The sequence below is a fragment of the Miscanthus floridulus genome, chromosome 13 (genome assembly GCF_019320115.1).
Source record: "Miscanthus floridulus cultivar M001 chromosome 13, ASM1932011v1, whole genome shotgun sequence".
In the NCBI taxonomy this organism is placed as follows: domain Eukaryota; kingdom Viridiplantae; phylum Streptophyta; class Magnoliopsida; order Poales; family Poaceae; genus Miscanthus; species Miscanthus floridulus.
This window is the reverse complement of record NC_089592.1, coordinates 49,348,146-49,420,234: the sequence shown is the minus strand read 5'-3', so window position 1 is coordinate 49,420,234 and position 72,089 is coordinate 49,348,146. Positions and strand designations below refer to the sequence as shown.

The following is a 72,089-nucleotide window of genomic DNA, read 5'->3' as shown; positions in this document are numbered from 1 at the left end:
TTATTTATTATGATGAATGGTGTTGATCTAAAACTCCAAAGTAATTTGGAATGTTTTTGAAATGAAATTGAAAATGGCTTTGAAATAAAAGAAAAGAAAGAAAAGAAAATTAGAAAATAAAAGTATTTTTAAAGTTGTAAAGTTTATCTTGGAAAGCCTAACGAAACTGTCCATTTTTATTTGAATAGGGAAGTATATTTGAAACTATACTTGAATTCAAATTCAATTGGGCTTGGATTTGAAAACTAGAATTGAAAAAAAAAGAATTTGAATTGGAAAAATATCCCTTCTTTCCTTTTTAGCCCAGCTCTAGGGAGTCAGCCCAGCTAGTCGCCTGGCCCAGCCGGCCCAGTCCCTTCCCCCTCTCTTCCCTCCCTCACGCACCGGCCTGCTCTTCCCGGCCCTAGCCCACTGCCCGCAGCCCGCATGCTCCATCGCCAAGCCGCACTCCCCCTCTTTCCCATTTCCTGCATGGCCTAGCACCTCGGCCCACTCCGCGTGCACCGCACGCGCCCGTGAAGCCAGCTCAGCGCCTCAGCCATGCGTCAGCCGCCCCTCCCCTCCTTCCATTTTTCCCAAACGCGGCCCGCTCACACTGGCCCAGCTTACGGCTGCTTCCTCACGCGCAAGTCACTGGCCCAGATAGCATTGGCGGCCCGCAGCCGCGCTTGCTCCCCGTGCGGCCCAGCTAGCGCCCCGCGGCCACTTTGGCCTTCGCCCGCACGCGCCTCCCTTCTCTCTCTTGATATGCAGCTGGCCATGCACGTCAGCCACCCCATGCCCACAGCGCCGCATGCGTCGCGCCCCTTTCCCTCTCGCTGCCCCGCTGGCCCACCCGTCAGCCGACCCCATTCCCTTCTTCTTCCCTTTCCTTCTTCCCCGCGCCTCTTTCCTTCCGACGTCCCGGTAATGGTGCACACCCGAATGGAAGCCACCGGTCCACTGCACCCACATGGAAGGTAATCAATCCGCCCACGTGCCCCGCTCACCTTCCATGCACCGCGCCTTGCCCGCCTATAAAGCTCCGAGCTGAGCCCCCATCTTCTCCCCTTTCCTCTGTCCGCGCTCACGCTCGCCAACGCCGTCGCGATTCCTCATTCTGGTGCCTCGAACCACAATGCCGACGTGTCCTGAAGGACCGCCTTGTTCCCTTGTGCCCATAAGTAACATCAATTCTGTGTTTTGGTCTTGTTTTGCTTGAATTTTCCCTCATCCGCACCCTATCTTCTCTCTCCAGTCACTATCGCCATCAACCCGCGCCCTTGGAGCCTCTAGGACGCCATGCATCCTTCTTCCCGACTAGCGGTGAGCTCCTAAACCCCCTCGTCCCCTTCTTGTCGAGTTTGGTGCCTTAGAGCATCATAACAGTGAGCTTCTGAGCCGCCAACAATGGCACCGTCGCAGATCGTTGCCCCGACAAGATCCCTGTCCCTATTAGGTATGCCATAGAGTTCGTGGGGTTCCGCGCTTCACGTTGATGCCTTCAGTTCACTCCGAGGAGGTCCAGAACGCCCTCTCGATGTCCGCCGCCAAGCTTGGCTCGTCGCCGGCCATGGTAGGCTCACCGGAGGCGCAGAGCAGCGGTGGGGGACCTCCCGTTCACTTCGCGCCATCGGGTCTGTGTTGAACGGCCGTGATTAGCCCATACCTCTTCGGTACATAACCGGTCCACCGTGGACCCGTGGACACGGTCCACAGCGACGCATCAACACTGGCCCACGCACGCATGGCACACCATGCCACTCACACACCGCCACGTGGCTGCCCAATCAGCGTCGCAGTCAAAGTCGCACACGTTTTGTAGAATAGCCCCCCTGTTTTCGGTGAATTAACCCGCAGTCCGATTCGGTTCAAAATGATTTCTTTTAGGCCCTGTTTTATTCGTTTAAGTCCCTATAGTTTCCAAAAATAGTACCCGCAGTCCAGCAGCCATGTAATTACTTATTTTTAATTGTTTTAATTCAAAAATGAGTTTGAGATATTTACAGAAATGCCACTGAACCTTATTTCATGTGTAACTTTAGCGTTTTAAGTTCGATTTGATCCGTTCGAATTGCGTTAGGATCATATTTGCATTTTCTACTTGATTATACAACTGTTAGGCATGTTTTCAACACTTAAAATTTATGAGTAGATTTAATCTATTAATTAACCAAAGTAAAACTTATTTAAATCATAACTTATTCATTTTAACACCGAAATAGTCCATTCCAGTTGCGTTAGATTCGTAGCGACGAGATCTACGCATTAGTAATAATGTTTACTATATTACTATTTCATAAAAATCATAGTTTAAATCATATATCGATTAATGGTTATGCAACAAGGTTTTATACATAAAATATGATTTGTTTTACTTTTGTTTTATAATTTAAATCTAAAATTGAATCAATTTAATCTATATTATTTATAAAATATCTTTTATATATGAATTCATATGATTAACATAAATGAAGTCAATAGCTTTCTTTTCCACGTATTAGGCAAATCTCTCAGTAGTTGTAACTTTTGAACCGTAGCTTCGATTAGCGTGCATCTCGCGACTGTGTGTTCGTAGTGATGCGTAGTATCGTATTTCAATCTCTTTTACTTATTTTTCTATGATTGGTGTACTATTCTAATATGGATGCAATTGTATGCTATGCATGTATGTTTATGGATGTTTATGTAGTGTTCTATGATTACGTCCAGTCGGTGAGATACACGTGGTGATCCAGAAGAAGAAGAAGGACATCGAAGAATAAAGCTTATCGAAGGATCGGTGTGTAAGGCAAGTATAGCATGGGACATCCTTGTTACCTATTCACATTTAAACACTTAATTCATATTGCATGTGTCTACCTTGTTGCCAAATAGGATATCCTAGATATTTGATAACTTGTACCTTGAAAACCTTTAGGATAATGCATTGGGTAGTTTTTGCTAGTGCTTAATCAAAACCATGATCTTGTAACTTGACTAATGGTATATGCAATAAACATTAAAACATGACTTTTTAGTAACATGGAAACAGGGGGTTGAAGTGTTTATATGCTTCAGATTCCTCTCCCTAAGGACTTATCTGTAAGTGATCATCCGGGGCTTACAGTACAGTTGTGAGGGCCATATGGCTCTGGCTTTAGCTCAGTATGAGGATCTTTTCTAGCTTGTTAGTGGTTACCTTTAAGGTGTAGGGTATGTTTCCTTTGCTGTTGGGAAGTGTGTACTGTGCTGCGATGCCCATGCGTGCCACTCCTAGAGATGGGCCACATACGCCTAGCGGCCCTAACTTGTTAGACAAATCCTTTGAAAGGCTTCATAGTGAACCCTGCTGACCTTCCTTGGAAGTGGGTCAAGAGATTAGCTACCTTAGGCGAAAGGGTAAATCACGACTCACAGTGAACGTGTATAACCTCTGTAGAGTGTAAAACTGTTATAACAGCCGTGCTCACAGACACGAGCGGCCTTGGACCCTTATGGAATAGAGATGATCACTAATGGATAATGGTACTAATGATCAATTGTTTATGCTATACATTATCATGTTTACCTGATCATGTGTTTATGGGAATGATAAATTCTTTGCCACCCAACTGCTTTAAAAGATGATCTATTAAATCTAATCACAGTTAAACCAGTGTCAGCCCTTTTGAGCCTCATGAACCCCATGATATAATTGTTAAGTATGACATGTACTTACACTTGCTTTATTTTTCTATACTTTTGATAAAAATCCCGGATGGGTACCAGATTGCTGGTTTGGAGGAGTTAGGCTTGTGATCAACCAGTCAGTTGTCCCTGTGGATTTGGAGTCATCGCCTAAAGATCGGAGTCAACTTTCCACTGTCTATACTCTGAGGGTACTTTTCTTTTACTAATACGTTATGTAATAAGTATTGTCTCTTGATATTACCTTTATTTGTGGCTATATGTGAGATTTGACTTCCTAGGCTCACATATAGTGTGTATCTGGTTTTGTCTTTAAAACCGGGTGCTACAAAGTGGTATTAGAGCAATGCTGACTGTAAGACACAAGCCTAGTTAGAACTGGACGTTTTAGCATGCTTTTATCTTGCTTAGTTCTTGTTTTCTCTCCAACCTTGTTATTTGCTAAAATTTATGCTCACTTCAGCCTCTGTCTATTATGAAAACTTTGTCTCCATTCTCAATCCTCTATCTTTGTCTATATAGATGGATCATAATGAGGAGACCACCGGTATCAAAGGTCAGGAGGACCAAGCTACGTTGTCCTTGACTACATTCGACAAGGAGAAGCTTGTAGCTATGCAACAACAAGCACCAGAAGGAATGACTCAACCTAGGAGTTTTCAACAGTGCTTGCCATAAGATCAAACCAACATACCAAAGGGACCAGAGAAGAGACAAGTAGCAGAAGTTTGGAAGAATATGAAGTCCAATGAAGATATTGGAAGAACGGCGCATGGATGCTAGGATCACCCATAGCAGAAGCAAGAACAGAAGGTCCAGAAGAAACAGGAGCAAGGAAGTAAAAAAAGAGGAACTACATCCAAGGAAGATTGAATAATGTGGATATGACTACCACTCATGGAGCTAAGGAGGTTGTGTATGGTTTCATTCTAGTAAACTTAGCTTCCACCACAGTGCTGTTTGATCCTAGAGCTTCATATTCATTTATCTCTAGTGCATACGTAAAGGAACATAAGGTAACTATGCTTCCAATGAGGAAACCAATGATAGTTAAGTCCCCAAGAGGAGAAATGAAGGCAAACCACAAATGCCTAGGACTTAGTCTTAACATCAAAGGAGTAAAATTTGAAGCAAACCTTATTGTATTAGAGTTAGTGGACATTGATGTCATTCTTGGAATGGGATGGATGTCAGCATGTAAAGGAGTGATCAAGTATGCCCAACGTTCGGTGCTTCTAACCACACCATCAGGAGAAAGAATTGAGTATGAAGGAATTCAGCATGCACCTGAGGACAATGTGGATAAGAAGAGAAAGGAGGTCTCACTAGAGTCAGAATTGGAAAGCAATCAACATTTAAGTTCTATTACATTGTCACATCTAGCTCCAATCCCTAGTCAGTTAAACTCATACTCTAAAGAATTAGAAGTTTCTCAAGCTAAGGTTACTCCACTCTTTCCATATGAGGTATGTATAGATGGGTGGACAATCACCTATACGAAGTTTCAACCCCGAAAGATCAAGCGAGCTAAAAAGTGGTCTAGTCAAACAAAGATGAATTTACAGAGTCAGCAAGCTAACAATACTCTAAGCAACAATTCTATGGAGTATGACATCACTAAGGATCCAGCTAAGAGAAAGTGTTATCATTGCCAGTAGGAAGGACATTATGTTAAATCTTGCCCACAGAAGAATCAACAATTACACCAAGGAAGTAGTCAAAGTCAGATCACTACTGGACTGTTATTAGAAAGTGTCAGTGATAACCAACCTGAAAGAAGCAATTGGTGAGAGTGGTGAATGAAGAAGTCATGCTAGACTATCCAAGATCCTTAGATAAGGATAGGAGTTGTGCCCCTTATGTAATAAAAATGATAGTATCACAAGTTGAGTCGATGAATGAGTTGTGCATTTTTAAGTGCTTTGTCGAATTGTCATTATGTTTATGTTTGTTTTTGCATCTTTGTAATGACTGCAATGATCTTGTTGGGTGTTCCTGTAATTTCATTTAGTTTATAGGCCTAAGGTATAAGGATTAATGAAATAAATAGTTGGGTTATGGTTTTCTTCAGTTTTCCCTATCTTGTCTTCAGAGCAGCCTGTCTTTATCGGTTCATATCTCTGATTTTGGCCGATCAAAAACCCTAAGGAAATCCTGAACAATAGTAGACTTCAATCACAAGACGATGCAAGCTATACTTTGGTATCCCCTACTTTACTTTATCTTAAGGGGGGTAGCCAAGTTGAAGAATTGGTAAGATGAAGTATCATACGTTCGAGTTTGCGTAGCGGAAGCGTGGTGGTACTCAAGGATGTAAGAGAGAACTCAGAGTATAAAATAATGAGGTTTGATTAGAGGGAAGTTATCCATGACTAGCAAGATGTTGATAAATCTACTGGAGAAGCTTTTAAGTTAGTTGGGATCAAGAGACCTCACGCAAGTGTTTAATCCAAGAAGAGGTTGACGTAAAATCTAGGTATTAGCTCTGTCAGATCAGGACAAGAGCTTTGTATCTACAATAATGCATCTGTGAAGATGTGGGATGTGTCCTTACATGCATGAGTGGAACTAACCTATTATCTAGAGTTATCCATTGTGATGCATGGAAGTACCGTCTTCTTGAAGGTAAAAGTAATATCTAGGAGGATCACAAGAATATATAGGATACCTTCACCAAGTTAGTCTTTGAGCTTGTGATAACCTCGTTGGAATGAGATTGATTATGACTTGGAAAAGTGCTATCACTTCGAGAAGCAAAGTCATGGTCGATGCCCTTAGCAATGAAGAATTGTGCTAAGGTTCGAGTGGCACTAAGGATTAAGAGTTGTGTTCCCAGTTCGAACAACTTAACTAGGATCATTAATGTTTTTAAGATTGGTGGTAGATTCTCCTTAGGACCAAGAACATAAGGAAACTCTGTTGGATGGTGAACATATAAGGAAAGAAAATTATGGCCTAGTGATTAGGGTTACCTGAGAGTTGTTCAAGGCACCTATCAAAATTTTAGAATTAGTTAGGCAAATTACTTGGAGTAAGGGCAATAGGTATGCAAAGTAAAGTGGATCTTTATCAAGACGATGGAACTACATGAGAAAGTGAAGAAGAATCCAAGGACAGAGTATTCCCATCTCTTAGTCGACGTCTTCTGAATCTCAAGAACGAGATTCATCTTAAGGGGGGTAGAATTGTAACACCCTAAAATTTACCTCTTTTGAAATAGAGTTAAAATGATTTAAGTTGGAATATTGTGCACATGAAATATAGGAAAATAAAAATTTTCATTAATTTAAAATTCAACATAAGGTAGTAACATGTGTGAGCATACATGCTATTGCATCTTATTTATTGTGATGAATGGTGTTGATCTAAAACTCCAAAGTAATTTGGAATGTTTTTGAAATGAAATTGAAAATGGCTTTGAAATAAAAGAAAAGAAAGAAAAGAAAATTAGAAAATAAAAGTATTTTTAAAGTTGTAAAGTTTATCTTGGAAAGCCTAACGAAACTGTCCATTTTTATTTGAATAGTGAAGTATATTTGAAACTATACTTGAATTCAAATTGAATTGGGCTTGGATTTGAAAACTAGAATTGAAAAAAAAAGAATTTGAATTGGAAAAATATCCCTTCTTTCCTTTTCAGCCCAGCTAGTCGCCTGGCCTAGCCGGCCTAGTCCCTTCCCCCTCTCTTCCCTCCCTCACACGCCGGCCTGCTCTTCCTGGCCCCGGCCCACTACCCGCAGCCCGCATGCGCCATTGCCCAGCCGCACTCCCCCCCTTTCCCGTTTCCCACGTGGCCTAGCACCCCGGCCTGCTCTGCGCGCACCGCACGCGCCCACGCAGCCAACTCAGCGCCTTGGCCACGCATCAGCCGCCCCTCCCCTCCTTCCATTTTTCCCGAATGCGGCCTGCTCACACTGGCCCAGCTTGCGGCTGCTTCCTCGCGTGCAAGTCACCGGCCCAGATAGCATCGGCGGCCCATAGCCGCGCTTGCTCCCCATGCGGCCCAGCTAGCGCCCCGCGGCCACTTTGGCCTTCACCCGCACGCGCCTCCCTTCTCTCTCGCTGCGTAGCTAGCCATGCACGTCAGCCACCCCGCACCCACAGCGCTGCACGCGTCGTGCCCCTTTCCCTCTCGCTGCCCCACTGGCCCACCCGTCAGCCAGCCCCGTTCCCTTCTTCTTCCCTTTCCTTCTTCACCGTGCCTCTTTCCTTCCGTCGTCCCAGTAATGGCGCACGCCCGAATGGAAGCCACCGGTCCACCGCACCCGCATGGAAGGTAATCAATCCGCCCACGCGCCCCGCTCGCCTTCCATCCACCACGCCTTGCCCGCCTTTAAAGCTCCAAGCTGAGCCCCTGTCTTCTCCCCTTTCCTCTGTCTACGCTCACGCTCGCCAACGCTGCCGAGATTCCTCGTTCCGATGCCTCAAACCACGACGCTGATGTGTCCCGAAGGTCCACCTTGTTCCCCCACGCCCATAGGTAACATCAATTTCGTGTTTTGGTCTTGTTTTGCTTGAATTTTCCCTCATCCGCACCGTATCTTCTCTCTCCAGTCACTATCATCATCGACCCGCGCCCTTGAAGCCTCTAAGACGCCACGCATCCTTCTTCCCGACTCGTGGTGAGCTCCTAAACCCCCTTGTCCCCTTCTTGTCAAGTTTAGCGCCTTAGAGCATCGTAACAGCGAGCTTCCGAGCCACCAACAATGGCGTCGCCGTGGATCGTTGCCCCGACGAGATCCCTGTCCCTGTTAGGTACGCCATAGAGTTCGCGGGGTTCCGCGCTTCACGTAGATACCTTCAGTTTGCTCCGGGGAGGTCCGGAACGCCCTCCCGACGTCCGCCGCTGAGCTCGGCTCGCCGCCGGCCATGGCGGGCTCACCGAAGGTGCAGAGCAGCAGCGGGGGACCTCCCATTCACTTCGTGTCGTCGGGTCTGTGTTGAACGGCCGTGATTAGCCCATACCTCTTCGGTACATAACCGGTCCACCGTGGACCCGTGGACACGGTCCACAGCGACGTGTCAGCACTGGCCCACGCACGCGTGGCACACCGCGCCACTCACACACCGCCACGTGGCTGCCCAGTCAGCGTCGCAGTCAAAGCCGCGTACGTTTTGCAGAATAGCCCCCCTGTTTTTGGTGAATTAACCCGTAGTCCGATTGAGTTCAAAATGATTTCTTTTAGGCCCTATTTTTATTCGTTCAAGTCCCTGTAGTTTCCAAAAATAGTACCCATAGTCCAGCAGCCAAGTAATTGCTTATTTTTAATTGTTTTAATTCAAAAATGAGTTTGAGATATTTACAGAAATGTCACTGAACCTTATTTCATGCGTAACTTTAGCGTTTTAAGTTTGATTTGATCCATTCAAATTGCGTTAGGATCGTATTTACATTTTCTACATGTTTATACAACTGTTAGGCATGTTTTCAACACTTGAAATTCATGAGTAGATTTAATCTATTAATTAACCAAAGTAAAACTTGTTTAAATCATAACTTATTCATTTTAACACCAAAATAGTCCGTTCAAGTTGCGTTAGATTCGTAGCGATGAGATCTACACATTAGTAATAATGTTTACTATATTACTATTTCATAAAAATCATAGTTTAAATCATATCTTGATTAATGGTTATGCAACTAGGTTTTATACATAAAATATAATTTGTTTTACTTTTGTTTTATAATTTAAATCTAAAATTGACTTAATTTAATCTATGCTATTTATAAAATATCTTTTATATATGAATTCATATGGTTAACATAAATGAAGTCTATAGCTTTCTTTTCCACGTATTAGGTAAATCTCTCGGTAGTTGTAACTTTTGAACCGTAGCTTCGATTAGCGTGCATCTCACGACTGTGTATTCGTAGTGATGCGTAGTATCGTATTTCAATCTCTTTTACTTATTTTTCTATGATTGGTGTACTGTTCTGATATAGGTGCAATTGTATGCTATGCATGTATGTTTATGGATGTTTGTGGTGTTCTACGATTACGTCCAGTCGGTGAGATACACGTGGTAATCCAGAAGAAGAAGAAGGACATCGAAGAATAAAGCTTACCGAAGGATCGGTGTGTAAGGCAAGTATAGCATGGGACATCCTTGTTACCTATTCACATTTAAACACTTAATTCATATTGCATGTGTCTACCTTGTTGCCAAATAGGATATCCTAGATATTTGATAACTTATACCTTGAAAACCTTTGGGATAATGCATTGGGTAGTTTTTGCTAGTGCTTAATCAAAACAATGATCTTGTAACTTGACTAATGGTATATGCAATAAACATTAAAACATGACTTTTTAGTAACATGGAAATAGGGGGCTGAAGTGTTTATATGCTTCAGATTCCTCTTCCTAAGGAATTATCTGTAAGTGATCATCTAGGGCTTACAGTACAGCTGTGTGGGCCATATGGCTCTAGCTTTAGCTTAGTATGAGGATCTTTTCTAGCTTGTTAGTGGTTACCTTTAAGGCGCAGGGTATGTTTCCTTTGCTGTTGGGAAGTGTGTACCGTGCTACGATGCTCATGCATGCCACTCCTAGAGATGGGCCACATACGCCTAGCGGCCCTAACTTGTTAGACGAATCCTTTGAAAGGCTTCATAGTGAACCCTACCGACCTTCCTTGGAAGTGGGTCAAGAGATTAGCTACCTTGGGCAAAAGGGTAAATCACAACTCATAGTGAACATGTATAACCTCTACAGAGTGTAAAACTGTTATAATAGCCGTGCTCACGGACACGAGCGGCCTTGGACCCTTAAGGAATAGAGATGATCACTAATGGATAATGGTACTAATGATCAATTGTTTATGCTATACATTATCATGTTTACCTGATCATGTGTTTATGGGAATGATAAATTCTTTGCCACCCAACTGCTTTAAAAGATGATCTATTAAATCTAATCGCAGTTAAACCAATGTTAGCCCTTTTGAGCCTCATGAACCCCATGATATAATTGTTAAGTACGACATGTACTTACACTTGCTTTATTTTTCTATACTTTGGATAAAAATCCCGGATGGGTACCAGATTGCTGGTTTGGAGGAGTTAGGCTTATGGTCAACCAGTCAGTCGTCCCTGTGGATTTGGAGTCATCGCCTGAAGATCGGAGTCAACTTTCCGCTGTCTATACTCTGAGGGTACTTTTTTTTACTAATACGTTATGTAATAAGTATTGTCTCTTGATATTACCCTTATTTATGGCTATATGTGAGATTTGACTTCCTGGGCTCACATATAGTGTGGATCTGGTTTTGTCTTTAAAACCGGGTGCTACATGTATGATATCACACATGAGTTTGGAGGGGCCCTGCCCGCCTTGTATAGTCCAGGGAGTAGGGTTACAAGTCGGTTAGATCTGAGAGATAACCGGAAAGTAATAACTGATTACAGGAATCTTTGATCATACATATCCTAACAGATCTTGTAGTATCTTTAGCATATCTTCCCGGTGTCTTGCGGGGGGCGCCGAGCAGAGTCGTACCCCGCAAGGCTTCATCTTGTGGGCTGGGCAGCCCCTGGGGGCGCAACCCATGTGGTCTGCCAAGGATATCCGGGGTCGTACCCCATGGTTATCTTTTATATTTAGAAGAAAGCAAGTTATTTTTAGGAGATTCTTTTTAGAAAAAAAATATACGTATAGAAGATGAGATAGGGCATCTGATATATAGTAGCAGTGGCATCTATTATTATGACGTGTGCTGTGCTACAGGAGACTGAAGACCCAATCCATTGCTTTAGGGTTCTGGCAGAAGGCAGACCACACCACTCATCTCTGGCCGCATGTGCCCGGCACACAGTCCAAGTGGATGGCTGAGTGAAGCAGAGTGAGCAACGGGTCAGAGCCAAGCTCGGCAAGTTGGAATTTTTTTTAATTTTAACCCTTTTTAATATAATTTTAAATCTAACACTGTCATTTTTTTAAAAAAAACTAACACTTTTGGTCGTGCCTATTGCCCTAGCACGGCCAAATGGCTGTGCCACGCCATGCATGGTGGCGTGGCACAGGGCTAACGAGGCGCGGGCTGGCTGGGGGGCCGCTGACGTGGCAGGTCATGCCGCACCACCGACCCTAGCACGTTAGTGCCATGCCCTGTTGCGTGGCGCGGCCGGACCGACCATACCGCGCGAGCAGCCACACCACCTGGTCGCTGCGCCTGCCGCTGGCTCAGGCTACCTGGATGGAATCGAAACGCGTCGCGCCCATATTTTGTTGAGTTTTTTTCACGGCCGAATAGAGAATTTAATAAGCCAATGATTAGTTTTTCGTCTTTCATAATACGGTTATGCACCATTTTAACTAATCAATTACGAAAAATTGCCACCGGTGTCCAGATACGCCGGGACTGTCGGTTCCCAAACGCAGGGTACTTAATCTCATCGGCAGTGCTGCCACGACTCAACAAAACGAATAAGAAGCAAGTTGATAAGCTGTCACATAACATATTCATTGTTTTGACATAAGTTTGACATAACATAATCAAATAACCCCGTAAGTTTCGGATGCCAATATTCGTTTGACCTAAACAAACTAAGACCTAGAAGTGTAAGGATCCCTCGAACGCCTTTGTCTCTTTGGGTTTGTTGGCAACACATTGGGAGTGTAGCCAACGTCGGTATGGTCGCGTCGATGGTGCATACGGCTCATACCCTGTAGGTATATGATATGCACGATTACTTATAATTCTTTATGATCGTTAGTTCATGGAGCATACGTATTGAAACAAACTATCTTTGTTAGTACCTGTGAGGCTCTTTGGGTGCCAAACGGGGCACCACCTAGCTGAGACATGCCGATCTCGTCCTACGGCTATTCGTCACACTGGCTGTGCTGGCCGCGAAAGCCCGGGGGTTCGTCATCGTCGTCATCGTCCTCCTCCTCATCCTCAGTTGCAGGGTCCTTCCCGGCGCTATGATGTGGTGGTGTACGCACCGTGGAAGTGGCACCCTACGTCATCGGCTGAGAAGAGCCGGCTGGTGTCCTCAAAGAGGCTGAAGATGTGCCACCCGACCGCGCGGGGAGTGGCGGTTCCTCGTAAGGAGTGTCCATGCAGCTTAACTTCTGAGCTAGCTTCCTATAGCTCTTCTTCACCTTCTGCATAAATAGACGTTAAAGTTAGTTCATTAGCCAAATACATATACAATAAAGACATATTTTTGAAACAGACAAGTTTATGTTTACCTCCACAAAAGCTGTGAGAACGTCTAGCCCCTACCCTCTAGACTCGTGAAGCCAGAACACTGCTTAGTTGGACAGCCTTGCCAATTATGTCGCCTGGGTACAGAAACGCGATTGGATAGTTTTAGTACACATACTTAATACCAAAAGGATAACAAATTATACCATTCAAGTATCTTACCACATATCTTTGAAGCGGGGCTCTCTGTAGCTGTGTGTCCTCTCTAGTGGTGACGTCGTACACATCTTCGATAACATCTTCCTCCTAGTCCTCGTCAATCGCCACGTCAGTGTACGGAGGCTTGATATGTGTCCTCATAGACCTGTGAAGCCACCGCAGGTACTCATCGAAGGTGTGCTGGTCATGTGGAGGACCCACAAGGACCGCATGTGGTACCCTGGTCTGCCACAAATAGATGTACGAGCCGTGTGTCATGCACCAATCCTTGGTCTTGTACCTCTTCCTGCGGTCAAACCTGCAACAAAACAATATTAGTTGTACCAAACACACCTCTGAATTATAGCATTGTTATTAATTGATAATGCACCCGTGCAATACTTGATCGGTGGAGTAAAGCGGTGGTGGGTAGCCTATTATTCTTCCAAACTGTCTACAGACCCGGATGGGCAAGTGAATCTCGACCACATGGAAGAAAATAAGAGGGACGTCGTAGCGATACTCATGTGACTCGTCCCTAGTGATAGGACTCAGATAGTCCTAGAGCTCCGGAGAATCCCAAGGACACCAAAACACTTGAAATTTTGTAATTGTGTTAGGTTGTGATATAGTGTACATCGAAGAAGACACTGCTACGATAGTATAGAGAGCATCACCTGGTGCTGTGTCAGGACGTCGAGACCATTCATATACTCCCTGTACTTGTGCCACGCATTCCCTCTAACTAACTGTGCTTTCGTCCAGATATACAGAGTTGTAGGGAGTGTATCATGCCTGTTCCATTGCTGCATTGAACACGATAATGAATTAGCAACAAATAATCTCATCATATCTAACTGCCTGGAAGAATATAATGAACCGAAGTACTTACCAGTAAACCATTATTAAGGGGCCTCCCAACAGGCAATTGTTCCCAACACCAAACCTAGAGTAGGTAGGAGCAACCCCCAAGGTTCGCATGTCCTGAGGTGCGATGGCAGGCAACGCATAGCTATCGATGCATCCATGCCAGGACTGTGCTGCCCCAGCTATACCCCGCTATGTTCTCCCACGGCTGGCGAATTATGTCAAGGAAGATCCAGCTGATGGTGTTGCCCGAGGCGTCTGGGAAGAGGAAAGCACCAAGAAAGTGCTAGAGCCACACTCGAGCGAACCTATCAATTTGTGCCTCCTCAGCTTGTGGGTCCAAGTACTTAAAACGCTCTGTGATCCAGGACGATGAAACACCAAAACTTTTCCTATAATTGATCAAATAAAATGAGACCCGATGCCAGCTGTAAAGCAATGCAAGTATTAAATAGGCTTGAATTACTCACTTATTTTTCTTGGAAGCATCATCGTCCGGTGGAAGAAAACCAGTAAACTGAGCCACATGCTCCTTCTAGTGATCGTTGTCAACTATCCTTGTCACTGGAAGTCTCCCCAACCGAAGGCCTAAAATAGCCTTGACATCCTGCAACGTCAAGGTCATCTCGCCACATGGTAGGTGGAACGTGTGGGTCTCAGGCCTCCACCTGTTATAAGAATAGAACGACTATTAGTTGCCTCCAATTTGTTACAAGAAAGTTTACGTACAAAGAATGCACTCGCACCTATCCACAGTTGCAGTCAGTAGTGCTGGATCAAGGGGCAGAAGACCGTGGTTAACAACACGGATAAGCTCGAGAAAGCCAGCACGCCGTATGTACGGCGTATAACGCTTGTCCCACTAATGCGCCCTGATGTGAGTGTGGGGCCTCAAAGGAGGCAAGCCACCTCTGCGTCGTTGTCACTCAAGATGTGTGCTCGGTGCTGGTCGTCGTACTCCACCTCCAAAATGGGGTACAATGGGTGCTGCGTGGGAGGGGCCATCCTGTTACAAATTGATAAACAAAGCGTTAGAGTTTTCAAATTAACAAAATTCAAGTTAACATTAGTAAGTTCACAAACAAATTCACTAACCTAACTAGCCTAAATCTCTAAACCCAAAATCCTAACTATACTAGATAATAAATGCATAATCAATCCAAATAAAACTTTGGTTCTAAAATTACAAGTAATCTCTCCGTCTCAAAATAAATACACATCTTGCTTCTCGAGTAGTCAAATATGTTTAAGTTTGATCAAAACTAAATAAACGGTATCAATATTTCTATCTCCTAATAAGTTTATTACGAAAGTATACTCCATGCTTAATGTAATAGTACATATTATGTTTCATAAATATTAGTACGCTATTATATAAATTTGGTCAAAGACACTAATAGTAGATACAAAAAATACTAACTATACTACATAATAATAAAAAAAATATGAAATCAAAAGGGAGGTACCTTAGGAATGGGCGGTCTTGACGCGCCGGCGTTCATGGCGCGGCCGGCTAGGGTGCTGCGCGGTAGGAGTGGCCGGGCGCGGCGTGGGCGAGCGGGCAAGGACGGGCCGTGTGGGCGTGGCCGGGGCGAGGTGAGGCCGGGTGGGTGCGTGCGCAGCGTGGATGGGCGAGCACGGGCGTGTGCGGCCATAGGCAGGGCGCTGGCCGTGGCTGGCCGCAGTGGTCGGGCGTTGGGCGGGCGGGTGGGGCAAGGCAGGCGTGCGTGCGGGCGGCTAGGCTCACGTGCGGGGCATATATCTGCTCCTGTCGCGCCACATATCAGGGCGCGTGAAAGCTCTAGTTTGGTTGTGGTTAATTGATGAAACCCTAAGTGCTAACCTAGTTTATCAAATGATTATGAGATAGGTAGCACTACTCCAAGTGATGAAGATCATGACAATGGTGATGGCATGGTGATGGTCAAATGCTTAAACTTGGAAAAGAAGAAAGAGAAAAATAAAAGGCTCAAGGCAAAGGTATAAAATATAGGAGCCATTTTGTTTTAGTGATCAAGACACTTAGCGAGTGTGATCACATTTAGGATAAATAGCCATACTATTAAGAGGGGTGAAACTCGTATCGGAATGCAGTTATCAAAGTGCCACTAGATGCTCTAACTCATTGCATATGCATTTAGGATCTAGTGGTGTGCTAACACCCTTAAAAATGTTTGTGAAAATACGCTAACACATGTGCACAAGGTGATACACTTGGTGGTTAGCACATTTGATCAAGGGTGGTGAAGTTTAGGTGCAAGGGCAAGAAACTCCATCAATGGAGTGTTCGCTCGAAGAGTATGGACAGTCCGATGGTGCCACCGGCACCCTAGACAGAAAAATTGGAGGTCACTGTGAGTGACCGAATGCTGATCTTGGGTGGACCCGTGCGTCCGGTCAGGCGTAGCAGAGAGGTCGCCAGTTTCAGTGTTACACCAGACGCTGGACCTAAGATGCACCAGACGCTGGTTTCTGCGTCTGGTCAAACTAACATGGTGACACAGTGACTAGGGTTTAGCACTGGACGTTGGTATGTGTCCGGTCAAGGTGGACCGGACGCGTCCGATTGAAGAAAGCTGATCTTGCAAACTAGTTGATACAAGCTCTTTAGTGTAATTAGTATTGAGAGCTTGCTTTATTATTGTCATTCATCTAGTTGAGCTCTTTAGAGTAGCAAGTTTGTATGCCTAAGTAATCATTGCAACTAGAATTGTTGGATAGGTGGCTTGCAACCCTTGTAGAGCTAGAGCAAGTTTGCATTATGCTATTTGTCATACTAATCAAATTGCTCTAGTTGATTTATAGATTTTTAAATAGGCTATTCACCCCCCTCTAGCCATATTAGAACCTTTCAAGTGGTATCGGAGCCGTGGTCACCATTTGATTAAAGGCTTAACAACCTCGGTGTCAAATTATGGCTCAAGTTGTGTTCAACCATGTGGGGGGCAAACCACCGTTCTTTGATGGCACATGCTATGGTTATTGGAAGAGAAAGATGAGAATGTATCTTGGTTCAATCAATGATCAAGTATGGGAAGTGACCGAGAATGACTATGCTATCATTGATCCTGATGATCCAACCAATCAAGATAAGATCAACAAGCAATGCAATACAATGGCTCTCAACACCATATGCAATGCCATTGATTCCAAGGTGTTTGAGCAAATCAAGGATTGTGATAGAGCAAATGAGGTGTGGAAGAGATTGGAGGAAACATATGAGGGCACACTGGTGGTGAAGAGTGCCAAGTTGTATATCCTCAAGGACAAATTGACAAGCTTCAAGATAAAGGAAGATGAGAGCATTCCGGAGATGTTCCATCAATTGCAAGTCATTGTCAACGACTTGAAGGTATTGGGAGAGAAGATCAAGGATGATGATGTCTCCCATCGATTCTTGATGTGCTTACCTCCAAGATTTGAGATGTTAAGATTGCTCATCATAAGAGGAGGATTGAAGGACATTACCCCCAACCAAGTACTAGGTGATGTCATGACACAAGAGACATACCATGTGGAAAGGGAGGGGGATGACAAGGAGGACAAGAAGGAAGAAGAAGACAAGAAGAAGAAAAGCATAGCATTCAAGGCTAGCTCATCATCATCAAAGAACAAGGGCAAGTCCAAGAAAGAATCAAGTGATGATGATGATCTTAATGATATTGATGATGAAGCTATGGCTCTCTTTGTGCGCAAGATGAGAAAATTCATGAAGAAGAAGGGCTATGGTGCAAGAAAGAGAAGAGATCACACCAAGAAGAAGGAGTATGTGAGAAGATGCTACAATTGCAAGAGCCCTGATCATGTAGTAGCAAATTGTCCATATAATAGTGACAATGATGAGGATGAGAAGAAGAAGATCAAGGAGGATAAGAAAGAAAAGAAGGAGAAGAAGGAGAAGAGAATGACCTTCCAAAAAAAGAAGAAGGGTGGAGGTTATGTGGTCACATGGGATAGTGATGGCTCTTCGAATAGTGATAGCTCTAGTGATGATGACAAGAAATCTATCAAGAGAGCACTAGCAAGCATCACCATCAACAACAAGCCCTCCATCTTCGACACTCCATCGACATGCCTCATGGCAAAACCTACCAAGGTAAAATATGATGTGAGTGATGATGATGAATGTGAAAGTGATGCTTGTAGGAGTGATGATGATGATGAGGAGTACTCCAAGAAGGAGCTCATGGATATTGTCGATGCGGGACCCACAGGATACCCCGTAGGGTAGAAAAAAGATCTAGTCCAACTAGGATTCTTCCCATATAATCGTAGTAGTAGAACTATTAGGTAATCCTACTAGGAAATCTCATTATAAACTAACTAGGACTCTGGCCTCCTGACTATATAAAGGAGGGCAGGGCTCCTGAGAGGGAGAGAACAATTGTACAACACAACACAACACATTACAATCAATCCAACGCAAAGGCTAACGCCGACTGGACGTAAGGTTATTACTCAATCTACGATCGAGGGCCTAAACTAGGATAAATCGACTGTCTCTTGCGTTAACCATCGAGTTCAGCATACGCCGAAGCCCAAACATACTGCCCCGGGTACCCCCGTGGCAGGCTATCAATGGTGAAACATCGACAGCTGGCGCGCCAGGTAGGGGTTTTCGGCGACTTTGCTTCCGAGAGCTCGATGGACCTCGACAACATGATTTTCCCGACGGGATCAACTTTCATCTTCGGCTCATGGATCTGCGAGGCAGACAACAACGGCAAGCTTCAAAGCCATCTCCTCGAAGATTTAGATCATCTAAAAGAAATTCCTATTCCAACGACTACAACGGATCAGCTCACTAGAAGATTCGCGCAGCTCATAGAATCCGAATCAAATCGGATTTCATGACCACTCGTATCCGATTCGAATTCAAGCCCCAAAGCGAAGTTTCATCAGAGTATTTTCTAGAAACCGAGTTCTTTTTTGGCAAGATTCCGGAACACAACCCAAAACAACTCGGATTACCCCTAGATTTCTCTCAAGAAGTCTAGTTCTTCTCCATTTGGGCTCGACAACATGGCAAGATCCTATCAAGGACAGGTCGAAAGATTTTTCAATCCAAGATTCGGGATACCACTGACAGGAGCTTAGGAGGGCCTCGTGCTAACGATAACATCGTGGGACTGTATCATCCACTGGCCAGATTCCGTTCCTGAAGGTAGCGGAACCCAACTAGTCGGCACGACAACAACAGCTATTTTACCTTACCAAGAAGGAGACTCGATCTATGACACCGAGGCATCCACTAAAGTTATCAGCGACTCCGACAGTATGAAAACTAACACCAATAACAGAACGACTCATGCGCGAGAAGTGTTCATGGTTCGACGACCGCGATCACCATTAAATCCCCCGGAAGCACCCGATGTTAGATCATCAGATGAATCAGAATCCAACATATCACCCTTTGCCTAGGGCTACGACGGAGAAACAGATAGTCAGAAACAAGCTAGAGAAAGAAAAAACAAGTTGAAGCAAGGGCGCCAACACCGTGCTAGGCAGCGCAGGGAAGCTTGGACCAGATACGAGTCAGAATTGGATGAGTACAATAGAAGAAAATCACAACGAGAAGTCGAAGGGAGACGCACGGTGAATACGCCTTACGATAAGATTCAAGAAGCATTAGAAGAACTCGGAGCAACTTCGCATCCTGGTGAGAAGTATGAACAGCTCTAGGACTTGCTCCGATCGACAATCCCGAGAACACATGAAGAGAAAGCTCGATCAAGACTACCCGCCAGATCAACAACCCACCGGCAAGAAGATCAAAATCAAAGGAAATCCGCCTTCGAAAGACTTGGGATGGGTGGAAGCCATGACGGAGGAAGTAGGAAGGAACATAATCAAGGCCACCGATTTGAACAACCAAGGAAGACTAGGAGCAGGGTTCCTACCCAGACAACCTTGCAAAATTGTTCCCATCAGAACGACAGTTGGCCAGAGGAAGGCGCCGAATCTGAATTCAAAGAAACCAAGGCTCACGACAGGTTCCCCTGTTTCGCGAACAGGCTCGCATTGGTGCGATTACCTCACAAATTCAAACCATCTAATCACTCCAAGTATGATGGCAAGACCGAACCAAAGCAATGGCTCAGAATATATTCACAATCGATTGAACTAGCCGGAGGAGACGACGATATCAAAGCCCTTTTCTTCCCCATGGCACTAGAGGCCATGCCCCTCCAATGGTTCGATAAACTAAATCCAAGATCTATCAGAAATTGGGAGGATTTGCAGAGAGCTTTTTGTGAGAATTTCGCAGGAATCATTACACACCCAATCACTCATGTAGAACTAAAAGGACTCAAGCAAAAGGGAGGTGAAAGTCTCAGAAACTATTATCGGTGATTCGGCGAACTACGAGCTCAAGTGCATGACATAACCGAACAAGAAGTAATTGAAGCTTTTTCTCACGGAATCATGGCCAGATGGCAATTTCAAGACTTCTATAAAGAAAATCCGAGAAACAATGAAGAATTCAGACGTACGGTAGAAAAGATGATTACTGCAGAAGAAAAAACACGAGAGAGGTTCCCGGACAGAAGCAACCAAGACAACCCGGACAGGTAAAATCAATGAAATAGTAGACATCAAGAAAGAAAACGTAGACCAGACAATACTGTGGCAATGGCTGACAAATTAAAGAAATTTCCCAAACCAAGAAGATATGATGACATTGAGAACATACGTTGCCCATTGCACCCTGGTGGGAGGCACACTATCGGAAATTGCTACACTTTCAATGATCGATACACAAGAAAAGATAGTAAGGAAAACACTAAAGAGGACAATCAGAAGAGAGAAGAAGACAACCACGAGGACAAAGGATTCCAAAAACCTAGGGGAACGATAGCAGTGATTTTCTCAGGGGCTCCGGATTGCAGGAGCAAACATCAAGAAAAACTAGCACTGCGGACCATTATGACAGCAGAACTGGCTACACCAAGATACCTCAATTGGTCACAGTATCCTATCCAATTTACCAGAGAAGACCAATGGACTAGCATGGGAAACGCAGGCCATTATCCATTGGTTCTGGATCCGACTATTGCTGGTATGACCGTCACCAAAGTACTAATCGATGGAGGAGCTGGGCTTAACATCATCTTTTCAGAAACCCTAAGGAAAATGGGGCTACAACTCATCGGGATGATTACGCCAACAAGCACGCCTTTTTACGGAATAGTACCCGGCAAAGCAGCCATGCCACTCGGACAAATTACTTTACCTGTTACCTTTGGAGCTCCTTCAAACTACCGAACAGAGTTTATCAAATTTGAAGTCGCCGATTTTGATTCATCATATCACGCAATCCTCGGACGTCCAGCACTAGCCAAATTCATGGCAATACCACATTACCCATACTTACTACTTAAGATGCCAGGACCCAATGGTATCCTTTCCCTTCGAAGCAATTTAAAGCGCGCTTTTGACTGTGACGTTCAGGCGATCCAGATCGCAGCTAAAGCGCAAGCCGACAATGGAAGAAAAGAAATAGCCACAATCGCTGCAGAAACAATCCAAGAAGAATAAGAAATACCGGCTAAAAAGCCCAGCATCATCGCACCGCCAAAAGAAGTCGACGTCAAGCAAATCGACTTAGGCACAGGCGACACCTCCAAGACAGCAACTATCAGTGCTCACCTCTCGGCAAAATAGGAACTCGCGCTCACCAACTTTCTTCGGGACAACAAAGATATCTTCGCTTGGAAGCCAGCCGACATGCCAGGAGTCCCAAGGGAGTTGGCTGAGCACAGAATCGATGTTAACAAAAGCTCCAAACCTGTAAAACAATGGCTACGATGATTCTCACCCGACAAGAAGGCAGCAATTAAAAAGAAAATAACAAAACTAATGGCAGCCGGATTCATCAAGGAGATCCTACATCCAGATTGGCTAGCAAACCCGGTCCTTGTACAGAAGAAAAACACGGACGAGTGGCGTATGTGCGTCGATTACACAGATCTCAACAAACATTGCCCAAAAGATCCGTTCGGGCTACCACGCATTGACCAGATAGTTGACTCGACAGCAGGATCTGCGTTATTATCTTTTCTCGATTGCTATTCTGGATATCACCAGATCGCACTAAAAGAAGAAGACCAGAGCAAGACATCTTTCATCACCCCGTTTGGTGCCTACTGCTACAAGACCATGTCATTTGGACTAAAGAATGCTGGCGCCACGTACCAAAGAGCTATCCAGACTTGCCTCGGGAATCAATTCGGTGAAAATGTGGAGGCATACGTGGACGATGTGGTGGTAAAAACAAAGAACCCAGACACTCTAATTGAAGATTTAAAGCAAACCTTCAAAAACTTGAAGAAATGGAGATGGAAATTGAACCCAAATAAATGTGTATTTGGAGTTCCCTCAGGACAACTACTCGGATTTTTGGTCAGTCAGCGCGGAATCGAAGCCAGCACCAAGCAAATTCGAGCTATAACAGAAATGGGCCCACCTAGAAGTGTCAAAGATGTTCAGAAACTAACAGGATGCATGGCGGCCCTCAACCGTTTCATATCAAGACTCGGCGAAAAAGGGTTACCTTTCTTTAAACTACTAAAGAAAACAGACAAGTTCGAGTGGACAATGGAGGCCGATGAAGCTTTCAAAAAACTTAAAGAATACCTCACTTCATCACCTATCCTGACACCTCCAAAAAAAGATGAAGATATGATGCTATATATCGCGGCAACTCCTACCATAATCAGCACAGCAATAGTCATAGAAAGAGAAGAACAAGGGCACGTGTATAAAGTGCAGCATCCAGTATACTACATCAGCGAAGTACTGTCAGAATCCAAAACCCGGTACCCGCATGTACAAAAACTACTCTACGCCCTACTCATTACCTCACGGAAACTTTGCCACTATTTCGAAAGCCACAAGATTACCGTAGTGACAGATTTTCCACTCGGAGACATCCTACACAATAAAGACGCCACAGGGCGCATATCCAAATGGGCAGTTGAAATTGGAGCTCTTGACATCAATTTCACCCCACGGAAAGCAATCAAATCTCAAGCCCTCGCCGATTTTGTGGCCGAATGGACAGAGATTCAATAGCCCTTATCAGATACAATCCTCGACCACTAGAAGATGTACTTTGATGGATCACTCAAACTAGGTGGGGCCGGTGTAGGCGTCCTCCTCATTTCTCCAGAAGGAAAACAACTCAAGTACGTCCTTCAGATATTATGGCAAGCTACAAATAACGAAGCAGAATATGAAGCCCTCATCCACGGGCTATGAGTCGCGATTACCCTCGGAATAAAAAGACTACTCGTATACGGTGATTCAGTAGTGGTCATCAACCAAGTCAACAAAGATTGGGACTGCACCAAAGAAAACATGGGTGCTTATTGTGCTGAAATACGGAAACTTGAAAAACACTTCCAAGGATTAGAAATTTTACACGTCCTACGCGATTCCAACATTGCAGCAGATGTCCTTGCCAAGCTCGGATCAGACAGAGCAAAGGTTCCACCCGGCGTATTCATAGAAGAGCTATCAGTTCCCTCTATCAAACAACCCGGTGAAACAACACATGAAATTCAGGCTAAAGGCGTTCAGATCTTAATAATCAACACTTCATGGACCCAAGTTTTCATTGACTATATCAAAGAAAACAAATTACCAGCAGATAAGGTACAATCCACCCAAGTTGCTCGCAGAAGCAGAAACTACGTTCTAGTAGGAGATAAACTTTATAGAAGAGCAGCATCATCAGGAGTACTCCTAAAATGTGTCTCATTTGAAGAAGGTAAAGAGATCCTAGACGAAATACACTCAGGTTGCTGCAGAAATCATGCCGCTTCAAGAACACTAGTTGGCAAAGCATTTCGCACCGGATTCTACTGGCCAACCGCTTTGAAAGACGCAGAAGAGCTTGTCAGAAAATGCAAAAGTTGCCAAATGTTTGCAAGACAAGCCCATGTACCAGCTCACAATCTTATTTGCATCCCACCCGCTTGGCCTTTTTCCTACTGGGGGCTAGATCAAGTAGGACCCCTGAAAAAAGCAAAAGGCGGCTTCGAGTACATCTTTATAGCAATCGACAAGTTCACCAAGTGGATCGAATACAAACCACTCGCGAAATACAGCGCAACCAAAGCAGTCGAGTTCATCCAAGACATTACGCACCGCTTCGGCATGCCCAATCGAATCATCATAGATCTAGGCTCCCCCTTCACAGCTACAGAATTCAAGAGCTGGGCACAAGACTGTGGTTTCAGTATAGACTATGCGTCTGTTGCACATCCAGAGGCCAACGGACAAGTAGAAATGGCTAATGGACTCATACTAGCTGGATTAAAGCCAAGATTATACGAAGAACTAGTGGACTATGGGTCCAAATGGGTTGAAGAATTACCGAAAGTAGTATGGGGACTACAAACTCAAATAAGCAGAGCAACAGGCTACTCACCTTTCTTCCTAGTTTATGGGTCAGAGGCCGTACTACCTGCCGACTTGATCTGGACATCCCTAGAGATAGAGCAATACGATGAAGGAGAAGCGGAACACACAAGAAGATTAGAACTCGACAGCTCAGAAGAAATCAGAATAAACGCTACCCTCCAATCAGCCAGATACCTACAAGGTTTAAGACGGCATTACAACAAGAGCACCCAACCTCGATCACTACAAGTCGGAGACTTAGTACTAAGAAGGATACAAAAGACTGATGGATGACATAAGCTACTCAGTCCATGGGAAGGCCCGTTCATCATCACAAAAGTCACCGGACCAAGCACATACAAGTTAATGACCGAAGATGGAAAAGAAGTCAGCAATACATGGCACATCAGCCAGCTAAGAAGATTCTACGTGTAAAAACAACTCAAGAAGAAACAGATATGCAAGCCACAAGGGACCTACTTTCACAAACAACGAAAGACAATACTCTTCAACAACATATGTATTAGTTTATACTCATGATCAATAAAAGATGATATTCATCCACAGCATGTCTTGTCATGACTTCCAACGAATTGTTTTTACGAAACAAAAAGCAAAATGGCTGAAAACATGCCTGAGCATTCCGGCCGAGAGCAAAATAGCTGAAAAAACGCTTGAGCCCGCCGATGAGGGTAGCTAAAAGCTAACACCCGAAACAAAAAGCAAAATGGCTGAAAACATGCCTGAGCATTCCGGCCGAGAGCAAAATAGCTGAAAAAACGCTTGAGCCCGCCGATGAGGGTAGCTAAAAGCTAACACCCGAAACAAAAAGCAAAATGGCTGAAAACATGCCTGAGCATTCCGGCCGAGAGCAAAATAGCTGAAAAAACGCTTGAGCCCGCCGATGAGGGTAGCTAAAAGCTAACACCCGAAACAAAAAGCAAAATGGCTGAAAACATGCCTGAGCATTCTGGCCGAGAGCAAAATAGCTGAAAAAACGCTTGAGCCCGCCGATGAGGGTAGCTAAAAGCTAACAAAAAGCAAATTGGCTGAGTCGACCGAAATTTCAACTTCAAAAGACCCTCCAGCACTTCGTTCCGAAAAGCAAGAGGCTCAGGGGCTACATCCAGATAGGAACATTTTTTCCTCAGGAAAGCACAAGCGCCACTTAAGAAAGCACTCGGATGCCGAGTCATAGCACGGACAAAGCACTCGACGGATCACAAAGGAAAGAAGAAAAGAAAAGTACTCGACAAATCGAGGGGCCTCGTCAGAATAACACACAGAGTTGTCTTACGGAGCAGAGACAGGAACAAGACAAGGTACTCAGCAAGTCAAGTAACTTCAACCGCACCCAGGCAAAGAATACATCGACAAAGATAAAGAATCTTCATTTAAAAAGAAGTGTAATATTACAAGAGGACGCTCAGCCGAGTCAGGCGTTGTCATCAGAAAGGGAAATATCAATATTTAGACTATCTACAACCCTACTGGCTAGATCTTCAACCTCGGGCTCCATCCTTTCAACGGCGTCAAGATATTCTTGGCTTTCAGCTTCTTCTGCTATCTTGGAGAGAGGCGCTTCTGGAGCAAGGACCCGGACCTGGGCCAGCACATTCTTGGTACATACTTGGGCACACCTCTTCGTGAACTCTTGGAAACGAGTCGGAATCCGAGGAATGAACTGCGCCCAAGATTGCCCGTCATCCGCTGGAGTCCGAAGGACATCGGCCACCGAACGAAAAGATTTCCACAAGGCATTCCAATTCTCGGTAGCCGTCGCCAGCTTCTCGGACAAGCCTTCAATGGTTTTTTGGGCCTGCACAAGATCTCTGTTAGCTCCACGCCTAATCAGCCTAGCAAGGGCGAGTTCTTCCTCAGCATGAGTATTTACCTCCTCAGCTCTATTATGACCAGAACGGACAAGGGCCTTCATTTCATCAATACTCTCCGAGAGCTTCTGCTTCTCAACTCGGAGAGCTAGACAGAACACCAAAGAACAAGTCAGCGGAAAAAGAAGTCAAAATACAAGAAGAAACAGGCAGAACCCACGGCACCTTTGCATTCATTCTTCGCAGACTCCACCGCAGCATCTCTCTGTTTCTCCGTCTCCACTACCCGGGCGCGAAGGGCTTTCTCCTCCTTTTGGTGCAATTGACGCTCTGTCTCCAACTCAACCCGGAGAAGGTCAAGATCGGCTTTTAGAGCGTCCACCTCCGAAGACAACTTCCTCTCATTTTCAGATGAGAAAAAGAAGCCAGAATGATCATGAGAAAAAGACTGGGCAAAAAGAAGCAAAGAGAAACAAAGCGTAAGGATAGAAGAAAAAACAAGCATGCAAAAGAGGAACGACAGTAAAACCTACCTGGAGCTTTTCACCAAAAGAAGTCATGAGGGTCGACAAGCTCCCCCAGGCTGCAGTAAGCTCCGATAACCGATGAGTGGCATCGAACTGTTGCACCATGTCACCGGAAAAGGAGGGGCCACCGGAGACAAGAGAAGGGGAAGGAGAGGCCGGCTGGGGCGAAGGAGGAACGACCAAAGCGACCTCTAGGGAAGCCGGAGCCAAACCCTCAGAAGAACCCAGTGCGATCGCCACAGTTACCTCCGGAGCGACCAAGTCAACTCCGCCAGGTAGTTCTGAAGCCCCCGCGGCGACTTCATCAACACAATGTTGTGAGTCCCGAGGCTCGAAACTCGTTGGCGCGGCGGGAGGCAGAGAAGAAGTCAATGAAGAAATTAGAGAAGATGAAACACTAAAAAGTGATAAAAGGAAACACCAATAAGAACCAGAAGAAGGAAGATAAAAGCCAAAGAGATAAAGCTAGAATTTACTCACCCGACTACTTTTTTCTTCGCAAAACCAAGAGAAGGCCTCGCAAGGGGAACCACGACGGCGAAGATGTCCCCGCAACTTGGCGATGAGAGCGGGACAGCAGACAACGGAGCCGCGGAAGAAGCCAGGGCTGGAGCCGTGGAAGAAGCCGGGGCTGAAGAAGAAGCTAGGGCTGGGGCCGTAGAAGAACTCCGCACCGGAGGAGCGGAACAGCTCGGGACAGAGGCAACCAAAGAACTCGACACCGGAGCTTCAGAAGAAGTCGGCGCGGGAGCCTCGGAAGAACTCACACTCGACCTCCGATTACTTCAAAAAGTCCAAGACTAAAATTCAAAACAAAGAGGAGAAATTCAATGCAACAAGAATATGAAAAACAACTCACCGCCGCATGACGAGGGGGACTTCATCATCCTCTTCTTCTTCAGCCAACGAAACCAGAGCACCCGCTGAAAAGGAGATGAAAAGTACTCGGTTCAAGAGAGAAACATGAAAATAAAAGAACAAAAGAGTATTAAATGTGCTCACCTAAGAGCATGCTAGCAACAACTGGAGTACCTGAAGGAGTACTTGGTTTGCGAGGCTTCTTGGAGACAGGCAAGCCAGATGAAGACCCGTCCATTCGCCCCCTCTTCGGGACACTGCGAGGACCGCGAGGGACTAGACGAGGAACATACTCTTCATATACATCAACAAATCTAAAAGAAACCTTAGGAAGGGCTGTAAAGGTTTCAGACTTACTAATTGTAGAAGTACCAGCTAGACGATCCCTAGTCTCCGCCACGGCAGGGAGAACACCAAGGGGGATCGGATCGACAAAATTCCGCCCAAGCTCCTGCGAAAAAAGATAAAACACCAAGACAAAGAAAAGCTAAGAAAGAACGGATGCAGCAAGAGTACATAAAGAACTCAAATAAAAAGATAGACAACTCACAGCTGGGGGCAGGTTGATGGCCGAGAACTCAGAGACGGCAGGAGGAATGACGCTCACTCCTTTCAGCATCTTCTGGAGGCGCTCGAGTACCTCCTCACCGGTCAGCTCAAGAGCTGGGACCATGCGTGAAGGATCCTCGGCCCCAGAATACTCAAAGCCGAGATGTTCCCGCTCTTTCAAGGGCTGAACCCGGCGACGAAGAAAGCTTGAGACAATACCAAAGCCGGTCAATCCCTGCTGTTTCAACATGCTAATCCTATCAAGGAGTGGCTGGATCGCTTAAATCTCAGCAGGGGACTCAAGCTTCTTGTCCCACCAGTCATTCGCCATAGGACCGGATCCGGAGTGAACAACAAGAGAAGGGATCAAATTGGCAGTGTAAAACCACTCGGCACGCCAATCTTTGACAGAATCAACCAGGTCATAGTCAAAAAACTTAATTTTGAGACCCTAGCAAAACTGAATCCCGCAACCACCGAGGGCACTGGTTTCTTCACGGCGGGGTTGGGGTTTCAGGCGAAAGAAAAAGCGAAAAAGAGATAGAGAAGGAGGGATCCCAAGGAAGGCTTCACAAAGGTGAACAAAAATAGAAAGATGGAGAACGGCATTGGGGGTTAGATGGTTCAGACTAACCCCGAAATAACCAAGAAACTGATGAAGGAAGGCGGAAGCAGGAAGACAGAGTCCAGCACGGACAAAGGAAACAAAAAGGACAATCTCACCAGGACCCGGAGCCGGAACCCGATGCTCGCCCGGAACTCTCCATTCAGCGATGACTTTGCTTTGGATCAAGCCATCACTAACGAGCTCGCGCAGCTGGTCTTCACTTGTTGTTGGAGCCGGCCAAACTTTTTGAGCTACCCTCATGGCCATAAACTCCTGGTTTTCAATCAAAGACAGGGATGACTCCTCGTCCACGAAGGTCGCCTGAGACTTGCTTGCGGTTTTCTTCTTTCCCATGAACTGGCGGAAGCAAAAAAGGCGCTAAAGGAGATGAAGCTAGAATGATGGTGCTCGGGTGATGGCGACAATGACGGCGGCGAATTTTTGAGAACTAGGGTTTAAAGGCAAGAGCTGGGCGACAAAGGAAAGGAAGATAAAAGGTCTTTAAATAGATTTCTCAGTAATACAAATGGCCCACAAGGCCTGTTAAAGCACAGTGTGGGAACGCAACGGTCCATTTACCGACGCAGCTAAAACGACGGAGGGCACGAATCCTCACAACGGTAAAAACCAACGGGCAGATTTTAGACTTATTCGTCCAACGCCACGGCAGGATTATCAGATCGATACAAGAATGACCCGTCAAACCAAGAAGAAAGAAAGAAGAAAGAAAGGGCTACCTCACGAGGAACAAAAGAACCCGATTATGTAAGAAAGAACTCGGTAGTCTCATGAACGACAGGGATCACAACAGAAAAGTCAAAGACAACTCAGAAGACAAGATTCGTTACATTACAAGCAATTTCAAAAATAGAAGATTACAAATCTTACAAGACCCAACGAACTCAGCACCATGAAAAGCAAAGTAGCAAAGAGGAACACGGACACGACTAGGCTCTGGAACGACTACGTGTCCCAAATTGCTACTCGGAAGGACAAACCGCCATCAGATACACTTTTTTCTTCATAGGACGAACGCAGTGCATCCAAGGCGGAAATCGATAGCATGGCAGGGCAACATGGAGCATAGAAGACCGACAGGCATCTGTCTACCCAAGACCGATGTGATGCTGGATATGGTGTTGATCTGCACCGGACGGTCTCAAGACAGGCGACGAGGATCAACCCAGAACTGCCGGATGAAGGAACGAAGCCCACATCACAAGACTTTCTCCAACTACCACCACGTACATCCTGGCACAATGCTATCACGGGATCAGCCTACCTCTAATCCCTATCACAAGACTTCCTCCATCTATGATAAGACACACAGAAAGTACAAAACATGCCCGGGGGCTGCTCTACTTCACAAACTACCATGTTCATGACCACCAAGGTTTCAACAGAATATCCAATGAATGAAAACAAGCACTCAGGGACAGTATTTATAGACCAAAGGATCGGCGCACATGGACTAGGAGTACCAACGAAATAGGCCTAACAAAGTACATAGTGAAAAGACAGGACACAATAATGGACGACTCAGGCGAGAAGAAGCGGTACTCGAAGACGGGCATATTCGGAAGAATATACCAACACAGTACAACCCGTGAACAAAAGGCATTTACACTCAACCACCACCATACAACTACATCTGACAACAGCAAAACTATCAAAGAATACGCCAAAACCACGCATCCGAGTTCTTCCTGAACAAAACAACACGGATATATGCTCGGGGGCTTGGACGGCATCATAGCTTAAACAACACTGAGCTAGGGAGCTCGGCCTTAATTTTCACCTATTCCTGGAGGCTCGGAACCAAAGACAAAAGACCAAGGATACAAGAAACTCAAGACTACAACGACGACACATCAAGACTCTTCATCCGACTTCTTTTCTAAAAAGAAGAACTCGGAGAAAGCACGGGGCCTACACTCAGTGAGTGCACTTTTTTGACATAAGCTCGGAGGCTGCTTACCGCAAAACTACTCGGATGATGACGTAATCCAAGTCTCGGGGACTACTTTAGAATACAAAATTTTCAAACAACATAAAGGATCAAGACCCTCCAACTTTTTGTTCCAAATAGCAAGAGGCTCGGGGGCTACACTCAGTGAGTGCACTTTTTCTTTGAAAAAGCGCACGTCACCAATAGGCTTCCTCAACGCAGACCACTTCAAGACATTACGGCAAAAAGAACCCAGAACAAGCCATGTTCGAGCGAGTTCTTTTTGATAAAATTTCAACGAACAATCAGGGCAACTTCAAGACAAGATCCTCCAGCTCCTTGTTCCAAATAGCAAGAGGCTCGGGGGCTACAACCAGATGGATGCACTTTTTCTTCAAAAGCACTCACCACCCAAAGATCCCAAGAAGCGCTACAAGGTCTCACTTCAGAAAACGCTCGGATGATATTTTGTTCCTACTCAACAAGACCAGAAGGAGCAGAGCGAGATTTTCAGAGCTCAACCATGAAGTGCTCAGGGGCTTGTCGATGCGGGACCCACAGGATACCCCGCAGGGTAGAAAAAAGATCTAGTCCAACTAGGATTCTTCCCATATAATCGTAGTAGTAGAACTATTAGGTAATCCTACTAGGAAATCTCATTATAAACCGACTAAGACTCTGGCCTCCTGACTATATAAAGGAGGGCAGGGCTCCTGAGAGGGAGAGAATAATTGTACAACACAACACAACACATTACAATCAATCCAACGCAAAGGCTAACGCCGACTGGACGTAAGGTTATTACTCGATCTACGATCGAGGGCCTGAACCAGGATAAATCGACTGTCTCTTGCGTTAACCATCGAGTTTAGCATACGCCGAAGCCCGAACATACTGCCCCGAGTACCCCCGTGGCAGGCTATCGGTGGTGAAACATCGACAGATATGTGTGAGCAAGTACATACTTGCTTTGAGATGAAGAGAAAGGAGTGCAAGGAATTGAACAAGAAAGTCAAATTTCTTGAGCAATCCCTTGATGAGCTCAATGCCACTCATGAGAGGCTAGTGGAAGCCCATGAGAAGCTTGGCAAAGCTCACTCTAAGCTTGAAAAGGCTCACTCCTCTCTCATTGAGCAAGTCAAAGTGGAGGAAGCCAAGAAGGAGCAAGTGATCATAACATGTGATGTGGGACTAACATGTGATCTTATTGATGAATCTTTTCATGAACCCATTATTGTTGCTCCTACTAACACTTCTTGTAGCATTACTACTTCCACTTCACCCTTAAGTGATGGTCTCACTTGTGATGCCTCACTTATGGTGGAAAATAAAACCCTCAAGAAGGAGGTAAATGAGCTCACTCATGCCTTAGGCAATGCCTATGGTGGAGAAGCCCACTTGCTAAAGTGCTTGGGTAGCCAAAAGTTTTCTCTCAACAAAGAGGGATTAGGCTATACCCCCAAGAAAGGCAAGGCGGCCTTTGTCACTCCCAAAGCTAGCTTTGTGAAGGGCAATGGTTGGTTTTGCAATAGATGTAAGCAAGTTGGGCATATAGAGCAAAATTGCAAGACTAACAAGAACAAGCTACCTAATGTATCCTCAAATAAATTTGATTCTTGTTACATGCTTTATAAGGGTGCCAATGGTGTGAAGGCTAAGTTCATTGGTACACCAATTGTGGGCCCAAAGAAGAAGGCCATTTGGGTACCAAAGACCATGGTGACTAACCTACAAGGACCCAAAAAAGTTTGGGTACCTAAAAAGAATTGATCTTCTTTTGTAGATAAATTATAAAGCCAGAGGAAGGCATTGGGTGATTGATAGTGGGTGCACACAACACATGACTGGTGATCCAAGAATGTTCAATTCAATCAATGAAAGCAAGAGCAATGGGATTGATAGTATAACATTTGGTGACAATGGCAAAGGCAAGGTCAAAGGGCTTGGTAAGATTGCAATATCCAATGATTTGAGCATTTCCAATGTGCTACTAGTAGAGAGCTTGAACTTCAACCTATTATCGGTAGCTCAATTGTGTGATCTTAGTTTCAAGTGCATATTTGGTGTGGATGATGTAGAGATCATAAGTGTAGATGGCTCTAACTTGATATTCAAGGGATTTAGATATGAGAATCTATACTTAGTTGATTTCAATGCTAGAGAAGCTCAATTGTCAACATGTTTGATCACTAAGTCTAGCATGAGTTGGTTATAGCATAGAAGGCTTGGTCATGTTGGAATGAAACAATTGAACAAGCTAATCAAGCATGACTTAGTTAGAGGCTTGAAAGATATCACTTTTGAGAAAGATAAGCAATGTAGTGCATGTCAAGCCGGAAAGCAAGTTGGTAACACACATCCTAAGAAGAGTATGATGAGCACATCTAAGGCATTTGAGTTAATGCACATGGACTTGTTTGGACCAACCACATATACTAGCATTGGTGGAAACAAATATGGATTTGTGATTGTGGATGATTTCACTAGATACATATGGGTATTCTTTTTTGTTGACAAGAGTGATGTGTTTGCAACATTCAAATCTTTTGTCAAGGGTATTCACAATGAGTTTGAAACAACAATCAAGAAAGTTAGAAGTGACAATGGAAGTGAGTTCAAGAACACTAGAATTGATGAGTTATGTGATGAATTTGGAATAGACATCAATTCTCGGCCAAGTACACTCCTCAATCAAATGGGCTAGTTGAAAGGAAGAATAGAACTTTGATTGACATGGCAAGATCAATGTTGAGTGAGTATAATGTAAGTCATTCATTTTGGGCCGAAGCAATCAACACGGCTTGCTACTATAGCAACCGACTCTATTGTCACCCCATGATGGAGAAGACACCCTATGAGCTTTTGAATGGAAGAAAGCCCAACATAGCATACTTTCGGGTTTTTGGTTGTAAATGCTATATATTGAAGAAAGGCACTAGATTGAGCAAGTTTGAAAAGAAATGTGATGAAGGTTTCTTGCTTGGTTACTCCACAACTAGCAAGGCTTATAGAGTTTGGAATTTGGCTAGTGGTACTCTTGAGGAGGTTCATGATGTGTAGTTTGATGAAACAAATGGTTCCCAAGAGGAAGATGAGAATCTAGATGATGTAAGAGGCACTCAATTGGTCAATGCAATGAAGAACATAGACATTGGTGAGTTAAGGCCTAGAGAGGTAATTGATATTGAAGATGACAAGAATCAAGTGCTCTCTAACTCAAAAGTGCAAGCTAGTGGTTCCCATGATCAAATCCAAGCAAGCACTAGTAATGGCAATGTGCAAGATCAACAAGTGGCTAGTTCATCATCTCAACCAAATAATCAATCTAATGCAAGCAATCAAGTGCAAGTGCTTCAACCAACCAATGTTGTAAGAGATCATCCATTGGACACTATCATTGGTGATATTTCAAGAAGTGTGCAAATAAGATCAAGATTGGCTTTATTTTGTGAGCACTTCTCATTTGTGTCATCCATTGAGCCTAAGAAGATAGATGAAGCTTTGAATGATGTTGATTGGGTCAATGCTATGCATAAAAAGCTAAACAACTTCACAAGAAACCAAGTATAGGATTTAGTTGAGAGGCCTAAGGATCATAATATGATTGGAACTAAGTGGGTCTTTCGGAACAAGCAAGATCAAGATGGGATAGTAATAAGGAACAAAGCAAGATTAGTGGCTCAAGGTTACACTCAAGTTGAAGGTCTCGACTTTGGAGAAACATATGCCCCGGTTGTAAGATTGGAAGCAATTAGGATCTTGCTAGCTTATGCTTGTGCCCACAACATCAAGTTGTACCAAATGGATGTGAAAAGTGCATTTCTAAATGGGTACATCAATGAGCTTGTGTACGTTGAGCAACCTCCCGTTTTGAAGATGAGAAGAAACCCAACCATGTCTACAAGTTGAGAAAAGCTTTGTATGGATTAAAACAAGTACCTAGAGCATGGTATGAGAGATTGAGGGATTTCCTACTCTCTAAGGGATTTAAGATGGGAAAGGTTGACACACCTCTCTTCACTAAGAAGCTTAGGAATGACTTGTTTGTAATGCAAATCTATGTTGATGATATCATCTTTGGGTCAACAAATCCAGAATTTTGTGAGGAGTTTGGTAAGATGATGGCAAGTGAGTTTGAGATGTCAATGATTGGAGAGCTTAGTTACTTCTCTGGTCTTTAAATCAAGCAAATGAAGAATGGCACATTTGTCAGTCAAGGCAAGTATATCAAGGACATGCTTAAGAAGTTTGAAATGGATGAGAGTAAAGCTATTAGTACACCAATGAGGACAAGTAGAAGCTTGGATAGTGATGCTAGTGGCAACATGGTGGATCAAAAGATGTATCGGTCTATGATTAGAAGCCTACTCTATGTGACCGCATCAAGACCGGATGTGATGTTTAGTGTATGCATGTGTACTAGATTTCAAGCCTCACCAAGAGAAAGTCATTTGAAGACAACTAAGAGAATATTGAGGTACTTGAAGCATACACAACATGTTGGATTATGGTATCTCAAAGGAGCAAGATTTGAGTTAATTGGATATTCGGACTCCGATTATGCGGGATGCAAAGTTGAGAGAAAGAGCACATCGGGCACATGTCAACTATTGGGAAGATCACTTGTATCTTGGTCATCAAAGAAGCAAAACAGTGTAGCATTTTCAACCACTGAAGCAGAGTACATTTCAACCGGTAGTTGTTGTGCTCAATTACTTTGGATGAAGGCTACCTTGAGTGACATTGGAATCAAGTTCAAGCAAGTGCCATTGCTATGTGACAATGAAAGTGCCATAAAGCTCACCAACAACCCGGTTCACACTCAAGAACAAAGCATATTGATGTCCGCCACTATTTTATAAAAGATCACCAATAAAAAGGGGACATTTACATAGAGAGTGTGGGCACTGAAGATCAACTTGCTGATATATTCACCAAGCCACTTAATGAGAAGAGGTTTTGCAAGCTAAGGAATGAATTGAACATACTTGACTTCTCCAATATGTGTTGATGCACCCCCATTATATGACATGCCTCTCTTTCGAGCAATCCAAGGTAAAAGTTGATTGGCATGGCATACATCCTTGCTAAGGACATGATTAGTGCATCTAGACATATTTTACACTTGAATAGGCTCATTCATGAAAATCAAATGAATTTGATGCTTGTATGGTACCACTATTGCTTGTATGTTTGAAATGATCTAGTGGTAGCATATGACATGTTTGTGGGCTTGTAAACCTAGTGTTTGATTTAGAAAATGAGTTATAAGTGTTTAACTCAACATGGTACAAGATAACCCTTATTTGGAGGTGTGAAGAAGCTTGTCCTTGGATCAAACCGAGTTAAATATCTTTTGCAAGTAATCTAGATTGAACCAAATTAGGAAAATGATCCTCATTTCACATGGTTTCACCCCAACATATCTATAATTTGAGGTCACCTTTTATGCAAATTATTGACATTAATAATCCTACCCTATCTATACTTTAAGCCTTTGTGGTCATTGATGACAAAGGAGGAGAAATAGTGTACAAAGATAGTGAAATAAAGGGGGAGAGATAATATATGACAAAAGAAGGGGATCAATTAAAATTTTGAGCATACAAATAGGGGGAGCAAGCTCATAAACTTGTATGGTGTATTTGAATGAGCATTACATATGTTTGCTTGTATGGCATAAGTTTTAATTTCAAATATCCATGCTTGTATGCTAGTTTTAGGTTTGAATGTTAAAATAAAAAACTAGCATGCATAGGCTAAGTAACTAGACTTATGTTCATTCTATGGAAACTAGATCCTTGCATGTAATGTTGATCTCATGGGGTATTCTAGTTCTTATATATATCTAGTTACTAATGGTGCTAAGGATGGTATATTGGTGCACTTCGATTGGTATCACGCTTCAAAGGTCCATCTCTTATATCTTAGCATCATTTGATAGAAATTAACTCCTATATTCATATCTAATCATATGTGCAAAGCTTCAATTAAAACTCTTAGCACATATGTAGGGGGAGCAATTGCTATCATATGGAGTTCATGAAACTTGCCCATATCTTTTACACATGGTAAATATGCTTGGGCAAGCAACATGGATTCAAATGAACTTTAATTCATATTTTGTATAAGGGTTGTCATCAATTACCAAAAAGGGGGAGATTGAAAGCTCTAGTTTGGTTTTGGTTAATTGATGAAACCCTAAGTGCTAACCTAGTTTATCAAATGATTATGAGATAGGTAGCACTACTCCAAGTGATGAAGCGATGATGAAGATCATGACAATGATGATGGCATGGTGATGGTCAAATGCTTAAACTTGGAAAAGAAGAAAGAGAAAAACAAAAGGCTCAAGGCAAAGGTATAAAATGTAGGAGCTATTTTGTTTTAGTGATCAAGACACTTAGCGAGTGTGATCATATTTAGGATAAATAGCCGTACTATTAAGAGGGGTGAAACTCGTATCGGAATACGGTTATCAAAGTGCCACTAGATGCTCTAACTCATTGCATATGCATTTAGGATCTAGTGGAGTGCTAACACCCTTGAAAATATTTGTGAAAATACGCTAACACATGTGCACAAGGTGATACACTTGGTGGTTAGCACATTTGATCAAGGGTGGTGAAGTTTAGGTGCAAGGGCAAGAAACTCCACCGGTGGAGTGTTCGCCCGAAGAGTATGGACAGTCCGACGGTGCCACCGGCACCCTAGACAGAAAAATTAGAGGTCACTGTGAGTGACCGGACGCTGATCTTGGGTGGACCCATGCGTCCGGTCAGGCGTAGCAGAGAGGTCGCCAGTTTCGGTGTTACACCAGACGCTGGACCTGAGATGCACCGGACGCTGGTTTCTGTATCTGGTCAAACTGACATGGCGACACAGTGACTAGGGTTTAGCACCGGACGCTGGTATGTATCCGGTCAAGGTGGACCGGACGCGTCCGATCGAAGAAAACTGGATTTGGACCCTTACTGTAAACGACCGGACGCTGGTGGTTCAGCGTCCGGTCAGTTTTGCCGGAGCGTCCGGTCAGTTAATAGCCGTTGTGATCTGGCGGCTCAAGTTTAACTCAGAATGACACGTGGCTTACATCTGTGGACCGGACGCTATGTCCAGAGTCCGGTTAGTATGACCGGAGCGTCCGGTCAGAGCGCATGTTACCCAGTAAAGAGGTACAACGGCTCTATTTCGTGGGGGCTTCTATTTAAGCCCTATGGCCGGCTCAAACTCACTCTCTTGCACATTTTCATTGACATAGCAACCTTGTGAGCTTAGCCAAAGTCCTCCCACTCATCTTCATCATTGATTCATCATCTTTGTGAGATTGGGAGAGAATCCAAGTGCATTGCTTGAGTGATTGCATCTAGAGGCACTTGGTATTCGTGTTGCGCTGTGGATTTCGCTTGTTACTCTTGATGGTTGCCACCATCTAGACGGTTGGAGCAGCGGTGGAGGATTGGCACGAGTTGGTGATTGTTCGTGGCCATCTCCGGTGATTGTGAGGGGAGTTGTACCTTCCCCGGTGGAGCGCCAAAAGATAACTCTAGTAAATTACTCGTGTCGTTGAGTTACCTCACTTGTGGGTCGGTTCTTGCGGTGTCCTATCGTGTGGACGAGGTTTGTGAAACGCCTCTTAGCCGCTGAACCTCCAAGTGTTGGTTGACACAACGGGGACATAGCGTGTTGGCAAGCACGTGAACCTCGGGAGAAAATATATTGTCTCTTGTCTTTGACATTCTCCCGGTGATTGGCTATATATTCATCTTGTGATTGGTTCATCCCCTACATGACGGTATAATCACCCTACTCACCTATTTATATTCTTGCAAACTAGTTGATACAAGCTCTTTAGTGTAATTAGTATTGAGAGCTTGCTTTATTATTGTCATTCATCTAGTTGAGCTCTTTAGAGTAGTAAGTTTGTATGCCTAAGTAATCATTGTAACTAGAATTATTGGATAGGTGGCTTGCAACCCTTGTAGAGCTAGAGCAAATTTGCATTACGCTATTTGTCATACTAATCAAATTGCTCTAGTTGATTTGTAAATTTTTAAATAGGCTATTCACCCCCTCTAGCCATATTAGGACCTTTCAGCGCGGCATTGCCGCGCTATGGTCAGTGGCGCGGCAGGACCCGCCACGTCAGCGCCCCCCCCCCCGGCCGGCCCGCGCAACGTCAGCCTTGTGCCGCGCCACCATACATGACGCGGCACAGGCATTTGGCCGCGCCCGAACAATAGGCACGGCTAAAAGTGTTAGTTTAAAAAAACGATAGTGTTAGATTTAAAATTATATTAAAAAAAGGGTTAAAATAAAAAAAAAAATCCCATGTTGCCACCGCCGCTGCCCCTCTTCTCCCCGTCCCCAAAGGCCCCGCCTCCGCCGCCATGGCTCCACGGGTCCTCCACCCAAAGCCGCGACTCCGCACCCCCGGTGCCTCCACCCCCTGCGGAGGCAACTCCTTCCAAGCCCCGCACCGACAGCCCCAAACCGGCACCGGCAAGGAAAAGCACCAAAACAACAGCCAAGCCCCTCACTGCCGGAGTCCCCGGGGGCCGCACCCACCGAGCGGTCCTCGGCATCATCCGGCGCGTTCGCTCCCTCGAGCTCTCCGATGCTCCGAAACCGAGCTCTGTCCACACCAGCAACGCCGGTGCAGACGCCGCATTCCACCTTCCAAACGAGCCGTCCCCGCCGCGGGAACCAGGCCAAGAAGTGGTGGGGAAGGCGAAGCCGCGGCGGTTCCGTGGGCGGCTGCTAGGGACGAGGGCCTCAAGGTCGCGCTGCGGCGGGAGAAGAAGCCGCGGGAGCCGACGCGCGCCGAGACCGAGCTGGAGACCGACGCGCTGGACCGCCTGCGGCGGTTGGCGCGCGGGATGGGCAGGTGGGTGCGGGCCAAGAAGGTCGGGGTCACTGACGAGGTGGTGAAGGAGATGCGAAGGGAATGGGCCAGTGGTGAGGAGCTCGCCGCCGTGCGCATCGTCGAGCCACTCCGCCGGTCCATGGACCGCGCCAGGGAAATTCTCGAGGTGAGTGAGACCATGAGGCGCTCAATGTATTTTGTTCCTTGGGGTCTGATCCCCTATGAACTGTATGCTCTCGGCATGATGATTTCGACCTTAGCACTTGAGATTTGAATTTGAGCTTCAATTAAAGCAATGTAGCTAGTAAGTTGCAGTTTTGATAAAGCAATGCACGCTTTCTAATATAGCGGGGGCTGAGCCTTTGATCTAAAAAAGTTGCAGTTTTGATGCAATCTTTCGTGTGTTTTTCTTGGCAAATTGATTTTGATGCAAATGAATATTGGCAGTGCAAGAGTGTAATCATGGTCGTTCTTGCCAGTTGCCACCATCTAAAACTTCAGACTGCCAAATGCAGATTTAGTTAGTAGTACTATAGTAGTAAGGAAATGGTGGGTGGAGGGTGTTTACAACTGATGCAAAGGAGAATATGCAACTGTATTTGTGACATTGTGTTCCAGTGGACTTGACAGTCATTATGCCAATACTTGCAGAGAAAGATTGTTTCTCTACCAGCTGTATTTGTTCCTAGTGTAACAGTGTGGGTTACCAAAAAAAAATGTTTTTATACCAAGCGTATTTGTTTTGAACTTTTTTAGTTGTATATGATTACTCAACTACTAATGTTGAGTTCAAAAACTTACAATTTTCTGTGATGGATTATAATTTTTTTCACAGATAAAAACAGGAGGCTTAGTTGTCTGGACAAAAGGAGACATCCATTTTGTCTACAGAGGAAGCAAATATCAGCAAAACGCAAAGCATAGTCACACTTCTCTAACTAATGTTCATAAAGGCTCTCTAGTAAAACATAATGTTCGTACAACCCTACTTAAGTATGGGAGCGAAGGTCCAGCGTTAATCAACAGTTATGGTGAAGCAGATGATGCTTTTCAAGAAAACAATCAAAGTATTGTGACCTGAAGGATGAAGAACCTGTCAAGGGAACACTTTATGAGAGAGAAGTCAATAGACTATTGGACACTTTGGGCCCTCGATTTGTTGATTGGTGGTGGGACACACCATTACCTGTGGATGCTGATCTCCTCCCAGAGTTTGTTCTAGGCTTTAAGACTCCATTTAGGCAGTGCCCTCCTGGTGTGAGACTCACACTAGCTGATGAGGAGCTGACATACTTGCGCAAGCTTGCACGCCCTTTGCCAACACATTTTGCCCTTGGTGAGTATGCGTTTAGTTACCATATGCACTTTCTGTTAAGTGTACAAGTAAATTGTTCCTTGTGTTTGTGATTTTATACACACATTTAGTGATAAGTATTTCTGTTGTCATATGCTTTCTGTCTTATACATACATCACCTTCTATGTGTTCAATACGTGTCATCCACTTCTGTTGTTTATATGGTTACCATCATAGGGTTATATCACGTTAACTTTACATTATGAACATGTTGTGGACTCCTTCATTGGGCAGCAGTATAATAGGAAGAAGAAGCAAGGGTCGGCTGCCTCTAGTGGCTAGAATTAGTCCAAGCTAGCTAATAATAGAACATGCAGGAAAAATAGGAATACCACAGCCGCTCATGTGGGTGTTATAACCACAGGTGCGGCTGGGGATTAGGAGCAAGCAGAGAAGAAGAGTCCTCTTGTTCAGAGCCTCCCAGGGAGGGTGAACTAGCTCTTCTGCTGCTGCCATTGCTAGGATTAGTTACTGTAATTTCCCCTCCAGTTCATCAATAGAGTACCCAGATTCCTAGCCATATCATCTGATATTCAGAGCCTTTGATCTTGCGACCACATCTGATTCCGCCGCCGCAAATTCCCACCCTCAGATTACATCTGCTCGTCCACCATTTCCAGCCATGGACGATCTCCTCACCATCTCTAAGAGGGCATCTCTGCGAGGTGTGATCGCATCTCTGCAGGGATCGATTGGATCTATGAGACAGTCCTCCAACTTAGCGACCGGATGAAGGCTCGGGACTCGTCACCAGCTCCTCCAATCCAGTCGTCCCCGTCCCTGGGCACAACGGCATCACCGCCTTCTTCCCCGCCAGCGACGACCCAGTCTGCTATACCAGCAGCCATCACATCTTCCCCGCTGGCAGCATCACCAATACCAACAGCTTCACCTCCACCGACAATTGTGGCTACACCGACAACCTCCCCACCACCTCCACCATCAGCGGCATCCCTACAACACTTGAAGCCCTCGCAACGCTATCAGTAGTGATGCCATCCGCACCACCAGGACTGAAGCCGTCGGACAGGGTTGGCGGAATAGCAAACTCTCTGGCCTCGTTGTCTGCTCAGCGGGTGTTCTCGTCAGTCTTGGACACCACACCACCACTGTCTTCGACATCAGCAGCCTTGCCAACAGCAACTCCATCAATTGTGGCGACACCCATGGCATCAGCGCCGTTCTTGCAGCTTCCAGATGTGCCACCGTATCCGACATTGTCGCCATGTTCATCAGTTGTGGACATGTCTGCTGCATCAGTATTGGCTGCCTTTGTCGAACACATCCTGACGGCAGTGGCATCTCCTTCCCCTACGACCACCATGGCCCCACCGATGACACCAGCGCCAACACCCCCGCTGGCTGAATTGACTCCAGTGGCGCAATTTCAGACCTCATCTTCCATCGTCACCACGATTGTTTTCTTTCAACAGCTGACTGCTCAAGTGTGCTTCATCACCTTCAGTATTGCTCAGCCCTAGTTCCGAGCAGGCCTACAGCTCGAGGACGAGCTGTTTCGAAAGGAGGGTAGAAGTGTTGTGGACTTTTTCATTGGGCAGCAGTATAATAGGAAGAAGAAGAAAGGGTCGGCTGCCTCTAGTGGCTAGAATTAGTCCAAGCTAGCTTATAATAGAACATGCAGGAATAATAGGAATACCACAGCCGCTCATGTGGGTGTTATAACCACAGGTGCGGCTGGGGATTAGGAGCAAGCAGAGAAGAAGAGTCCTCTTGTTCAGAGCCTCCCAGGGAGGGCGAACTAGCTCTTCTGCTGCTGCCATTGCTAGGATTAGCTACTGTAATTTCCCCTCCAGTTCGTCAATAGAGTACCCAGATTCCTAGCCATATCAATACAAGACAGTCATAATTTTGTGTGTCGTTGGCAGGTAGAAATACAAGATTGCAGGGTTTGGCTGCTGCTATACTGAAACTTTGGGAGAAAAGCCTTATAGCAAAAATTGCAGTGAAAGTAGGTATCCAGAATACGAACAATGAACAAATGGCATGGAACCTGAAGGCAAGTATTATTCCTGAAGTACCTTCTGACATTTATGTTATTAAAGTGCATTATAGTCAAGTCCTCTGACTAGCAAAACCTAAAATGTTGTCAGTCACCTCTTTGGTAATTACAATGCTTGGTTTATCTTGCATTACTACATTTTAAAGGGATTTGCTAATTCCTGTTTTTGTTCTGTCATAGGCTAAACTAGTGACTAGAGTATGGTAATGAATCGGACTAAACATGAATCCTTAGTTTCTTACTGCAAGTTTACATGGTTCTTAATCAGATATTTATGTTATTAAAGTGCATTGTAGTCAATTCCTTTGACTAGCAAAACCCAAAATGTTGTCAGTCACCTCCTTGGTAATTACATTGCATTACTACATTTTAAAGTGATTTGCTAATTCCTGTTTTTGTTCTATCATAGGCTAAACTAGTGACCTAGAGTTTGGTAATGAATTGGACTAAACATGAATCCTTAGTTTCTTACTGCAACTTTACATGGTTCTTAATAAGATATCCATGCTCTCTGTTTATATTGGTCCTTTATTTGTATTTTCTTGTGTAACACTGAAGCTCCTCAGTGCAGCATCTTACAGGAGGCACTGTGATATTGAGAAACAAGTATTTTATTATTCTATATAGAGGCAAAAGCCGGACAGGAGTGAATCAGAAACTAGAGTTATGGCGGGAGACTTTGGAGTCCAAAGGTTTTAGACTTAGTAGAACTAAAACTGAGTATATGAGATGTGACTTCGGCACTACTACTTGGGAGGAGGAAGATGTTAGTTTGGAAGGTCAAGTAGTGCCTAGGAAGGATACCTTTCGATATTTAGGATCAATGCTACAGAGGGACGGGGATATTGATGAAGATGTTAGCCATAGAATCAAAGCAGGGTGGATGAAGTGGCGACAAGCGTCTGGTGTCCTATGTGACAAAAGGGTACCACAGAAGCTAAAAGGCAAGTTTTATAGGACGGCGATTAGACCTGCTATGTTGTATGGTGCAGAATGTTGGCCTACGAAAAGACGACATATTCAACAGCTAAGTGTCGCGGAAATGCGTATGTTGCGTTGGATTTGCGGTCATACAAGAAGGGATCGAGTTCGGAACGATGATATACGTGAGAGATTAGGGGTAGCGCCAATTGAAGAAAAGCTTGTCCAACACCGGTTGAGATGGTTTGGACATGTGCAACGGAGACCTCCAGATGCACCGGTGCGTAGTGGAATCCTAAGTCAGGATAGTAACGTGAAGAGAGGCAGAGGAAGACCGAAGTTGACTTGGGTAGAGGCAATAAAAGGAGACTTGAAAGGATGGAATATACCCAAAGACTTAGCCTTAGATAGGAGTGCTTGGAAGACAGCTATTCACGTGCCTGAACCTTGATTGCTTCTGTTGGGTTTCAACTCTAGCCTACCCCAACTTGTTTGGGACTTAAAGGCTTTGTTGTTGTTGGAGTTGCTCAAACTGTTATTCAAAGAGAAGCTCAGGTACATGATGAACAGGTGAAGGAAGAGGAAGCTCGACTGAAAGCAGTTGACTCACTTCAGATGGTTGGTGAATTATCATCTGAAGAAAGTTCTGTAGGAACTTTCAGGGAGTATCAGGATTTCCATGCTGACCTTGTGCATGAAAATACTGAAAAGTCCAACATCATGATTGAACTAGGGGGCCGAGAAGTATAGATTGGAAAAGGAACTGAAAGACCATGAATGGAAGCTTTCCATTGTATGTGTTCATGTGAAGCATCTCATGCTCTGATTTGAAGTCATTGACTTGTAATGTTATTAGTTACAGTTATTTTTGCAGCTCAACAAGAAGATTGAAAGATCTAACCAGGCACTGGCAAAGCTTCACAGTTCTTGGAGCCCTTCAGATCAGTCTGCTGATAGAGAACTCTTTACAGAAGAGGAAAAGATGATGTTCCGCCAGATTGGGCGCAAAATGGATGGGCTTGTTCTCCTAGGTAAAGGCGTAAAGCTATCCATATGTGCTCTTATTACTGTACCAGTGACCTACAATATCCATTTTATCTTTCTCTGATCATTGAATCTGCATACCATTTGTTTCCCCATACAGGAAGACGGGGTATCTTTGATGGTGTAATTGAAGAGATTCACCAGCACTGGAAACATAAAGAGGTTGTGAAAGTAATTACAAAGCAGAATCAAGCCCGACAGATCATGTACACAGCGAATCTGCTTGAGGTTGAGACAGGTGGAATATTAATAGCAGTAGAAAAGCTCACAACCAGCCATGCCATAATACTTTACCGTGGAAAAAACTATCGCCGCCCAGCAAAATCATCATTTAGTAATCTCCTAACGAAAAGAGAAGCGCTCCGAAGATCAATTGAGGTCCAACGACGAGGGGTAAGAATCGGCATATAACATTCATCCACTAAAACTTCCATTTTGTTCTCTTGCTGGCAATCTCATGCCCTTTAATTGAATATATGCAGTCAATGAAATACTTTGTTCGGGAGAGACAGAAGTCCATTTTGGAATTGAAAAGAAGACTGGTCGGTAATATACATACTTGATACGCTTTTGTAGCTAGAAATTTTGCCCTGATGTTATTTTATTTTATTGCTACAGAGATATGTGACAAGGCAAATCAAGTACCGAACCCCTTGATCATGAAGAGGTTGGATAGCATGGATAGTAAATGATATGTGCAAATTGTAATAATGGTTGCATCCATATATATTTTTTTCCTTAATATGGAATGGCCCTGTAAACTGTGAATCCCAAAATGAACAATTCTGAAGTGTACAGATTATATAATACTAGTATGTTGTACATACGTGCCACTTTACCCGCATTTCATGAAAATAAGTGAAATTTCTTCTGTTTTGGCAAAATTCGCCAATCCCTGTTAACTATTGAGATGGCAGAACAAGCATGGTCCCCTTCTTCAATTTTTGTTGGGAATATTGTGTTCTTGCCTCTACTTTGATGTCCAATTATGATTTTATCCTCGTTTTTGTCATCGTTGTGATTTTACCCCTGCTTTGTAACTACTAAGACTCAGTTTACCCTTACTTTTAACTTTGGTAGTTGTATCTGGAATAAAAAAAAATTAAAACAACAAAACCTTTCACAGTAAGACCAAATGACAACAATACCTCTTATCCACTCATACCCTCCCTAATCCCCCATCCTCTACCCTATCCTCTCTATCTCTCTCATTCTCCTCATGTCAATCCTTTGAAACCCTAGCAGCGGCGTGGGCGTGGGGTGCGGCTGGGCGGCGTGGGGTGCGGCTGGGCGGCTCCTTGCGCCGCGCGACGAGGGCACGGGTCTAGCCCCGAGCGGCATGGCCCCGTTCGTTGGGCGGGCGGGCGTCGAGCGACCAGGGCGTGGGCGCCGTGAGCGTGGGGTGCGGTTGGGCGGCTCCTTGCGCCGCGCGACGACGGCATGGGCGTGGCCCCGAGCGGCCAGGCCCCGTTCGTCGGGCGGGTAGGCGCCCGGGCGTCGGGCGGCTAGGGCCCAGCGGCTGAGCGTGGGGTGCGGCTAGGCGGCGAGGAGGGACGAGCGTAGCCCCGAGCGGCTAGGCCCCATTCGTTGGGCGGCCAGGCGCCCCAGCGTCGGGCGGCCAGTGCCCAGCGCGGTCGTGGCGGCCAGGAACAAAAGCGAGCAGGCATCGTGGTGTAGTTAGCGAGGATAGGAGCAGTGACCCCGGCGAGATGGATTTATGCGACGTTGGTTAAGAGATTAGGTAAGATTTTGAGCTCCTGTGATTTGGTCCGTAGGAAAATTAGTATCAATCTTCAGTGACCCCGGCGAGATGTGTTTGAAATGTTTGCAATCTGAGATTTAATTGTGGTGTACTAGTGTAGGTGGCATGCAATTTTACACTGACTGCATTTCAATCATATGGCCTCCTTTTATAATTTGCATAAATAAGGATGCTATGTTTGTATTCTATTCAGGCTGATGGCCAGATGCCTGGTGACAAGACCATTGGGGGAGGTGATGATGCTTTCAACACCTTTTTCAGTGCTGGCGCTAGGAAGAACGTCCCCCGTGCTGTGTTTGTTGACCTTGAGCCCACTGTCATCGATGAGGTGAGGACTAGCACCTACCGCCAGCTCTTCCACCCAGAGCAGCTCATCAGTGGCAAGGAGGATGCAGCCAACAACTTCGCCCGTGGTCACTACACCAGTATGTAATCTTATATGATCTTTAATTTACATTGCTCCTAGATATATTCACTCTATAATGAACATCTTACTTAAACTTGATTGCTTGTCTTACAGTTGGCAAGGAGATTGTTGACTTGTGCCTTGACCGTATCAGGAAGCTTGCGGACAACTGCACTGGTCTCCAGGGCTTCCTCGTCTTCAACGTTGTTGGTGGAGGAATGGGATCTGGCCTTGGTTCCCTCCTCCTGGAGCGCCTGTCTGTTGATTACGGCAAGAAATCCAAGCTCGGGATCACGGTGTACCCATCCCCCCCCCCCCCAGGTCTCTACCTCGGTGGTTGAACCATACAACAGTGTCCTGTCCACCCACTCCCTCCTCGAGCACACTGATGTTGCCGTACTACTCGACAACGAGGCCATCTATGACATATGCCGCTGCTCCCTTGACATTGAGCGCCCAACCTACACCAACCTCAATAGACTTGTGTCCCAGGTACTGTCTTGGTCTGCCTTTGCATTCTGCCAGGTAAACGTTCTGAAATCTGGGCTTTTGTCTCTAACCATTAGCTGTTACTGATGTTGTGCAGGTCATCTCATCCCTGACTGCCTCCCTGAGGTTCGATGGTGCTCTGAACGTTGATGTGAATGAGTTCCAGACCAACCTGGTGCCCTACCCCAAGGATCCACTTCATGCTTTCTTCCTACGCTCTAGTGATCTCTGCGGAGAAGGCCTACCACGAGCAGCTGTCCGTGGCTGAAATCACCAACAGTGCCTTCGAGCCATCCTCCATGATGGCCAAGTGCGACCCCCCCCCCCCCCGCCATGGCAAGTACATGGCCTGCTGCCTAATGTACTGTGGTGATGTTGTCCCCAAGGATGTGAACGCTGCTGTGGCCACCATCAAGACCAAGCGCACCATCCAGTTCGTGGACCGGTGCCCAGCTGGCTTGGCATCAACTACCAGCCTCCCAGCGTGGTGCCCGGTGGTGACCTGGCCAAGGTGCAGCGTGCCATGTGCATGACGGGGGACCAAAATTATGGCAACTGGATAGAACCTTGCCTACTCAAGTTATTGACATGCATTGCTTTGATCTGCTGCAGCTAGTTAATTTCATAGCTGAGCACTACATGTGGCAGGAATAGAAGCGTCTGGAAGAGGAGGGAGGTTGGCTGCATTGTTAGAAATAGATGCATGAATGTGATGGATGACACTGAACATGTAATATCTCACTACTAGCTACCGCTTTTGTTGGACTTGTATGTTGGATGAGGCTTGGTGTTGTATGGATACTTTTGCTACACTTTCACTTGATGTGATATTATATATCTATATTTGCATGTTGTGTGGAATCATATGTAACAAGTTGTGCAATAATGCTACCAATTATAAAAAAAAAACAGGGGTAAAATCACAATGTATTCAGATAAGTAGGGGCAATTTCACATGGGCAAATTTGTCCTTACTGAGCTCATTTGACACCATTATCTGTTGTTTACGGAATAAGGGTAAACTTAATCTCCGTTTTCAAAAAACAAGGGTAAAATCACAACGATGACAAAAGCAGGAGTAAAATCACAACTGGACGTCAAAGTAGGGGCAAGAACGCAATATTTGAGAACTGGCACCATTTCCCTGCGCATGTTTTGCTGTCTCTGTTGGGTGCGCTAGACAGAGGCTGATTAGCCCAGAAAGCGCCCTTGATGGTGTGAAACAGAGAAGGCACGCAGCTTAATTATGCAACTTTATAGACAACAATTAGGTGTTTGCACGGAACAATATAGCCATAACAAGCTCAAATTCAACAAATTCAACATTTGTTTCGAGGACAGCAGAAACAAGTCGTCGTCATGGTTGCTTAGAAGGGGAAGGGAAGGTGGGGAGCTTCTCCGCTTTGGCCTTGAGCTCCGGCTTGGGCCTCGGCGGCGCGTTCCTGGGGTTGGTGAACCAGGCTGTGTAGAGGAACTGCTTGTGCGGGCCGTCGTGGTCGCAGATGAGCCTTAGCTTCTGGCGCTCCCTCATCCACCGCAGCATGATCTTCATCTGCCTCTTACTTGTCAGACCTCGAAGCCCGACATCCTGAGGATGAAAGCAAAGATCAATCTCAGCTGCTCGTTAGAGGAACCCATGCACTTAAAGAAAGGAAGCACCGCCGGAGTCCAGTCCGAACGAGAGGTCTTTGGAGAAGCATTCCGTCGAACAGTTTCTATTCATTCATGGATGTGACCGTGCTACGCGAGGGTAAGGGGTGGATGCTCTTGTACCTTGACGTGGTCCCAGACATCGGAGATGGTGAGCGGGCCGTGCTCCCGTACGACGTCGAAGATGGCGCGCGTGATGGACTGCGCCCGCTCCGGCGGCGCCGTCAGCTCGATCGGCGCCATCTTGGGCTTCCCCTTCTTGGCCGCCCACCGCGCCACCGTCGCGAACATCGCCGGACGGTCTCGCTGCGCACGTGGCCCTCCTGAATCCTGATCTCACCAGCGCCCGCACGCACTTCCCACTGAGATGAGCAGCCCAACGGCACGATCGAGGAGGGTAGCTACTTCGGGTGAGCTATTCAGATTATCCGACTTTGACTTTTTTTAAACAGACTTTGACGTTTCCAATTAGTACATATATATGAAACAACTATCTGAATATGTATTCGATATCCGTCCCATTGAAAATATCATTTTTAACTTTTAAACTTCTTATTTGACCGTTCATCTTATTCAAAAATTTTATGCAAATAATAAAATAAATAAATCATTATTAAATTATCTTTAATGATAAAATAAGTCATAATAAAATAAATAATATTTATAATTTTTTTAATAAGATGAACGGTAAAAAAATGTTAAAAAGTAAAAAACGATATTTTTAATAGGGGCTGATAAGCCCGATTGATGCTGGTTTGTTGTGAGAGAAAAACACTGTTGGCTCGCTGATAAGCCCTGACTAAAATCAACAAACGAACAGGCTATATATCCTAATATAATGCTATCCGATTCTCTTGGGTGGGTCGAACAGGCTGTATATCCTAGTATAATGCTATCCGATTCTCTTGGGTGGGTTGATCGGTCGGTCGAATCACGCGACAGATGAGTTTTGATGTCCTTCATTCTGATGGTGTACGAGCGTACAAAGGCTGGGAGTCTGAGTCAAAAGGGGCCGTCTCGGACCATAGTTGGCCATGCAACCTGAGCCCACCGGCTCGGCCCAAGGCCCATTTTTTGGCCTGGGGCGGTCCGGTGGCTAATGGGCTCACGCTGGCACGACTCGGAGGAGCAGGCCGTGCCTGGGCCTTACCCTAGGCACATGGGCCGGCACGGCACGGCCTGTTACAGAGCCGACGGTCCGCTGGCGGCCCGGCCTCATATGGCCCCGTGCAGCCCCACGCCCCCACGCAGCAGCCATCGCCCATCCCCGCTCCGCTCTCCCTCTCCCTCTCGGCCTCTCCGCTCTCCCTCCCTCATAACCGAGATCAAGGCGCGACGACGGCCCCTCCCCTCAGAACCGCACGCATGATGGCGCAGCGCGGTGGCCTCTTCCCGCGGCGTCCTCCCTTCTTCCTCGCAGGGCGGCCTCCTCCCCACGGATCCACGCGCAGGGGCAGCGTAGAGTCCTCCTCCCCCTCCGATCCGTACGCAGGGGCGGTGCAGAGGCCTCCTCCCCATGGATCCACGCGCATGGGCGGCATAGAGTCCTCCCCCTCGGATCCGTGCGCAGGGTGGCACAACGGCCTCCTCCCCCATGGATCCGGGCGCAGGCAGCGTGCCTCTCCTCCGAGCTCCCTCTCCCTTTTCTCTGATTTGTGTGAATGCATGACTTTTATCTGATTCCTCTATTTTCCGTTTTTTTTGTGGTGTTGTGGACTTGTGATTGATCCGTGAGATCTATAGCCCTATGATTTTTGTTGTTTTTTCGATTTTTCTTACTGGAATGAGATGAACAAGCTTGAGCTTGCCATGGCCATTGACGCTGCAGATCTGCCTCAAGGCCTCCTCCATGGCTCCATGCACCGCCGCCGCCACCGCGCTCCCGTGCTGTCCCTCGCCCCCTACTGCCCCTCCTGTTCTTTCCTTTCCTCTCTCTGATGCCGCTGACGCGACCGGCGGCCTCCTCGACCTCGACGCCGTCATCGTCTGCTGAAGCAGGCCTTGGGCTGGTCCGGCCTCCATGACAGGCCATGCTTACCGGCCGGCCTGGCATAAAAAAATAGCCCAACAAACTATGCCTGGACCGTCAGCCAGGCACGAAGTTCAGCTCGACACGGCCCGGGAGGCTCGGCGTGCCGTGCCGGTCCAACCCCTATCAGACCGTGCTTTCACGGCCCGTACCGTGCCGAGCCGGCGAGTTGGGCCTTGTTTAGATTGCAAGTTTTTTCACTATTTCTCCATCACATCAAATCTTTAGACATATGCATGTAGTATTAAATGTAGATAAAAAAATAACTAATTACACAGTTTGATTATAAATTACGAGACGAATCTTTTGAGCCTAGTTAAGCCATGATTAAACAATAATTATCAAATACAAACGAAAATACTGTAATATCAAATACTAATTCATAGCCTCAATTTAAATAAGGCCGTGGCCATATCTCAGACCGGGACGCCCACAAAGGTTGGCGGTCGGCGTCAACATCGTAACTCGAGCCCACCGTTCGCGTGCCACTCTGCAGCTTGTTCGTCTGGTCCTGACCTGACCTCCACATTCAATGCTCCTGGCCTCCAAGCACCCGCACTCCAGATTCGTCTTCACCACACAACTATTGATGGGATGGCTGAACCCGAGTCCGAGCTGGAGTTTGGCTAGGCTTGTCGTGATCGTAAATTTTCGCACAAACGCGGCGGTACTTCTTATGAATCAGCCAACCGAGCATGCTGACTAACCGAGCATGCTGACTAGTGTCCATTGTCCAGCAACTCGCTGCTGCATCTGCCCATGGCTTCTGCAAGGTCAAGACTGGCAAGACGACTAGACGAGCAATGTCCCAATGTAAACCTGCAACCGAAGAAGTATAACCATTTTTTTTTTGTCTCAGAATTGTAACTGAAGCTATATATTGTTGTTTCTTGCAACCTGCAAGTTTTCATTGCATCGTATTCACAGGGGCATGCAGTCACCTACAGGGAGGCAAAGCCAACAAACAACAAAGAGGAAAACGGAGGAAGAAGAACAGAGCTACTGTACGACGGAAAGAAGATGGCGCAAGAATCCAATTCCCCTAGCCGTTTCCACTCTTTCCATTTATTCCTCGATGGCGCCGAGCTCGATCTTGCTGCCGCCGTCCCCCTCCGGGATGGCCACCAGCACCGGGCGCCAGCTCCGGCGCATCAGCAGGCTCCGCAGCCCGCCGGAGCCGAACCTCCGGCCCCCTCGCCACGCGCCGCCGCCACCGCCGCCGGGATCCGAGCTGGCACCGCCCGCCCTTCCGTCGTCTTCTTCGTTGTCATCCTCGTCGTCGCCGCAGTCGCAGCTGCACCCGCCTTTGCGGCGCCCGGCCTCCGGGGACGCGACGAACAGATCCCGCAGCGTGCGGCCCCCGCCCGGCCGGCCGCCGAAGAGCGGCTTCCTGTCGTCCTCCTGCCGGGCGGCCGCCAGCGTCTCTACCCCAGACTCGCCGCCGCGGCGGCGGCACAGGAAGCGGCGCAGGCGCCCGCGGCGCCTGGCGCTGGCGGTGGTGGCCCCGGCGGCGCCCCGGACCCCCCGGCGGCGCAGGCGGTACCCCGGGCTGGCGGCCCCCGCGTAGCCCGGCGCGGGGCTGCGCGACGGGCTCGGCGCCCCCGCCGCGCACCGCGTCGCCAGCAGCTTGAACCGCTGCGGCAGCGTCGCCATTTGCGTCCGCCTCCCTTCACTCTCTCTCCTTCTGTGCGTGTCAGTGGTGTGTGCGATTTGGACGGACGGGGCTTGGAGTCCGTGCGAGCGTTTTGTCTTGGCGAGGGCCTCGTGATCGGCGACGACGGGAGTGAACGAACGGCCGAGATGGGGCTTGATGCTGTTGGGTCGGGGTGGTGGCTGCGCTTTTGATGGGATGGGATGGGAGGGTGTGAGGCAGGAATGATGGCTCAACCGTGAAGGACCAAAGGTGTGGTCTACAAAGGCTGGCATATGATTCTCTTCTCCCCCTCCACCTTGATGATTGGATTGTGAGTTTTGAGAGCGCTTTATTGCTATGCTATTCCATTCTGCTTTTTTCTAGTGATTCCATACTTTCATCCAAGTGTCGCAAAAATGTTGGAATCTAGTTTCCTGGGAGATGCTATGATTTTTTTGTTTATTTTTTGAGGATAAAATGGGAAGTTGCTAAAATTCAGGTGCCTGAATTTTAACTTCGTTTTAGGTGATGATTATTACATATATTTTATATTAAAATTGTAGCTTTAGTTCGTTGCAATTTCTGTAGGCATAATATGCAATTTTCGGATCTAATAATAAAATACCTGTTAGATAAAAACACAAACCTAACCAAGTCTAATATATGTTGACACAAAGATAATTAACAATTATTTTTTCTATAGTTAGACACTTAGACAAGGACAAAAGAATTAATATATTGTAAAAAAACAATTAACAAATCATAAACAAATGACAAGAGGACAAATAGAGATTGTGCCACACGACCAGCACGTCGCTTGATGCAAGTCTAATTTTCAGGCACCTGACATTTAGAAAAAAAGTGGGTAAAATATGACCGTCCTTTTTTGCTTTATTTTTTTAGGCAAATTTCGATCAACAACTCACCAGGTCATTTTCTTTCTCACGCTTAGTTCTTGAGTCTGTTTTCGTGTCTTCTTTGTAGCTACTTCTAGTTCCCTCATCTTGTCGGCCCACCCGCCACCCCATCCTTGATGGCCTCTCAGTCATTGTGTCTTGCCAGGTAAAAAAATAAAAAATAAAAAATTGTCCAAACCGCCTTTTTCGCATGTGGACAATGGCTAGCGCCTAGTGGAGGCCTCATCGCCTCACAGATACACGACTCCTGCGAGCCCTAATGTATTCACCCATCACCGGAGTGTGGAGAGAGTGTCACCTCAAATTGGTCTTTGATTTTAAACATCTATATATAGGAGATGTGTAGTCTTTATAGTACTCCATCGGTTCCAAATCTTGAGTCCTTCCAGCTTTTCTAAGGATAATGCTTTTTGTTATGCACATAGACATAGGCTATATAACTATATAATAAAATCTATATATATTTAGAAAAGCCAGAACAACTTAAAATATAAAAATAGAGGGAGAGTATTATTTAAATTTATTGTGTAGACTCTTTAAGAGATGTAGGGTTGTGTGTTGTTTAACTCAATGCCCCATCTGAAGATTGAGGTGTGGTTGGCGAAGCGTAATTAAGCCAAGGCTGCTACGTACGCTCATGTCGGTGGTTGCCATGCAAGAGGCCGTGCAATAGACCCAGCATGCGTGATGATTAATTAAAGCGTTCAAACTTACAATATCAGCTGTGACTGTGAATCCTCCTGCTGCTTGTTACTTGTTACTCGCTCCATTCCAAATTATAACGCGTTTTTTTGTTTCTCTACATACAGTGCTTTTATTATGGGGGTCTTGCTATGGTACATCCAAATAACTGTGAACCGTCGATCTGAGTAGCAATTGTCATATAAGAGGTAATAGGATATATAAGGAAAATATCTTCGTATTATATCTAATATGCATGCATGATCTAACTTTCCTAACATGATCTCAAGTTTTTAATAACATGGGCATGGACACACACATGCATAGCGGTGGGACACACAGTTCACACATGTGTAGCAGTTGGTTGCAACCAAAAGGAAATAAACTGCATGTACACATGCAGATAAAAGGAAGCAATATGTTATTTATTTTTTATTTTTATTAATTATTTTATTTCTCGTAATAAAGGGCTTGGATTTATTTGAACTCTTACCTTAGTAGGTAAGAGTTGTACCATAGCAAATCTCTTTATTATATATTTAGACATTGTGTACATAAAATGCATAGTAAAAACTGTATATCTAGAAAAGCTAAAATATTTTATAATTTGCAATTGAGGGAGTAATAAGTTGTTCTGTAACTCTAGCTCGATCGTCGATCACCTCTATTGCACAGTTGCACTTGCGCGGACACCAATGTTTTGTTTTACACAGCCAAAAAAAAAGGAAGAAGCAATAATGCTCGATTTTGCTAAGGCAGGTGACTATGGACGACGTAGAGGCCTGATCCAAGACGAAACACTGGGTGGTTGGTGCAATGAAGATCTCGCTCGTTCTCAAACAAGGCCGGCCATCCCACTCCCATGATCCCATCCGGGCAGCAGGCAGTAGCCGCTAGGCGCTAGCAAAATAAACTTGTTGTATAGGTAGGGCGGTCGTTCTTTAATAAGCGGACAAGTTTCGACCTTTGTACTTTATTTAAATAAATTTATTATTTCTTTTAAACAAATTTATTCTTTCTTTTTTTTTGTGTAAAAAGGGGGCTAATGCGTTCTGACCCTTCCTGTTGTTAAGACCGTATAGCTCGAGGTGTGGGCGAGAAACTCTGATTACGTTGGTAAGCAAGAGTGTCGTAGCCACTAAGACGTATGTTTCTTGCAGTCCGACCAGCCTTACTCAGTCGTTCGTTTCCACAAACCTTGTATCTAGATTTTTAATGTGAGAAAAGGGTCGGGCACGGTGCTGTTTCAGAAAGGGTATATATATACCCTTATTAGCCCCCGAGTGAGGCCCGACCCCTTGCCGTTCCCGGGGTCGGGTTTTACTAAAGATCGAGAGACACGATAGCGAAACTAGTAGGAGAAAGCGTATGTTGTTTTAAAAACGTTATCCTTAGTTTTTCGCACATATCCTCTCCCTAGGATTTGAGCCATCGTTCTACGACCGCGCATTCGGTCTCATTACGAGTCCAACTTTCCTTGAGCTCCCACGCGTAGCGGGGTCCGGTCAAGGGTCGGCTCGTCTTTGTGATCCTTACCCCATCCGCGGTTTTCATAACCGGAGGGATTGAGCTAACGTCACTTGCCTCGATGGCTTGAGTGACGCGCTCGGTGAGTTCGCTAATGGGTATGTCCGAGTAAAATTCGGGTCCGTCGTTCGTGACGGGGTGAGCACAGCCCTCATGTGGCATTCCACTGCTCCATAACCCGTCTCCCGGCAGATGTTCGAGTCGCTCCTGAGACTGACTCAGGTGGCCCGTTGGCCTCCCCTCGATGGAGATTCAGTGGGCATGGCTCGAGGTTAGGATCTATCAAGAAGGTCGAGATGACCCTATCTGCTTCTGAGCAGGTCGGGCAAAGGCCGCTGGGGCCCATCTGTGTTTTCTCCCCTGGCTCTATTTGACGCGAGGCGGCCTCAAGCCCTTCGCGGGTCGGCCTTCGAACCTTGGTCGGTCGGATTGCCGAGTTTGGGTCGGGCGGCTCAAGCCCCCGAGCCCTGTTGGGCTCGATAGGGGTCGACCGAGTTTATGCGTCACCCCGTCCGTGGTTTCCACAACCAGAGGGGCTAAGCTAACGACACTTGCCTTGATGGCTCGAGTGTCGCACTCGGCGAGCTCGCTAACGGGCATGTCCCAGTGGAATCCGGGTACGTCGTTCATGACGGGGTTAGCATAGCCCTCATGTGGCATTCCACTACTCCTTAACCCGCCTTCCGACAAATGCCCGAGTCGTTCTGGAGACCGACTAAGATGGCATGTTGGCCTCCCCTTGATGTAGATTATGTGGGCATAGCTCGAGGTTAGGATCCAACGAGAAGGTCGAGATGACCATATCCGCTTCTGTGTGAGTCGGGCAAAGGTCGGTGGGGCTCATCTGTGTTTTCTCCCCTGGCTCTATTTGACATGAGGCGGCCTCAAACACTTCGCGGGCTGGCCTTTGAACCTCGGTCGATCGCTGCTCATATCGAATGAGACGACTACCGCTTCGTGACGCGACACGAAGCGTTGTGATGCAATAATTGCATATGCGATGCTTGGACATATGGGATGAATGTATGGATGAATGTATGAATGAATGTACGAAAGCATGCATGGGAATGGATGAATGAATGATCATGCACTGGAAAAGCGGAATGGGGGTTGGTAAAGTTACCTCGAGGGCTCGAGTGATGGGTTCGGGGAGCTCTTATCGTATATGTTTGAGTGGAATCTAGGTCCATCGTTCATGATGGAGTCAGCATAACCCATGTGGGGCCTCCCACTACTACTTACCCGTGTCTCGGCAGCGGCCCGAGCTGTCCGATCGACATGGGTGAGCTACTGGTCTCTCCTCAATGGAGATTCCATAGGTGGGCCCCTCAAAACCCTTCCTAGAAAGGCGGAGGCTAAAGCTCAAAGTGCAGGTAACAAACTCTAATCATGCTAGTGAGCAAAAACGCCGTAGCCGCTGGGGCATAGGTTTCTTACTGTCCGACCAGTTTTACTCAGCATTTGTTTCCACAAACCTTGTCTCTAGGTTTTAACATGAGAAAGGGGTCGGGCATAGAGAATGTCTAACAAATAGACACTCTTGCCAGCCCCTGAGTGAGGCCCGACCCCTTGTCGTTGCTAGGGTCGGGTGTCACTTAAAGATGACCCATCTCTCGGCAACGGCCCGAGCCATCTGATCGACTTGGACGACTTGCTGGCCTCTCCTCGATGGAGATTCTGTTGGTGGGCCCCTTCAAACCCTTCCTGGGAAGGCGGAGGCTAAAGCTCAGAGTGTGGGTAACAAACTCTAATCATGCTGGTGAGCAAGAACGCCATAGCCGCTAAGGCGTAGGTTTCTTGTGGTCCGACCAATTTTACTCAGCATTTGTTTCCACAAACCTTGCCTCTAGGTTTTAGCGTGAGAAAAGGGTCAGGCATAGAGAATGTCTACCGAATAGACACTCTTGCCAGCCCCCGAGTGAGGCCCGACCCCTTGTCGTTGCTAGGGTCGGGTGTCACTTAAAGATGACCCATATCTCGGTAGCGGCCCGAGCCGTCCGATCGACTTGGGTAACCCACTGGCACAAGACTTACCTTGATGGCTCGAGTGACGGGTTCGAAGAGCTCTTACCAGATATGTTCGAGTGAAAATCCAGATCCGTCATTCATGATGGAGTCGGCCTAACCCGCGTGGGGCATCCTGCTGCTCCCTACCCATCTCTCAGCAGCGGCATGAGCCGTTCGACCAACTTGGGTGACCCACTGGCACAGGACTTTCCTATGAAGATAGAGGATGAAATCATCCTTCCCAAGAATTTTAGTTAGGTAGATAAGTCAGGCGGCGAACTCGTAATAAGTGAACAAGCTCTTAAATTTCATTATGGCCAAATAGATTTTTAGCCTTCTCTCCTTTTTGTATAAAAAGGTTAATGCGTTTCGACCCTTTCCATTGTTAAGGTTGTAAAGCCCAGGGTGCGGGTGAACAAACTCTAATCACGCTGGTGAGCAAAAACACCGTAGCCGCTGGGGTGTAGGTTTCTTGCAGTCCGACCAGTTTTACTCAGCGTTTGTTTTCACAACCCTTGATTCTAGATCTTATCATGAGAGAGGGTCTGCCATAGAGGATGTTTGCTAGGTGGATATACTCTTAGACTCGTACCAACTCTTTCCGTAGTTAAGGCTAGAAAAGCTTGGGGTGCGGAAAAAACTCTGATCACGCTGGTGAGCAAAAACGTCATAGCCATTGGGGCATAGGTTTCTTACAGTCTGACTAGTTTTACTTAGTGTCTATTTCCGCAATCCTCACTTTTGGGTCTTAATGTGAGAAAGGGTTGGTCGTAGAGATTGTCTACTGGATAGATATGCTCTTATTAGCCCCAGAGTGAGGCCCGACCCCCTGCCGTTGCTGGGGTCGGGTGTCACTAAAGATCAGAGAGTTGGTAGCAAAACTGATAAGAGAAAGTGTGCGTATATTAAGGGTGAAAACAATGTAGTTGTTCGATGTTCTAGGCGTTGACGAAGACTTCGTCGTTGGTGTTCTTGAGCTTATAGGTGCCTAGTCAGAGCACTTCCACGATGATGTACGGTCCCTCCCACGGTGGAGAGAGAGCTTGTGGCGATTCTTGTTGCTCTGGACGAGGTGTGGCACCAGGTCCCAGACATCGAAGGCCTGACCCTACACTCAACGGCTGTGGTACCGGCGCAATGCTTGCTGGTACTTGGTAGAGCGGAGGAGGGCGACATCGCGCGCTTCATCTAGCTGGTCCATGGCATCATTGAGGGAAGCCTTGGCTCCCTGTTCGTCATACGCCCTGACCCTCGGTGCTCCATAATCAAGGTCGGTCGGGAGGATAGCCTCGAAACCATAGACCATGAAGAATGGTGTGTAGCCGGTGGCCTGGCTAGGTGTCGTCCTCGGGCTCTAGAGCACCATGGGAAGCTTTGTGACCCATCGTCCACCAAACTTGTTCAACTAGGTAAAGATCCTAGGCTTGAGGCCTTGTAGGACCATGCCATTTGCACGTTCGACCTACCCGTTCGTGTGGGGGTGCGCCACAGCGGCCCAATCGATGAGGATGTGGTATTCATCGTAGAATCAGAGGAGCTTCTTTCTGGTGAACTACATGCCGTTGTCCATGATGATGGAGTTTAGGACCCCAAAGCGATGGACGATGTCAAGGAAGAATAGCACAGCTTGCTCAGACTTGATTGCGGAGATCAATCGAGCCTTTATCCACTTTGTAAACTTGCCTACGGCGACAAGCAAGTACGTATAGCCCCTAGGCGCCCTCTTGAGAGGTCTGACCAGATTGAGCCCCCAGACCATGAATGGCCACATGATGGGGATCATTTGGAGTGCTTGGGCGGGTAGGTGGGTCTATGAGCATAGTATTAACACCCTTCATAGGTGCGCATGATATGTTCAGCATCGGCTACCATGGTCGGCCAGTAGAAGCCTTGCTGGAACACGTTTCTGACTAGGGTTCTAGGCACGGCTTGGTGATCACAGACCCCACCATGGATGTCGCTCAGCAACCGCTTCCCTTGTTTGATGGGGATGTAGCGCTATAGATCTCGGTGTGGCTTTGCCTATAGAGCTCACCCTCAATAAGGACAAAGGACTTGGCACGACATGCTAGCCACTGAGCCTCCATTTTGTCCGTTGATAATGCCTCATGGAGGAGGTAGTTGAGGTAAGGCGTCCTCTAGTCGGCCAGATGGTCAGGCTCTATTGTTGGATCCTCGTCAAGCTCCATGACTTTAGGGTCGGATGGAGCCAATGGCTGGTTAGCCCCCAAGCCTAGGGTAGGCGGCCCATCACCGGCTTGTTCTGGCTCCTCATAGCGGACCGAGGGCTTGTACTGATCGTTGGCAAAGACACCCATCGGCACCGGCTCTTGGCCAGATGCCATTTTCGCTAGTGCATCAGCCGCCTCATTGAGATTCCTCAAGATGTGATTGAGCTCAAGACCGTCGAACTTGTCATCTAGCTGGTAGACCTCTTGGTAATATGCATCCATCTTGGTGTTGTGGTAGCTTGATTCTTTCATGACTTAGTCGATGACTAGCTGGGAGTCACCCCGGACGTCGAGCCATTAGATACCCAGCTCGACGGCGATGTGCAGGCTGTTGATGAGTGCCTCATACTAAGCCACATTGTTGAAGGAGGGGAAATGGAGACGAACCATGTACCTCATGCGTACCCTGAGGGGCGAAACGATGACCAAGCTCATGCTGGCACCTTTCTTTATCCGCGATCCATCAAAGTACATCGTCTAGTACTCTTGGTCGATGACTGCTGGCAGTATTTGGATCTCGGTCCACTCTATAATGAAATCAGCCATCATTTGGGACTTGATGGCCATCCGAGGGGCATACAAAATGCCTTGACCCATCAGCTCAAGTGCCCACTTCATGATTCTTCCTGTGCCATCTCGGTTTTGGGTGACCTCATCGAGAGGGAAGGACACCACGACCGTCACCGGATGCGACTCGAAGTAGTGACATAACTTCTTCTTAGCAATAAGGATGGTGTATAGGAGTTTTTGGATTTAGGGTAGCGAGTCTTAGAATCGGATAAGACCTCGCTAATGAAGTACACGAGACACTACACTCTGAGGGTGTGTCCCTCTTCTTCTTGCTCCACCACCAGGGCGGCGCTGACCACTTATGTGGTGGCTACAATGTAGAGCAGAAGCGATTCATCGTCGATCGGAGGGACCAGGATTGGGCCTTTCGTCAGAAGCTGCTTGACCATGTCAAGTGCCTCCTAGGCCTCAGGAGTCCATTCAAAATGGTCGACCTTCTTCAGGAGCTGATAGAGGGGGAGACCTTATTCACCGAGGTGCAAGATAAAGCGACTGAGCATGACGAGGCACCCTATAACTCATTGTATCCCTTTTATGTTCTGAATTAGGCCCATCCTCATGATGGCTGAGATCTTCTTTGGGTTGGCTTTGATGCCACGCTCGGAGATGATAAAACCGCACCCTAAGGTTGAGTCGACTACTTGGTCTATGCATGGCAAAGGAAATGGATCCTTTGGACATGCTTTTTTGAGACCCGAGTAGTTGACACATATTCTCCATTTCCCACTCTTTTTTCATACCAGAATGGGATTGGCTAACCACTCAGGGTGGTATACTTCCTTGATGAACCCGATCACCAAAAGCTTCATAATCTCCTCGCCAATGGCCCTATGCTTCTCCTCGCCGAAGCGACATAGGCGCTACTTCACCAGCGTGGAGGCTGGCCTAATCTTCAAGGCATGCTTGACAACTTCTCTCAGAATGCCTGGCATGTTCGAGGGTTTTCACGCAAAGATGTCTCTGTTGGCGCGGAGGAAGTCAATGAGCGTGCTTTCCTATTCGAAGGAAAGCATGGGACCAATGCGCAACACTTTGCCCTTAGAGCCACTAGAGTCTATGAGGACCTTGTTGGCACCCTCTATAGGCTCAAAAGACCTAGCTGACCGCTTGGGGTCAGGAGCTTCTTCGGCAACCTCCTTCCTATTGGCCGCAAGCTCCTTGGAGGCTAGGATTGTGACGACGTGTTCATAGCACTCGACCTCTCACTCGTAGGCACGCTATAAGGAGGTGCCGCTGGTGTTGACCATGCATGGTCCCAGCATCTTCAGCTTTAGATAGGTGTAGTTGGGGACGGCCATGAACTTCGCATAGCATGGATGTCCTAGGATGGCGTGGTAGGTTTCGTGGAACCTAACCACCTTGAAGGTAAGGGTCTCCATCTTGTAATTGGTCGGATCCCCAAAGGTGATGGGCAGATCGATCTACCCAAGTGGAACAGCCTACTTTCTAGGCACGATGCCATGGAAAGGCGCTCCAGTCAGTTGGATGCACGATCAGTCGATGCCCATGGCGTGGAGCATATTGTCATACATGAAGTTGAGGCCGCTGCCTCCATCCATCAGTATCTTGGTGAGCTGCTTCCTGTTGATGATCGGGTTGACCACAAGTGGATATCTCCCCGACTATGGGATGCTCTTTGGGTGGTCGGTTCGATCAAAGGTTATGGCGGACTCCGACCATCGGAGGAAGGTAGGTGCAACCGGCTCGGTCGTATAGACCTCATGGTGCATGAGCTTCTAGCGATGCTTGGAGTCATAGGCCGCCGACCCTCTAAAGATCATGAGGCAGCCATCTAGGGTCAGAAAGCCACCATCCTTCCCCTCGGCATTGTCCACAGATGGCTTGTGGTCCTTCCTGTGCTCCGCCTTGTTAGAGCCTCCGGACAAGAACCACTTCATGAGACCATAGTCCTTGTATAGATGCTTGATGGGGAAAGCATGGTTCGGACATGGTCCTTGGAGCAGCTTCTTGAAGTGGTCCGAGGTGCCATCGGTGGGCTTTTGACCCCCCTTGTGGTTGGCGGTGGCCACGAGCAAGCTCTCGCACCGCTGCTTGTTCTTCTTCTTGCTAGGACAGCTAGAGGCGCCTTCGCCGGCATCCTTGTCTTGCTTTGCCTTGCCCTTGAGGCAATCGAATCGCTCCAACCGCCTCCTCGCCCAAGGCATGGCTGGTGGCGATGTTGAGGAGCTCCTTGGTGGTTCACGGGCCCTTGCATCCTAGCTAGTGAACTAGGGACTTGTAGGTGGTCTCAGACAGGAAGGCTCCTATGATGTCGACGTCAATGACGTTAGGCAGCTTGTCGCACTACCAGGAGAAGTGCCAGATATACCCATGAAGAGTTTCTCCAACCTTCTGTTGGTAGTTTTTGAGAACCCATGGATTTCCAGGACGCGCGTATGTGCCCTAGAAGTTTCCCACAAAGATCTCTTTTAGGTCCGCCCAACTTTAGATTTTGTTGGGCAGAAGGTGTTCCAACCACGTTCATGCCGAATCGGTCAGGAATAATGAAAGGTTGTGAATAATGAAATCATCATTATCCACTCCACCGGCTTAGCAAGTAAGCCGATAATCCTTGAGTCATAGTCCAAGGTTCATTTCCTTGGAGTATTTCGGGATGTTGGTCGGTGATCGGTACCGCGGTGGAAAGGCGGCGTTGAGGATGTGTCGGCCAAAGGCCTAAGGTCCCGGCAAGTTAGGGCTCGAGTTTTGGTCCTCGCCACTATCGTAGCATCTACCATGATGAGGGTGGTAGCCACAGCTGGCCCCCTCCATCATGTCATCACAGGCACGCCTATGGGCATCGAGGGTGTCGGCACACATCACGGTTGCGGCCGAGATGCTTGTACACCGAGACTGTGGTTTGTGGCCTACCGCCTCACTACACCTGGTGGACTGACACATCCATGTTGGGTCGCTTAGAGGGCGCGCGCTGGCTAGCATCGAGCTGCATCATTGGGACAGCGAGCTTTTAGCCTGTTGCACCACCACATGTTCGAGCAGCTTGCGAATCTCGTGATGGGCCCGAGGATCCTCGGGCGTCATGGGCCTCGAAAGCCCCTGGTGCAAGGCTACCGCAGCTGCGATGTTTTGGCTTGCCCAGGTGAAGTGTGGGAGGGCTTCATTGTCCTTGATAATCCTTCAGTTCATGTCACAGGCCACGGCGCACGCACACCTATCGTCTCTATGGTGCTCAAGCTTCACGCGTTCTTGCTCGAGCTAGAGTCATGCTTCCTCGAGCTCTTAGTGCTAGGCCTTTAGCTGCTCCACCCATAGGCGAGGTGGGGCCCCTGCATCCCTCTCGACCTTGTTGTCAAGGTCATTTGTTGGGGTAGCCTCTCCCTCGTGGATGCTTTCGACGTGTCCCTCGGGGCTACCTACCATGAAACATTCATGAGAAGGGTGATGGCTCCCCCTGCTGGAGTTAGAGTCATAGGGTGACCCCAATTCTCCCGCGAGGAGGTTGTGAAAAGATTCCATGATATATTTGGTCATCCCCACAAACTCATCATTCATGGGGGATGGAGGTGTGCATTGCACCACAAGGTAGCCAACGGTCTCTACGGTGTTGCGGAGACCAGATGGGAGTGCTGTCGGGGCACTCCGGATTAGGTATTTCGGGGAGAGCGACTCTCCTTCGGCAAGCTACGTCATGACATTGGCGAACGAGAAGATGAGGTGGTGCAAGTCCTCCCAGGACAGTCAGGGTCCCAGGAAGGCGCCGAGCTAGCGCTCTAACCTCCCATAGTCAAAGCTGAGGAGCTGGTTGCTCCTGGGGACATGGGCCTCCGGTGCGTGCAGCTACAGCTCCTCAAGTGCATTGACAATTGTGTCGAGGCCGGTGGGGTAGAGAGATTGGATGGCGGTGGGAGCTTGCGCTAACCCTCCCTTCATCGTAACGATGAAGTCTAGGTTCTCGAAGTGCACGTGCGTGCCTGGGACCCAGCTGACATCGTGACTGGCCATCCGAGACTTGAAGTGGACGTCAAGACACGCAAAAGGCCCCTACCTGGCAGGCCAACTGTCGGTGTTTTGAGTTACCACCGACGAGTAAATTTGTATTATTATGTGTCTGGCTCAGATGGTGTGCTTAGAGGACATGAGGTTTATACTAGTTCGGGTAGAAAGTCTCTATGTCCAGTTCATCGCTGCTGCTCGTGTTACTAGCATTGAAAGTTTATAGTAGGGGGTACAAATGGGTGAGAGAGGGAAATGATTCAAAGTCTCTGGTGAAAGGAGTGAACGGGTGCTGAGAGCTCGATTGCTGCTCAGCCGAGTGCTCATGTTGTGCTTCTTATGTCGATCTCAACTGATTGGTTTTAATCGGATCGGGCCCTGTTGATAGAATATCGTCGGCAACCCTCTGAGGGGTATCTCACGAAGGTAGATTGATCAATAGAGAAGTGTAAGATCAAGAATAAGAAGGCAACAGAGACACACAAGATAGACAGGTTCAGGCCATCAGTATGACATAATACCCTACTCCTATGGTCTATTGGTTTGTATTAGCTATTATATGATATTGCGTGAGTTTGGAGGGGGGTCCCTACCCACCTTATATAGTCCAGGGAGTAGGGTTACAAGTTGGTTAGATCTAAGAGATAACCGAAAAGTAATAACTGACTACAGGAATCCTAGGATCATACATATCCTAACAGATCTCGTAGTATCTTCAGGATATCTTCCAGATGTCTTGCGGGAGGCGTCGAGTAGAGTCATGCCTCGTAAGGCTTCGTCCTATGGGCTAGGCCGCCCCTAAGGGCATAGCCCATGTGGTGTGCCATGGGTATCTAGGGTTGTACCTCCCACAGCTGTCCCCGAGCGCCTTGTACCCATTGTGCAACACCATCTTGAGCTTGTCCAAGCAAGTACGAACACGGTCGAGCAGTCAAACTCATGGTCTGACCACCGTGATGAGTTGCCAAGCGGTTGCGAGCAGTTGTCGAGCAGCATGAACTGTCACCGAGCAGTGTGAACCAAATATAACTTGCCATAAGGGTGGAAGGAGCTCAAGCTCAGAATCAAAAATTTCTTCATAGTGGACCAAGTGTGCCCACTTAGAGTCCGACCATGAGAAAAGGAGATGACCTTCTTCAGCTTCAAGAGGCGTGGAGTCTTCTAGAATAAAGCAAGCACATTCACCGCTAGGTGAAGTGTGCCCACTTAGTCCCCGAGCCTAATAGTAGATGACGTAGTTATATGATGCCAGGGTCCAAAGCAGAAGAAAAATAAAAGACCAGCCGAGCAGGCAGCCAGTCCTTGGGCGTAGCCCTGAAAAGCACATTCACCGCAAGGTGAAGTGTGCCCACTTGGTCCTCGAGCCTAATAGTAGGTGACGTGGTAATGTGGTGCTAGGGTCGGAAACAACTGCCAACTTGGAGAAAAACAATCGTGGAGAAATCACCGGAGTAACGGCTATACAATAGCAATTACTGAGCCATAACGGTTGGCAGAGAGGTCGGCAAATATTCGGTGAGCCATAACAAATTGTGGAGATAAATCAGTGATACGAGCCGAGGTTGTGCAAAACCTCAGGTAATGGCCCACCTTCAGTTGCGGAGAATTTGGGGTGGCAGAAATTGTGGGAACGGTTCCCCAAAAACCCTCGAATGCGAAAAGGTGGGGAAAGTGCTTTATAATTGCGTTGTCGCATCCCGTGTTCCCACCTTTGCTACTTTGCCATTTCGTCTTCCTCCTCAGCCCTCACATTTCTAGATTCGCATCCACACTTGCTTTCACCGCCAAACCCTAATCAGATATGAGAGATTGCACCGAAGAAGGGAGCTACCAAATCAAAGAAGACGAGCCCCAAGAAGGTGAGCGCCGAAGCCTAGCATGATGAAGAATGGGTGCCATCACGAATGGGAGAAGCAGGGCTCAACAGATTGGTGGAAGCTGGTGTTCTTCCTGACCGCACTACCGCTGGATGGCTGCCGGCCCTCGGTGAGCCCTTCCCAACACCTCACACCGATGAAGTGGTGGTATTCGAGGATTATTTCTAGCGTGGGTTGGGATTTCCTGTTCATCCATTCTTGAGGGATTTGTTGGAACTTTGGGTGGTTAGCCTGTGCAATCTCCACCCAAATACCATTTTACACATCTCTATCTTAATGCATTTATGTGAGGCATATCTCGGAATCCTCCCCCACTTCAACCTCTTCCATCACTTGTTCTGGCTGAAGAAGAGAGGCGGCGGTGGTTCCAAGGTGGTCAGCGGAGTATACCTTCAGCTGTGTAATGGAATGGTGGGGGAGTACCTTACTGTGCCACTGAACACGTCACTAAAGAACTGGAACGCCAGGTGGTTCTACATGAGATAGAGCCACCTGGCCATTCGCTCCGACATCGACCACATCCCGGAGAGCCAGTGGAGCTAGTCGGAGATGCCAAGCAGCACTGATATGGAGCAAGTGAGGGAGCTCCTTAGCTTAATATAGGGTGTGAAGACCAATGGCGGATTGGTGGCGGCGAGCTTTATAGTGCGCCACGTTTAGCCCTATAAGGAGAGAGCCCACCCCGCCTTTGAATTCAAGGGGGAAACCGATGGTACCCGGGAGAGGCCGGAGATGCTATCAAGGGACATTGTGGAAGAGCGAGCTATAGAGTTATTCGCTCTGTTTGCCTCATTTAGCATGTTAGGGTATACGAAGCCCTTTAACTGCAAGAATCTGCCTCCCCAGGTAAATATTTCAGTTGTATGTTCCTGATGTTTTTACCTTTTGTCATTTCCGAGCAATGCACTGATTCACTTATGCGAAGATCCACTCATAGGATAGGGTGGTGTACTTCTTGGGCATGCCGAGGAGCGAATGGCTGAAGGGAGTAGACGCCCAGCCACTACCGCAGCCAGAGGCACAAACTGTCAGCATCTTGTTGGAGAGTCCATTCTCGGTGTCGGAGAAAATCCAAGGGAAGAGGGCAGCGGCAAATGAGCTAGCCCAGAAGAAGAGAAAGATGGCAGCCACCGTGCCCCTCAAACCAAGCAGCATCTTGCTTGGTGGCGACCAGACCACTTGAATGCGAAGGACTATGGTGTTTGAGTGGTCGGATGGCAACGAAATTCTGGTGGCTGCTCCACCTAGCACTGAAGAACCTCCGCGCAATAGGCGCATAGAAGAACAATCAAAGGGAGGCAAAGAAGTCCCTAAGCAGCAAGCAAGGAGAGTCCCTGCGCAGCAGGTGATGGAGGCCTCTGTAGAGCAGGCGACTGGAGTCTCTGAGCTGCATACGGAGGAAGTCCTGGAGTGACGGGTAGACCAGATGCCAATGGTGGAGGAGGCGGCACCTCCACCCCAAAGCATGAGAGTCAACCCCACGGCCATGCCTGGGGGCTCAAGTGGGCAGCGTTGGTTCAAGAAATTGTACCAGTAGACCAAATGATAAGTATATTTGCCTTAGAGTTTCTTTGCTGTCGTTTCTTAGCTTTTTTGGCGACTGATGAGATGATGTGATGCAGTGCAAAGCATGCGGAGGATCTAGCCCCGCCCGTCCATACTGCTGAACAATCAAAGGCTAGCCTCGGACTAGAAAAGGTGCTGGTTGACCCCATGCCGGAGGCCCTAGTTGCTCGGCGGCCTACGGAGGAGTCAACCGTAGCTACTGGCGGACTTGGCGGATGCGAGAGGTTGGATGATGGATCGACGATGGTGCTCGGGGCAATGGCAGAAACCGCTAGATCTTCGGGGGCAGAGGCTGGAGCCGCTGATGTCATGCCAGTGTTCAGAACGAAGGGGCCTATGGTGCCGGAGGAGCAGGTGGCCCTACCTGAGGCATCAAAGGGCGTGGTTGGACAAGCTATCTGGTGATCAAACCCCTAGGTGGTGCATCCAGCTACGGCAAAGGAGGACGAGGTGGAAGAGATCGAGTGTGCTGAACCTCGACCCCAATTTGTCTGAATCCTCCACAAGCGCGACGATGAGGTGGTGGTTGTCGAGGAGGAGAACACCACCAGGGAGATGAGGAGACTGAATTCTGCCATTGCCAGCGTAATAAAACAAATCGAGGTAAGTACTACATCTGGAGAGTTTGTCTTCTACATTGGAGATTGAGGTCATTATCATTGTGCATTTGCATGGGATAACCCAGACTATCGAGCAGCGGCACCAACTAATAAAAGAGGATGGAGCCCCTCACCGAGGAGAATGAAAAACTTAAAGCGGCGATGAACCTCATGAAGATAAACATCCAGAGGGCCCAGCGCGAATAAGACCTTGTAGAGTCCAACATGTGGGACCTAGAGTACCAGAAGGGCATCCTATCCGAATGGCTGGCAACCGCGTCTGAGCAACTGTGGAGCAAGTCCGAGCAGCTGGCCACTATCTCCGAGCAACTAACGGGTGCTTTTGAGCAGTTGGAGCAGCTGTGGAAAGTCTCCGAGTAGAAGAAAGGTACGTCATATCGGCCAATGTGTTTTGTATTGCTGAATAGCTATATCTTTGGTGATGAATATTGTGCTTGTAGATCAAGACGCGGAGCTCAACCAGCTGCGCTAGGCCCTCGAACAACTCCGAGAGGAGAAGGCGAAGGAGTCAGAGCGAGTAGACAAACTAGCCGAGGAGCTAGAAGGTGAACACCTCCTGGTCAAAGTTACTGTTGAAGTGGTTTCCTTGTATGATGGAATATTGTAATGCCTGTAGGCTACCATCATAAAGCCAAGGCACAGTTTGATGTGCTTATGCAGGAGGCCAGGACCCAAAGGGATAACTTCGATGCTATTGTCGCCGCAGTTAAAATGGTGCTCGACCACGTCGACCTAGAACCGGCTCCTCAGCCCGATGACAGGCGACAACGTTTGGACACCATCATCTAGAGGTGCAAGGCAGCATGAGAGAACTTCAAGAGCTTCAATCACAATGCTATTGTGACCGCCACTACTCACGCCCTTGCGGTGGTTCAGTCCCACTACCTAGCCATCGACCTTCAGGCGATAGGGGGCGGGTTCACTGAAGGGCTGAGCGAGGTGGAGACCTAGCAACTAGAGGATGAGGTGGAGGACGTAGTGAAGAAGCTAGCCGGCAATATAGACCTGTTCGGCGAGACGGATGATGATGGTGGAGCATAGTGATCTGCTCGGAGGGTATTGTCTGTAACATCTTTAGAGGGTAGTTAGAATGTGCGAGAGTGCAGAAAACATTTATGTATTTGTATAAATGTTATAAAGTGCATTTTTATGCAGCTTGACTGTATTTGTGGTGAAAAAATCTTTGTAGTTTGAACCATAACGCAATTATATGTAGTATAAGTAGCATCCAAGCAGTTAGCTCGCTACTGAGCCCTATGGCCTTGGCTAGCCCACAGTCCATAACGTTGAGCATGGAGCCCGTCCACATGTAGGAGTTGCAGACGTTACCAAGGAACCACAGCCGACCACCCATAACATAGAGCGTGGAGCCCGTAGCATGTGTAGAGAGAGATCAGAGACTGGGTCTTCTGCATAGAGCGCAGAGCGGAACGTCTGCTGCTTGGCGGTTGGCAAAATAACTTGGAGATAAACATAGTATAAGTGGCGTCCAAGCAATTAGTTCTTTACTGAGCTTTTGGCCTTGGCTAGCCCATAGTCCATAACGTTGAGCACGGAGCCCGTGGACATGTAGGAGGAACAGGCGTGACCAAGGAATCACAGTCGACCACCCATAACACAGAGTGCAGAGCCCGTGGCACGTGTAGGGAGAGATTGGAGACTGGGTCTTCTTCGAAGAGAACAGAATAGAATGTATGCTGCTCGTTGATCGGCGAAATATCTTGGAGATTTAGAGCAAAATGTTCGGCGATTTGGAAAAAAATGTTTGGCAAAATACGTTGGTGATTTGGAGAAAACATGTTCGGTGCTTTGGAGAAAAAGTGTTCGGTGACTTGGAGAAAATGTGTTCGGCGATAAACGTTGGAGATTTGGAGAAACATGGTCGGCGATTTGGAGAAAATCCGTTTGGCAAAAACGTTAGAGATTTGGAGAAACGTGGGCGGCGCTGTTATGATGATTTTGTATTGGAGTTCATCATGGAGTAGCTGAAAGCTCAGCGACCATAATTGGAGATTAAAACCATAATGGAGAAATAATGGAGACAAATTATGGAGACCAAAACTTTATTCATCATGAAGTGGAGAGTACATATCTAGAGTGTTTCAAGGATAGAAACGTATAAGGTGCTCGATGTGCCATGAATTGGGGACATCGATTCCGTCTAAGTCACATAGGCGATAAGACCCTAGTTGGGTAACCTCTTTGACAAGGTAAGGCCCTTCCCATGGGGAGGAGAGCTTGTGCATCTCTTCGGTTTTTGTTTCATGCGGAGAACGAGGTCGCCAACAGCAAATGAACGACCTTTGATGTTGCGGTTGTAGTACCTTCGCAAGCCTTCTAGATACTTGGCTATGCGGACACAAGTGATTAGGTGTTCTTCCTCGGCCCTGTCGATGTCCTCTATCCGAACAGCTGTGGCTTGCTCTTCATCATAATTTTCCACCTTAGGTGCTCGGAAGGCAATATTCGTTGGTAATATGGCTTCTAAGCCATAGACCAAGAAATATGGAGACACACCGGTGCTGCAACTAGCTTGAGTGCAGAGTCCCTAGACTATAGCTAGTAGCTCCTTGAGCCATCTACCCGGATGCTTTTCTTCTTTCTGATATAACCTCTTTTTAAGAGCATCAAGGATCATGTCGTTCGCCCGTTCGACTTGGCCGTTGGCTCTAGGATGGGCAACGGAGACATACTTGATGGAGATGCATTGGTCTTCGTAGAAGTCCCAAAAGTGATAGCCAGTAAACGTAGTTCCAAGGTTAGTGATGATGCTGTTCGGGAGACCGAATCTGTGGATGATATCTTCGAAGAGCTCGACTGCTTTGTTTGTAGTAGCCGAGACGAGCAGTTTATACTCGATCCACTTGGAGAACTTGTCAATGGCGACGTAAATGTACCGGAAGCCACCTGGCGCTGGCTTGAAAGGCCCAATCATATCCAGATCCCAGCATGTGAAGGACTAGGAAGCTAGGATGGTCTACATCTCTTGTGCTGGCACGTGTATTTGCTTAGCGAAAAATTGATATCCTTCACAATGTCGGACGAGGTCTTCTACATCAAAGATGGCCGTGGGCCAGTAAAAACCAGCTTAGAAAGCTTTGCCAACCAGTGTTCTCGAGGCCTCGTGGTTGCCGTAGGAACCAGAGTAAATTTTGAGAAGTAGCTTCATTCCGTCTTCTTGGGTGATGCATTTTTGCAGTATCCCTTCCTTGGCACTTTTCCTCATCAAGTTGCCATCCACCAGCACATAATGCTTGCTTCGATGAATTAGGCATTTGGTTTTAGTCTTATCACCGGGTACTTTGGTGCTGGAGAGGTACTTAATGAACTGTTCCCTCCAATCGGCGGCCGGCAAAAGTATCATAAGTAC

The 72,089-nt window shown here is 46.7% G+C and overlaps 1 protein-coding gene and 2 pseudogenes across 1 annotated transcript; 2 read left to right on the top strand and 1 right to left on the bottom strand.

Annotated features, from left to right (window-relative positions):
• Positions 1-38,922: 38,922 nt before the first annotated feature.
• LOC136501441 (chloroplastic group IIA intron splicing facilitator CRS1, chloroplastic-like) lies at positions 38,923-45,608 on the top strand (annotated as a pseudogene).
• A 1,144-nt stretch (positions 45,609-46,752) lies between these two features.
• On the top strand, positions 46,753-48,088 carry LOC136500648 (tubulin alpha-1 chain-like; annotated as a pseudogene).
• Positions 48,089-48,686: 598 nt separating this feature from the next.
• Positions 48,687-49,561, bottom strand: LOC136502157 (uncharacterized). The gene is made up of 2 exons (XM_066497629.1): positions 49,231-49,561; positions 48,687-49,045 (listed from the first exon to the last, which is right to left on the bottom strand). Exons 1-2 carry the CDS (start codon positions 49,396-49,398, stop codon positions 48,815-48,817), a joined length of 399 nt encoding a protein of 132 aa, XP_066353726.1. The 5' UTR covers positions 49,399-49,561; the 3' UTR covers positions 48,687-48,814.
• Positions 49,562-72,089: the final 22,528 nt, after the last annotated feature.

Bases quoted from the DNA above. Each gene is read 5' to 3' on its own strand.
- LOC136502157 (XM_066497629.1), bottom strand. From the start codon at position 49,398: ATGTTCGCGACGGTGGCGCGGTGGGCGGCCAAGAAGGGGAAGCCCAAG. The intron at 49,046-49,230 runs GTACAAGAGCAT...TTTCATCCTCAG, and splicing joins ATGTCTGGGACCACGTCAAG to GATGTCGGGCTTCGAGGTCT.